Source organism: Chiloscyllium plagiosum, unplaced genomic scaffold, assembly GCF_037043375.1.
Source record: "Chiloscyllium plagiosum isolate Xiang-an unplaced genomic scaffold, Cpla_swu_hap1 HiC_scaffold_17, whole genome shotgun sequence".
Classification (NCBI taxonomy): domain Eukaryota; kingdom Metazoa; phylum Chordata; class Chondrichthyes; order Orectolobiformes; family Hemiscylliidae; genus Chiloscyllium; species Chiloscyllium plagiosum.
The window spans coordinates 81,762,984-81,835,072 of record NW_028270155.1 but is presented as its reverse complement, the minus strand read 5'-3'; the positions used below and the strand labels follow the sequence as shown (position 1 = coordinate 81,835,072).

Here is a 72,089-nt window from a genome sequence, read left to right as displayed (position 1 = left end):
GCCCACAGCCCTCTAAACACTTCCTACTCGTGTATCAATCCAGATGCCTTTTGCATGTTGCAATTATACCAGCTTTCATCACTTCCTCTGACAGTTAGTTACATACATGAACAACCCTCTGTGTGATAAAGTTGCCTTTGAGGAGCCTTTTAAATCTTTCCCTGCTCACCTTAAATCTATGCCCTTGTGGTTTTGACTCCCACATCCTGCGGAAAAAGACCTTCGATATTCACCCTATCCATGCCTCTCATTATTTTACAAACTTCTGTAAGATCCTCCAAGGAATATAGTCCTAACCCATTTAACCTCTCTGTATAGCTCACACACTGCAACCCTTGTAAGTATATTCTGAACCCTTTCAAGTTTCACAACATCTTTCCCATAGGTGTTGGACGAGATTTCTGTGAAATATTCCATAAGTGGCCTCACCAATGTCCTGTAAGTTGCAAAATGATCTCCCAAATCCAATATTCAATGCACTGACATAAAGGCGAGTGTACCAAACACCTTCCTCACTATTCTGCCTACCTGTGGTTCCTCTTACAAGGAACTATCCACCTGCACTCCAAGGTCTCCTTGTTTGGCAACATTCCTCAGGACATTACCATTAGGAGTATAAGTCCTGCCCTGTTTTGCCTTCCCAAAACGCAGCACCTCACATTTATCGAACTTAAACTCCATCTGGCACTCCTTGGTACATCTGTTCGAATCGCATTGGATTTCTTGGCTATCCACTATACCACCAATTTTGATGATAATCTGCAAACATGCTAGCTATACCTTTTATATTCCATCCAAGTCATTGATGTAAATGACAAAAAACAGTGGACCTGTACCAATCCTTCTGGTTCGCTGCTGGTCACAGGCCTCCAGTTCAAAACGCAACCCTCCATCACCACCCTCTTCAAGCCTGTTACATTTCCAAATGGCTAGCTCTCCCTTTAGTCTATGTGATCTAACCTTGCTAACCAGTCCACCATGTAGAATCTTGTCAAATGCCTTACTGAAGTTCTTACAGACCACATTTACCACTCTGCCTTCAACAAACTTCTTCATCACTTCCTCAAAAAAAACAATCAAGTTAGTGAGACATTGATTTCACATGTACAAAGCCATGTTAACTATTCCTAATTAATTCTTGCCTTTCCATATACATGGTAATCCTGTCTCTCAAAGTGCCCTCGAACAACCTGTCCAGACTGATGTCAGGCTCACAGTCTAAAGTTCCCTGGCTTTTACTTGCCACATTTCTTAAATACTGTCACCACGTCAGCCAGCTTCCAGTCTTTCAGCACCTATATTGTGGTTATCGATAATACAAATATCCCAGCAAGGGATCCAGCAATTACTTCCCCAGCATCTTACAGAGTTCGAGGGTAGACCTGATCAGCTATCCACTTTCATGCATTTTAAGATGTCCAGCACCTCCTTCTCTGCAATATGGACATAACATATCGCGACTAATTCCCTAGGTTCTGTAGCTTCTGTAGCTCCGCCGTAAACACTGACACAAAATAAACATTTAGTGTCCCACCCATCTCCCGCAGTTTCACATATAGATGGTCTTGATGATCCTAAAGGCCCCCTGTTCTCTCCCTAGTTACTCTATTGTCCTTAATGTATTCGTGGAATCCCTTTGCAGTCTTATCCCTATTTGCCAAAGCTATCTCATGTCCCATCTTCATTTCCTTGTGTATATTCCTACTGCCCTTATTATCTTCCAGGCATTCACATGATCCTTGCTGTCTATACCTGACATATGCTTCCTTTTTTTTTGACCAGCACGTTGATTTCTATAGTTTGTCAGCAAGCCCTACAGCTACCAGCCCAACCCTTCACCCTTACAGGAACATACAGCTCTCCCCACACCTACCCATAGTCCTGAAGACGGGTTACACCAGAAACATCCACTCCTCCACCTCATGATGTTTCCTGCCTTGCTGCGTTTTCCAGCCTCCTGCCTGTCTACTTTGGATTCCAGCATCTGCAGGGCTTTTGCCTCTAACCAATCCTGCCATCCCAGGAATCGATTTGGAAAGCCTCCGCTGCACCTTCTCAACATCAACCACATCTTTTCTCAAATAAAGAGACCAAATCTGTAAACAATATTCCAGGTGGAGCCTCACCATTGTCCATTATAATTGCAGCAATAAATCCTTAATCCTGTACTCAAACCCTCTCACTCTGAAGGTCAACATACAGTTGACTTTCTCTACTGTTTGCTGCACCTGCGGGCAGGTTTACTCAAGTGAATATTGCAAAAGGAGATCAGGGTCTCTTGCAGATTCCCCTCTCTCAATTTGCAGCCACTCAGATAATAATCCGCCCATTTACTTTTGCTGCCAAAACATTTAACCTCACATTAGCCATATTATACTGTATTTGTCAAGTAGTGGTACACTTACTCAGCTGTCCATATCACACTGCAACATCTCTGCATCTGACTCACAGCTCACCCTTCCACCCAAGTTTATATCATCTGCAAATTTTGAGATATTGTATTAAGCTCCCTCATCAAAATCATTACCATCTATTGTGCATAGCTGGGTCCTAATGCAAAGCCCTATTTACCCAACTTGTCACTGCTTGCCATTCAGAAAATGACGTTTTATTCTGACGTTTTGTATCGTGTCTTCAATTAATTTTCTATCCACCTCAGTACACTATCCTCAATATCATGTTCTTTACTTTTACACATTAATCTTTTTGATGGGACTTTATGGAAAGACTGTTGGAAGTCAAAATAAACCAGATCCACTTGGTCCTCCAATTAACTCTATTGGGTCCATTCCGGAAGGATTTCAGTCGATTTGTCCAGAATGATTTCCCTTTTGCAATTCTATGCTGACTGTATCAGATTCTATAGTGCTATCTATCTTAACTGGTATAATGATCTTCGCGTATTTTCCATTAGTGACATCTAACACGCTGGACTATGAATCCTGTTTACCCTCTAGCTCCATTTATAAACAGTTGGGTTACATTCAGGATCCTCCAATCTGTAGAAATAAAAACAGAATTTCCTGGAAAATCTCAGCTAGTCTGGCAGTATCAGTGGAGGCAAATCACTGTTAACATATTGTATTGAGCGACACAACATTTCCTAGGAAGGGTCAATCAACCCGAAACATTAATTCTAATTCCACTCCACAGATGCTGCCAGACCTGTTGTGCTTTTCTAGCAATTTCTGGTATTATTTTTGATTTATGGCACCTGCAGTTCTTTTCCTTTTTTCTCCAATCTGTAAAAACTGTTCTGGAGTCTAAATACTCATGGAAAATGGTTACCAATGTATTTATTATTTCTCGGGTCACTGCCTTAAGTTCAGAGGAACCTCGATTATCCAAAAATGGATTATCCAACTTTCCGATTATCCGAACAAGATTGCAAGGTACCGCTGCTTGGCTAAACTGTTTTATCCAATGTTCAATTATCCGAACATTTGAATATCCGAACAAAATACTCCCTGCCCAGATAATTGAGGTTCCTTTGTGCCTCAGATGTAAATTATCAGATCCTGGCCCTTTTTCAGCCTTCAAACCCACCAATTTCTCGAGCACAATTTCTCTACAAATGCGTCCCTCTTACTAAACTCTGGGCTCCGTCTCATTATCCGATTTCATATACTCCTTATTCCACATTACAAATGCACCCGTTTATGACTGTAAGTTTCTACCAACAATAGTTTTTAATCTCTTTCTCCTTACATGCCCATAGAAACTGATACAGCAAGTTTACGCTCATTCTCCATTTTCCCTTTCTTAATCAAACCCTTAAACCTCCTTTCCTAATTTTTAAACTGTTCCCGATCCTCAGGACTATTGCTTTCCTTTGCCAATTTGTATGCCTGCCTTTTGCACCTCATACCCTCTACCTTCCAACATAAGCCATGGTTTGGCCACTGTTCACTTTGTTGTCTTGCACCAGACCGGAAATAACAAAAATTGTGTTTCACCCATTTGTTCCTTGAATGTTTGCCATTGGCTATCAACTTCATTCCTTTCTGTAAAGATGGCAGATGGAGTACAATGTTAATGAATGTGAAGTCATCCATTTTGGTAGGAACAACAGTAAAATTGACTATTACTTGAATGGTCAAAAAATTACAGCATACTGAGTATCCTTGTGCAGGAATCACAGAAGATTGGTCTGCAGGTGCAATAGGTAATTAAGATGGAAATGGATGTTTTTCCTTCATTGCAAAAGGGATTGAGTGTAACAGCAGGGAGTTTATATTGCAGCTGTATATAGGGTGCTGGTGAGGTCGCACCTGGAGTACTGCAAGCAGTTTTGCTCTCCTTACTTGAGAAAGGATATACTGGCACTAGAGTGGGTGAGGAGGAGTTTCACTAGGTTGATTCTGGAGTTGAGGGGTTTGGTTTATGTGGAGAGACTGAGCAGACTGGGATCATATTCATTGGAATTTAGAGGAATGAGGAGGGATATTCTAGACACATATAAAATTCTGAAGGTAATGGATAAGATACAAGTAGATAGGATGTTTCTCACTGGCCAGGAAACTAGGACACAAAATTAAGGCCTCAAAATTAGGGGGTGCAGATTTAGGACTGAACTGAAAAGGAACTTTTTCACCCAGTGGGTTGTGAACCTATGGAATTCCCTGCCCAGTGAAGTAATTGTGGTTTTCTCAGTCAATGCTTTCAAAGCAAACAGAGATAATGCTTTGAACAGTAAAGGAATTAAGGGTTATGGTGAGAAGGTGGGGAAGTGGAGCTGAGGCCATGAAAAGATCAGCCCTGATTTTATTAGATTAGATTACATTACATTACAGATGTGGAAACAGGCCCTTCAGCCCAACAAGTCCACACCGACCCACCGAAGCGCAACCCACCCATACCCCTACATTTACCTCTTACCTAACACTAGGTAAGGTAACGGTGGGCGGCACGGTGGCACAGTGGTTAGCACTGCTGCCTCACAGCGCCTGAGACCCGGGTTCAATTCCCGCCTCAGGCGACTGACTGTGTGGAGTTTGCACGTTCTCCCCGTGTCTGCGTGGGTTTCCTCCGGGTGCTCCGGTTTCCTCCCACAGTCCAAAGATGTGCAGGTCAGGTGAATTGGCCATACTAAATTGCCCATAGTGTTAGGTAAGGGGTAAATGTAGAGGTATGGATGGGTTGCGCTTCGGCGGGGCAGTGTGGACTTGTTGGGCCGAAGGGCCTGTTTCCACACTGTAAGTAATCTAATCTAAACTACGGGCAATTTAGCATGGCCAATTCACCTGACCTGCACATCTTTGGACTGTGGGAGGAAACCGGAGCACCCGGAGGAAACCCACGCAGACACGGGGAGAACATGCAAACTCCACACAGTCAGTCGCCTGAGTCAGGAATTGAACCCGGGTCTCTGGCGCTGTGAGGCAGCAGTGATAACCACTGTGCCACCGTGCCACCCACCATTATTGAATGGCGGAGCAGGCTCGAAGGGCCGGACGGCCTCCTCCTGCTCCTCGTTCTTATGACCGTATATAAGCTTTCCCAATCCATCCTCGCTAAGCTCATGGCTCATTCCATCGAAGTTTCCCTGATTAAGATTCAGGTCTTGGCTTTACCATGGATGCCCTGATCTCGGAAAGAACGAAATGAATATACTGAGGCTATTGGGAAATCAGCCCTGCTTCCTTATGGAACATTCTACAGATATTCACACAGATGCTTTGCAGAATTTCCTTTTCTCTCTGCCTTATATTTCTGTCATCCGAGTCCACGTTAGGTATTACTGCACTATTCTTTTCCAATTTACTTTCAGGTCTGTTTGTTCAGAATAATGTAAGAAATGTCAATCTAATTATGTCCTTGGAGGATTTGGTTGTTATGTATATAGTCACTTTGAGCTCGTGACAGTTTCAAGTCAAGTTTGGAATAATTTGATACAGAAAATGAAGTACCACTTCAGTTTGGTACCAATACTCGCTGATGTTGATGTCATTTTTTGCCCTGTGCTTGTCGTTGTTGCAGTGTCTGGTAAGTAATATCTGCCCACATTTGTGTAACTGGTCAACCATTTCTGTTTTAAATGTAATCAATAATCTGGGCAAGAATGGTGCTCAAAACAATGCCACTAATGAGAATTGTTTCTCTTCCTAAACTATTCATTCAATCTTACTTCAACATTTTTCAAAATCAGCTGCGAACTAAATGTGAACCTTGTCAAATATAATGTTAGTAAATCGACTAAATGTTCAAACAGTGGAAACACTTGATGGTGATTGATTAAACATGGAAACATGAAACTTTTGTAGATAGAGCCAACATGTAGCATGTTTCTTTACTAACTGAAGGAAATGATTGGGGGACTTGAATGATAAAGAAACATGATTTGCGTTGATAATTCAGGGATCATTGGCAATTGCTTCATTGTTTGGGGGTGATGATGCTGAAAAGTGATTTCCACTGATTGGAGATTCCAGCCTTGTGTAATAGAGGTCAGTGAAGTTAATACCATAAACAACTTCATCCTAACCTTATCCAACATCTCCAGACTCGAGTCTGGACAACTCATGTCCCTATCTTCTTACATCTGATACAAAGTATTCACCATTATTTATATTCTCTCTTGGGTGATGGGTGTTGCTGGCTGGCCATTTGGTTCCCAAACATAGTTGCCATTGAGAAGTTACTGATAAGCTGTCTTCTTGAATCACAACAGTCCATGTGTTGTAGGGAGACGCTCAATTGAGCATTCCAGGATTTTGACAGAGGAAAAGTGCTATGTTCCTAAGTTAAGATGGCGAGTGGTTTAATCATGGACATGCAGGTGTTAGCATTCACGTTTATCTGCTGCCCTCCTGGCTCCAGAGCGAAGTAATCGTGGGTAGTGCTGTCTCTGGATGTAGAACATATCTTTCTGCATGATATAATGTTGATAATACACGCTGCAGCAACAATGTGTTGGTGATGGAAGGTGTTAATGCTTGTGGACATGATGCCAGGCCAGGAGTCTACTTTATCCTGGTTGGTGTCAATCTTCTTCAGTGTTTCAGAGCTGCAAGTACATTATATTTCATCATACTCCTGCATACTCCTACATCATAGACAGGCATTTGGGAGTGAGGGAGGAAGTTACTCAGTGCAGTATTCCAAGCTTTTTATTTGCTGTTGCAGCCATTGTATTTTCTGGTGTGTCTAACTGACTTTCTAGTCAACGGTAACAACAAGGATGTTGACAGTAAGGAATTCAGTGATGGCAATGCGACTAGAGTCATAGAGTTATAGAGATGTACAGCATGGAAACAGAGCCTTCGATCCAACTCATCCATGATGAGATATCCTTGAAGAACCTAGTCCCATTTGCCAGCTTTTGCTTATATCCCTCGAACCCCTTCACTTCATGGAGCCATTCAGATGCCTTTCAAAAGTTGCACCAGTCAACGCCATTTCATCTGGCAGTTCATTCCATACACGCACCACCCTCTCCGTGAAAATGTTGCCCCTTCAGTTCTTATTAAGTCTTTCCCCTCTCTCTCTAAGCCTATGCCCTCAAGTTTTGGACTCTCCACCCCGGGGATAACACCTTGTCTATTTACCCAGTCCATTCCCCTCATGATTTTATAAATCTCAGTAAAGTCACCCATCAGCCTGTGATGCTCCAGGGAATAAATCCCCAGTCCATACAGCCTCTTCCAATGCTTAATACTTCCAACCCTGGCAACATCCTTGTAACTCTTTTCTGAACCCTTTCAAGTTTCACAACATTCTTCCTGTAGCAGGGAGACCAGAACTGCCCACAATGTTCCAAATGGACTCGATGCATTGACCAATCAAAGCAAAATGATCTCGAATTGGTGATGGTCATTGTGTGGTGCACAGTTTAATTTACACTTGTCAGCCCAAGCCTGGGTAATGTCCAGGTCTTTCTGCATTTAATCATAGACTGCTTCAAATGTATGGTGAATTCCATACATTCACCATTCACTGGCTGAAGAAGTTTCTCCTGATCTAAAAGGTTTTCCCTTTACTCTAAGGCTATGTCCTCAGGTCCTAGTCTCTCCTCCCAATGGAAACATCTTTCCAATATCCACTCTGTCCAGCCTATTCAATAATCTGTGAGCTTCACTTAGATGCCCTCTCATCCTTCTAAACTCCTCTGAATTACAGACGCAGAGTCCTCAAACATTCCTCACATGGAGGGCTTTTTCTTTCCTGAGATCATTCTCATTAAGCTTCTCAAAACATGCTCCAGGGCCAGTACATCCTTCGTGAGATACGGGGCCCAAAACTGTCCATACTACTCCAAATGTGGCCTGACCAGAGCCTAATAGAGCCTCAGAAGAAAATCTCTGCCTTTATATTCAAGTTGTCTCACAATAACTGACATCATTGTTTTTGCCTTCCTAACTACTGTCTCATCCTGCAAGTTTATCTTGAGAGTTTCCTGGACTAGAGCTCCCAAGTCTCTTTGCATTTCAGACTTCTGAATTTTGTCCCCATTTAGAAAATAATCCAAGCCTCCATTCTTTCTACCAAAGTGCATAACCTCACACTTTCTCACATCGTACTCCATCTGCCACTTATTTACTCACTCCCCTAACCTGTCGAAAGCCTTCTACATCCTCACCAGCTCCTTAATGCCACCTGTCCCTCTACCTATCTTTGTATCATCTGCAAACCTAGCCAGAATGCCCTAAGTTCCTTTATCTAGATCGTTAATGCATATAGAGAAAAGTTGTTATCCCAACACAGAGCCTTGCAGAACACCACAAGTCAACACATTCCATCCTTAGAAGGACCCTTTTATCCCCACTCTCTGTTTTCTGCCAGACAGCCAATCTTCTATCCATGCTAGCCCCATGCCTCTAACACCATGGGCCCTTATCTTACTCTGTAGTCTCCTGTGCGGGACCTTGTCAGATCCCTTCTTGAAGTCCAAGTTGATAACATCCATTGGCTCTCCTTGTTTTAACCTGCTTATTACTTCCCTAAATAATTCTAACAGATTTGTCAAACATGACCTCTCCTTGATGAAACCATGCGGGCTGTGCCCTATTTTACCATACACTTCCAAATATTTAGAACTTTCACCCTTCACAATGGATTCCAAGTTCTTACCCACAAACGAGTTTAGGCTGATCGGTCTGCATTTTCCTGCCTTTTGCCTTACTCCCTTTTTAAACAGACATGTCAGCTTAGTGATCTTCCAGCCTTCTGGGACGCTCCCTGATTCCAGCAATTCCTGAACGATCATCAGTAATTGCTCCACTATCTCTTCAGCTATCTCCCTTAGAACTCTGGGGTGTAGTCCATCTGGTCTAGGTCATTTATCCACCTTCAGGCCGTTCAGTTTTTCTCGCGCCTTCCCCTTGGTGGTGCCCATCATATTCAGTTCTGCCTCCTCACTCTCTTGCATTTTTGGGAAATTACTCGTGTCTTCCATCATGAAGACTGACATGAAGTAATTATTCAGTTCCTCAGTCATTTCATTGTTCCCCACTATGATCTCTCCAGCGCCATTTTCCATCAGCCCAATGTTCATTTTGCCTCTGTTTTGCCATTTATATAGCTAAAGAAACTGTTACCATCTTCGTTTATATTACTGGCTGGCCCTCTTTTTTGCCTTTTTTGTTGCCCTCTGTAGGCCTTTGCAAGATTCCCAATCTTCTGGTTTCCCCCGAACGTTTGCAAATATGCTCTTTCTTTTGTTTTTATGCTATCCCTGATTTCCCTAGTCAGCCATGGTTCCCTCATCCTCCCTACACCATGCTTCTTTTTCCTCGGGATGAATCTCCCAAAACTCCTGCCTTTGCTGTTCCACTGCCTTTCTTGCTTGGCTCCTCTCCCAGTCAATTATACCCAGCATTCCCCTCATTGTTGCCTTTATTCAGCTGTAATACCATTACCTCTGATTCTAACTCCTCCCTCTCAAGTTGCAGAGTAAATTCAATCATATAATGATCACTGCCTCCAAAGGGTTGTTCACCTTAAGCTCCCTTATCAAATCTGGCTCATTGCACAACACTAAATCCACTATTGCTTGTTCCCAAATAGGCACCACCACAAGTTGCTCCAAAAAGCCATGTCGTGGATGTTTCATGAATTCCTTTTCTTACAATCTACTACCAACCTGATTTTCCCAGGCCACCTGCAGATTCAAATCCCACATGATCACGGTCACTTTGCCTTTCCTGCACATCTTTCTATCTCCTGGCATATCTTGTGCCCCAGCTCCTGGCTACTGTTTGGAATTCTGTACATAACTCCAACTATTGCTTTTTTAACGTTTGCCATTCCTCAATTCTAACCACACAGATTCTGCTGTATCAGACCCCACTTTGTTTCTTATTATTGATTTAATTTCAATTTTTACTCATAAGCAAATCCCACCCTCTCTGCCCACCTACCTACTATTTCAATAGGTAAAGTGACAGCTGGAAAATGGGAAGCCTTAGAAATGAGATAACGAGAATCCAAAGAAAATATATTCCTGTTAGGGTGAAAGGAAAGGCTGGTAGGCGTAGGGAATGCTGGATGACTAAAGAACTTGAGGATTTGGTTAAGAAAAAGAAGGAAGCATATGTAAAGTATAGACAGGATTGATCGAGTGAATCCGTAGAAGAGCATAAAGGCGGTAGGAATATACTTAAGATGGAAATCAGGAGGGCAAAAAGGGGACATGAAATAGTTTTAGCAAGTAGAATTAAGAAGAATCCAAAGAGTTTTTACAAATACATTAAGGACAAAAGGGTAACTAGGGAGAGAATAGGGCTCCTCAAAGATCAGCAAGATGGCCTTTGTGTGGAGCCACAGAAAATGGGGGAGATGCTAAATGAGTATTTTGCACCAGTATTTACTGTGGAAAAGAATATGGAAGATCTAGACTGTAGAAAAATCAATGGTGACACCTTGCAAAATGTCCATATTATAGAGAAGGATGTGCTGGATGTCTTAAAATGGGTAAAGGTGGATAAATCCCCTGGACCTGATTAGGTGTACTCTAGAACTCGGAGGGAAGTTGGAGAAGTGATTGCTGGGCCGCTAGCTGAGATATGTCACAGCTGAGGTGCCAGAAGACTGGAGGTTGCCCAACGTGGTGCCACTGTTTAAGAAGGGTGATAAGGACAAGCCAGTGAGCCTGACCTCAGTGGTGGACAAGTTGTGGGAGGGAATGCTGAGGGACACAATGGACATGTATTTAGAAAGGCAAGGACTGATTAGGGTTGAAACTTTATTGCTGGAACAGCACAGCAGGTCAGGCAGCATCCAGGGAACAGGAGATTCGACGTTTCGGGCACAGTGCCCGAAACGTCGAATCTCCTGTTCCCTGGATGCTGCCTGACCTGCTGTGCTGTTCCAGCAATAAAGTTTCAACTTTGATCTCCAGCATCTGCAGACCTCACTTTCTCCTCAAGGACTGATTAGGGATGGTCATCATGGCTTTGTGCATGGTAAATCATGTCTCACAAACTTGATTGTGTTTATTGATGAAGTAACAAGAGGATTGATGAGGGACATGTGATCTATATAGACTTCAGTAAGTCATTCGACAAGGTTCTCTATGGGACATTGATTAGCAAGGTTAGATCTCACGGAATACAGGGAGAACTAGCCATTTGGATACAGAACTGGCTAAAAGGTAGATGACAAAGGGTGGTGGTGGAGAGTTGTTTTTCAGACTGGAGGCCTGTGACCAGTGGAGTGCCACAAGGATCGGTGCTGGGCCCTCTACTTTTTATCATTTACATAAATGATTTGGAAGCGAGCATAAGAGGTACATTTAGTAAGTTTGCAGATGACACCAAAATTGGAGGTGTAGTCGACAGTGAAGAGGGTTACCTCAGATTACAACTGGATCTGGACCAGATGGGCCAGTGGGCGGAGAGGTGGCAGATGGAGTTTAATTCAGATAAATGCAAGGTGCTGCATTTTGGGAAAGCAAATCTTAGCAGAACTTATATACTTAATGATAAGGTCCTCGGGAGTGTGGCTGAACAAAGAGACCTTGGAGTGCTGGTTCATAGCTCCTTGAAAGTAGAGTCGCAAGTAGATAGAATAGTGAAGAAGGCATTTGGGATGCTTTCCTTTATTGGTCAGAGTATTGAGTACAGGATTTGGGAGGTCATGTTGCGGCTGTACAGGACATTGGTATATCCACTGCTGGAATATTGCGTGCAATTCTGGTCTCCTTACTATCGGGAAGACGTTGTGAAACTTGAAAGGGTTCTGAAAAGATTTACAAGGATGTTGCCAGGGTTGGAGGATTTGAGCTATAGGGAGAGGTTGAACAGGTTGGGGCTGTTTTCCCTAGAGCATCGATTGCTGAGGGGTGACCTTATAGCGGTTTACAAAATTATGAGGGGCATGGATATGATAAATAGACAAAGTCTTTTCCCTGGGGTCAGGGAGTCCAGAACTAGAGGGCATAGGTTTAGGGTGAGAGGGGAAAGATATAAAAGATACCTACGGGGCAACTGTTTCATGCAGAGGGTGGTACGTGCATGGAATGAGCTGCCAGAGGATGTGGTGGAGGCTGGTACTATTGCAACACTTAAAAGGCATTGTTGTGGTTCTGTTCGCCGAGCTGGAAGTTTTTGTTGCAAGCGTTTCGTCCCCTGGCTAGGTGACGTCATCAGTGCTTGGGAGCCTCCTGCGAAGCCGGAGACCCCCAAGCACTGATGATGTTGCCTAGCCAGGGGACGAAACGTTTGCAACAAAAACTTCCAGCTCGGTGAACAGAACCACAACAAAAGGCATTTGTATTGGTATATCAATAGGAAGGGTTTGGAGGGATATGGGCCAGGTGTTGGTAGGTGGGACTGGATTGAGTTGGGATATCTGGTCAGCATGGACGGGTTGAACCAAAGGGTCTGTTTCAATGCTTTGCATCTCTATGACTCTATGACTCTAGGATGTATATCCTTGAAAATTCAACTCACAATCCTAGTTCACACTATGTCTACGTGATGCCCACCACACCTTACCTGCTATTTTGATCTGTGCCACAAGCTCATTTACCTTATTCCTTATACTGCCTGCATTCAGATATAACACCTTCAGTCCTGTATTAACGTCTTGTACTCATTGTCATTCATTTGTCCAGTGTGCTTAAAGATTGATTATTAACCCTTTCCAAACATGCAGCCCTTTTTGTTGTAATAACCTCTTCTGTGTTCTGCATCTTACCTCCTCCTTTCATGTGGGTTTTCTAATTTCCCCAAGAATTGAACTCTCCCCCCTCCCCCAGTTAGTTTAAAACCCTGTCCACTGCCCTAGTTATATGATTCAGTCGGACTCTGGTCCCAGCACGGTTCAGATGAAAACAGTCCCATTGGAATAGGTGCCTTCTTCCCCAGTACTGATGCCAGTGTCCCATGAATAGGAACCCATTTCTCCCATGCCAGTCTTTAAGCCGCACATTTACCTGCTTAATCTTATTGACTCTGTGCCAATTAAATCACGGCTCAGATAGTAATCCAGAGATTATTACCTTTTTGGGTCTGCTTTTTAGTTTAGCTCCTGGCTGTTCATACTCCCTTAGCAGAACCTCTTGCCCTTGTTTTATCGATGTTGTTGTTTCCTACGTGGGCCACGAGCACTGGATCTTTACCCTCCTACTCCAAGTTCCTCTGAAGCCTAGATGAGATATCCTGGACCTGGACCCGAGCACCAGGCAGGCCACACAACCTTCAGGCCTCTCGATCCTGCTCACTGAGGACAGTGTCTGTGCCTCTTACTATACTAGCCCCAATTACAACATTTCTCTCCTCTCCCCCAACTCTTGAATGGCTCCCTGCACCACAGTGCTGCGATCAGTTGCCTCATTCTCTCTGCTGTCCCCATTCCCATCCACAGTGGGAGAAAAACTCCTGAACCTGTTGGACAAGGACAGGGGCTGAGGCTCCTGCATCTCTAGCTCCTGGATCCTTCTACCTGCCTCACCCACAGCCACACTCTCCTGTCCATGACAACTGGCCGAACCGACTTAGTTCGTCGAAAGAGTGTGATTGTATCCTGAACCACAGCATCTTGGTAACTCTCCCCCCCCCAATATGTTACATTGTTTGAAGCTCAGACTCTAACTCCTAGTCTCTGAGCCAGAGCTCCTCCAAGAACCAACATTTAACATAGACGTGGTCACTGGGAACCACAATGGGGTCCATTAGCTCCCACATCATGTAGAAACAACACATCACCGGACCCTCCATCCTTATTTTATTTAATTAGTTTTGAATTTGTTTTCATTTAATTTTTAACTGTTTTTATATCTCTGCTAACGCAAGTTGTAACCGATAAACAAGTTTCAGAGATGTCCTGGAGCTGAGATGAATGACTTCCAACAACCACAAATTTCCCTCTACTCCAGGTATAAATATATCCAGCGGAGAGTTTGTTTGCGGATATCCCCATTGATTCCAGTTTTGCGTTGGTCCTTGATGCCAAACTCAGTCAAATGCAGCCTTAATGTCAAAGGTTGTCACTGTCATGTAACCTTTGGAATTAAGCTATTTATCCATGCTTGAAGCAAGGCTGGAATGAGGTCAGGTGCCGAATGTCCTTGGTGGAACCCAAACTGAGCATCAATGAGCAGGTTATTGCAGAGCAAGTGTTGCTTTATCGCACTGTTGATGACATCTTCTATCACTTTTGAGAATGGACTGATGGGGCAGTGATTGGCTGGATTTGATTTGTTCTGCTTTTTGCATGCAGGACTCACCTGGGCAACTTTTCACTTGGTCAAGTCAATGTCAGTGTTGTAACTGAACTGGAACAGCTTAGCTATGATTAGGTTCTGATGCCTAAGGTGGCTGGATTGTTGTTCATGACCTATATTCATTGGAGGATCCAGCACCTCTTGATATTGGGTGGAGTGAGTTAAATTGACTAAAGACATGTATAATGTTGGGGTCCACTGGAGCAGGCGGGGATAGATTATTGAAAGGAATCTCTACTGCTACAGACTTCTGGAGCAGGACAAGATCATCAACTTAGCATTTCTGGATACACATTGTTGTGAATACTTCAGACTTATCTTTTACACTGAGGAGCTGGGGATATTTGTGTCGACTCTGACTTCTCCAGTGATTGTAAATTTTCCAAATACAGTGCATGGTGTTTCAGTGGTTAGCACTGCTGCCTCACAGCGCCAGAAACCTGTGTTTGATTCCACCCTCACAAGACTGTCTGTGGGGAGTTTGCACAATCTCCCCGGGTCTGTGTGGGTTTCCTCCGGGTGCTTCCCTTTCCTCCCATAATTGGAAGATATGTATGTTAGGTGAATTGGCCATCCAAAATTGCCCGTAGTGTTCAGGGATGTATGGGTTAGGGCATTAGTCAGGTAAATGTTGAATAATAGGGCAGTGAATTGAGTCTGGGTGGATTACTTTTTGGAGGGTCTGTGTGGAGTTGTTGGGCCGAAGGGCCTGTTTCCACACTATTGGGATTGTGTAGGGATGCAACGATTACTGCATATGGTATAACGCTGCAGAGCTTATGATCTGCGTGATTGGTTCTGGGATTGCTCAGCTCCTTCTCTCACCTGTTGCTTCAGCTGGTTAGCACACCATTAATCCTGTTTGGTCGCTTCACCAGGTTGACAACGCATTTTTATTGATGGTACCGCTCCTGGCATGACCTCCGGCAGTCTCCATTGAACCAGAGTCAATCCCCTGGCTGGATGGTAATGGCTCAGTGGGGTAAATGCTGAGTTATGATGAAGCAGTTTGTGTTAGAGTATGATTCAGCTCCTGTTGGCTCACATCACCCAGACTTGAATTGCCAGATTTATTTGAAGTCTGTCTCATTTAGCATGATGATGATGCCACATAACACGCTAGAGGCATTCTCAGTGAAAAGGTGGAACTTTGTTTCCACAAGGACCTCACGGTCATCAGATACTTTTAGATACTGTCACGGACCAATGCATCGGCAGCCAGCAAGGTTGTAAGGATGAGGTCAAATGCATTTTCCTCTCTTGTTGGTTCCTTCATTATGCATTGCAGATGCACTTGAGCAGCTATGTCCTTTGGGACCTAACAGCCAGTCTTTGGTGAGGTTTATTGAAGTGCATTTTGTGCACTTGCCACCTCCAGTGTTTCCTTCAAATGTTATTCATTGTGAGGGAATACTGATTCATGATATGAGTGAGAACAGTACATGACAAAAAGCAGAGGTTTCCTTGCTCATTACTAATCTGATTCCATGAAACGTTGAGGACTTCCAGGGAACCTCCTTCCTGACTGTATACCACTGTGTTGGTACCTCTGCTGGGTGTGTCTGCTGGTCAGACAGGACAGACCCTGGCATGATGATGGTGATGTCTGGGACGTTGCCTGCAATGCAATATCGGAGGAGTGTTTATGCATGACTTTTTGTGATTGATATTGCTTCAATTTCTTACAATTGGATTATGAAAGTATACTTACAATAAAATTGCCTGTGAAAAACACCTATAGAAACAAATTTAATTATCAAATGTTTGATGCAGACAATTCAACTTAAGATCTGGTCAAACTCATGTACTATATCTGTTCACTGGTTTTGTGTATTTTTTATAGTTAATGTGTTTGCAATTGTGATCCTTTTCCGGAGAACCTGTGATCTCTGTAAGTGTATCACGCGGTACCTGATTACAATGGCGGCAGCAGATCTCCTCTTTGTCATCATTGATGGTATGCTGATGTGGCTCATTATTTATTTTCCAATGTCTTTCCTGGATATTACACATGTCTGTAGTTTGATTATGGGGCTCATTACTGCAACCTTAATGAATTCTGTCTGGTTGACTGTTGCTTTCATCTTTGATCGATTTGTGGCTATTTGCTGCTAGAAGCTTAAAACCAATTACTGCACTGAGAAAACTGCAGCCATAATTATTGGAACAGTGAGTGTGTTGAGCTGTTTGGAAAACATTCCCTGGTTTTTCAAATTCAATTTTAAGTACACCTTCAATAACGTGCCATGATTTTGCATTTCAAAACCTGAGTATTAGACTTTGATCTACTGGACGTTATATGGTGTATTCCATCGTCTTCTATCTCTTTTACTGCCATTTGCTATTATTCTTCTTTTGAACACTCTGACCGTCAGACATATTGTCGTAGCAAGCAAAGTTCGCAGGAGACTCCAGAAGAACAGGGATAGGGAGCTGTGCCATGACCCAGAGATGGACAAAAGCAGAACCTCCATTATTTTACTGTTTGCTGTCTCAGGCAGCTTCATTATTTGATGGACCCTTTATGTGGTATATTTCCTATACCAACGAATTGCAGTAATGCATGATTATTCTCCCGACTTCAAGTACCATTGGATACCTTGTCTCTCTCCTCACTTGTACAAACACTTGTATGTTCACAGTGACCCAGAGGCAATTCCGAGAGCAACTTAAAACAGTTGTGAAGCTCCATTTCACTCTTATTCTCAGATCCATCAACTGAAATAGTTTGCAAGCATTAGAATTCAATTCCATCCCCTAATTGAGCTGTATCTGACCTGACCTTCTCTGGACTCAGAACACAAGCAGAGCAGGGTTGGAAGATGTGGCAGATGGAGGTTAACTTAGATTAATGTGATTTTGGGGAAGCAAATGTTAGCAGGAATTATACACGTAATGGTAAGGCACGAGGGAGCGTTGCTGAACAAAGAGACCTTGCAGTGCAGGTTCACAACTCCTTGAAAGTAGAGTCGTAGGTCAGTAGGATAGTGAAGAAGGCGTTTGGTATACTTTCATTTATTGGTCAGTGTATTGAGTACAGGAGTTGGGAGGTTATGTTGCGGCTGTACAGGACATTGGTTAGGCCACTGTTGGAATATTACATGCAATTCTGGTCTCCTTTCTTTCAGAAAGATGTTGTGAAACTTGCAACGGCTCAGAAAAGATTTACAAGGATGTTGCCAGGGTTGGAGAATTTGAGCTATTGGGAGAGGCCAAACAGGCTGGGGATGTTTTCCCTGGAATGTCGGAGGCTCAGGAGGTTTATAGGGGTTTATAAAAGCATGAGGGGCATGGATAGGATAAACAGACAAAGTCTCTTTCCTGGGGTGGGGGATTCCAGAACCAGAGTGCATAGGTTTAGGGTGAGAGGGCAAGATGTAAAAGAGATGTAAGTGGCACCTTTTTCACACAGAGGTTGGCATGTGTATGAAATGAGCTGCCAGGGGAAGTGATGGAGGCTAGTACAATTGCAACATTTAAATGGCATTTGAATGGGTATGTGAATAGGAAGGGATTAAAGGGATTGGCAAGTGAGGCGAAATTGGTTTATGATACCTGGTCGGCACGGACAATTTGGACCGAAGGGTCTGTTTCCGTGAGTTTATGACTTTGGGATGAACAGGCCCTATTTCTACAGCGTCACTCCTTAACTGAAATACCTCATCCCTAGTATAAGCAGAAAGTCCCCTCCACAACCTCACAGAGTCCTTAAACGAATGCCAAGAAATGATCTGAACACTGCATCCTGGGATACAATGAGAAGCATTGGTGTTAATCTTCCAAACATTCTCACATTCAGGAGGTGTCCCAGAGAATTGGAAAACTACCAGTGTAACACTTTCATTTTGAAACGGAAGGAGATTTAAAAAAAAACATGCAATCATAGGCTAGATGTGCTTTGATTTATATATCTGTCCCTCCAAATCATCTTGTATGAGTACACAGGCCTTTTCTGAAAATGTGTTGCTGGAAAAGCGCAGCAGGTCAGGCAGCATCCAGGGAACAGGAGAATCGACGTTTCGGGCATAAGCCCTTCTTCAGGAATGAGGAAAGTTTGTCCAGCAGGCTAAGATAAAAGGTAGGGAGGAGGGACTTGGGGGAGGGGCGTGAGGGCCTTTTGTCCATTTTGCTGCAGTCTGCATGTTTATGTTTGTACTGATAGAGTACACGTGAACATAAAATGATATTATATTTGATTCTATATTTTTGTTCTTATTCTTCTAATGACATCAAGGAATGTGTAGATATAATATGTTTTTGCCAATAGTGTCAATACCAGCCATGATCTAATCGGGTCAGTGTGGGAGCAGGTCTTTGAGCCCATTAAAACTACAAAGTGCGGAGACCAAAGAACTGGTCACTGAAACGCAGGCAGAATACTTCCCATCCACTACCACCCACTGCCTTCTTTCGACTCGCCAATTCTCTATCCAGACACCCAGATTTCCTTGTATCCCATATCTCCTAACTTTCTGAAAGAGCCCAGAGTGGGGAACCTTATCAAAGTCTTGCTGGAATCCATATCCACCGTATCCACTGCTCAACTTTTATCAATTTGACATGTCACATCCCTCAAGAACTCATGCCCTGCCCCTCACTAAGCCACGCTGACTATCGTTAACCAAACGATATTTTTCCACATAGCCATAAATCCTTTCTTTCAAAGTTCTTTCCAGTACCTTGCTTACCACAGACGTAAGACTGACGGGTCTGTAGTTCACAGAGATTTCCATATTCCCTTTCGTGAACTGAGGAACACCATTTTCCTCGCTTCAATCATCTGGGAATTCTCCCGTGGAGAGTGAGGATGCAAAGATCATCACCAGAGGTGCAGCAATCTCACTTATCTATTTTGATGCTTCCCAAAATTTCAAACACATCCACTTGCTTAACATCGAATTGTTCAAGCCGATTAACCTGGTCCACAGCATTCTCACTATCAACAGGGTCTCTCTCACTCTCTCGGGAAGACTGATGCAAAAAGCCTATTTAGGGTATTCACCAACCTCTTTAGACTCCAGGCACAAATTCCCTCCACAATCCCTGATTGGTCTCAGTTTTATGAAGTTAGAGTTATACCGTTCCTTGAAGAGAGAGTGAAAGCTGGCAAGGACTTAAAACGCACAGGGTGTGCTGAAAAATACTTTAATATGTAACGTTTTGCTGTGAAACAAATAGCGGAGCTGTTGCTATAATACACAAAAAATCAAATTTGGCCAATCGGTTTAAATTATGCCGCAATTTCCCTAAATCCAATCGAATTTGAATTTTGCTGTTTTGACACCATAAAACCAATGGGACAATACAATGTTTTGGGGTATAAAAATCAGGCATTATGAAGAGATAGGCAGAGCAGCAAAGAACACCATCCTGCCCGCAGACTCGCTCTCTGAAAGGTACCTGTTGATATGAAATCTGTGAAGCAGAAGACAGAAGAAAAGACCCAGAAAAATTTATAGAGGAAGATACAGAGGAAAATCAAAACAGTTGGCTGGTTTTGAAATTTGTATTTTCTGTAAAACTTCATTGGCATGTTTACTGGATCAGTACACTGTTGTAGAGAGGGAGGTAGATACATTGATCAGACAAAGAAGGTTTACAATGCAGATTGTTGGGGAAGTTGAAGTTGGGGAAGTTCACCCATAATATCAACTCAATTACATCTGCACCTTTCCAAGATCTGCTGTTTAGTCTATTCTTTCATCTCTTTGCTGCTGTTGGGGGGCTTATAGAAGACACCAAATAAAGTGACTGCTCTTTTTTTTGTTACTGACTCCCACCCATACTGACTCAGTAGATGAACCCTGCTCAACAACCACCTTTTCTGCAGCTGTCATGTACTCTCTAACAATGCTACTCCACCTCACCTTTCACACCTTTCTCTGTTCTTTTTTAAAGAATCTAAACCCTGGAACATCCTGTAACCATTCCTGCACCTGGGAAATCCATGTCTCTGTTATGGCCACAACATCGTAGTTCCAAGTAATGATCCCTGCTCTCCAAGTTCATCACTCTTATTCCTGACACTCCTTGCACTGAAACAGACACACGTGAGCACATCCCTTTGCACTATCCTTCCTGACAGAATCTCTGCATTCTATTACTGCCTATTAACAACTACCCCCTCCTCTGATCTGTATCTCTGGTTCCCATCCCCCTGCCGAACGAGTTCAAACTCTCCCACAGTGCTCCAGCGGATCTCCCACCCAGGATATTGGCACCCCTCCAGTTTAAGACCAACTCATCCTTCATGTACAGTACTAACCTCCCCGGAAGGTACCCCAGTGGTCTACATATGTGAAGTCATCCCTCCCGCACCAGCCCTCTAGCCATGCATTTAGCTGTGCTCGCTCTCTGTTCTTTGTCCCACTAGCACATGGCACCGGTAGTAATCCTGAGATTTATACTCTGTCTGGCTTTTTAGCTTCCAACCTAATCCCTGAAATCACTTCTTAGATCCTCATCCCTTTTCATAGCTATGTTGTTTGTGCCATATGTGCACCTCGACATCCGGCTGCTCACCTTCCCCCTTCAGAAGATGTGTAGAATCGATCAGAGACATCCCGGACCCTCGCCTCTTGGGGGCAACATACCTTCCAGGAGTCCCATTCCTGACCACAAAATCTCCTGTCCGTATCTCTAACTATTGTGTGTCCTATCTCTAGCATTTTTCTATTCTTCCCCTTCCCTTCTGAGCCACAGACTCAGGCTCAGTGCAAGAGATCTGGCCACTATGGCTTCCCCCTGGTTGGTCATCCCCACTAACAGTATCTAGAACAATACACTTATGATTGAGGGAATGGCCACAGGGGATCTCTGCATTGTTTGCCTACTCCTTTCAGTCCCCTGACTGTAATACACATACCATTTTCCTGTACAGGTGGTGAGATTACCTCTCTGGAACTCCTCTCTATTATTCTCTCTGCCTCCTGAATGATCTGAAGTTCATCCAGCTCCAGCTCCAGCTCCAATTTGCTAACGTGGTTTCCGAGAAGCTGGAATTCCCGCAGATAAGGGCAGTGGGGACGCTAGTGGTGTTCCTTACCTCCTACAACCTACAGGAAGAGCATGCAACTGCCCTAACATCCATTCCCACTGTTCTGAACTCTCAAAAGTGGCCTCATCAATTTCCTGTCAGCTGTAACATGATTTCCCAACTCCTATATTCAATGCTCTGTCATATAAAGGCACGTGGACCAAACAACGTCCTCACTATTATGCACCTCCACTTTCAAGGAACCTTGAAACTACACTCCAAGATCTCTTTGTTTGGTAACACGCCCGAGAACCTTGTCACTAAATGTATAAGTCCTGCGCTGATTTGCCTTACCAAAAGGCAGCACCTCACATTTATCTGAATAAAATTCCATCTGCCACTCCTCGGCCCATCTGATCAAGGTCCCATTGGACTCTGGGATAACCTTCTTGGCTATCAATGACACCACCAATTTTAATGTATCTTGTAACCTTTTTATATTCGCATCCAAAACATTGATGTGAAAAAAAAAATCAGTGGACCAGCACTGATTTTTATGGCACACTGCTGGTCACAGGCCTCCAGTCCAAAAAGCAACCCCCCATCACCACTCTCTGTCTCCTACCTTCAAGCCAGTTACATTTCCAAATGTCTAGCTCTCCCTTTTGTCTATGTGAATTAAACTTGCTAACCAGTCGACCATGCAGAATTTTGTCAAATGCTTTACTGAAGTCCTTTTAGACCACATTCATCACTCTGCCCTCAACAATATTCTTCATCACTTCCTCAAAAACTATGATCAAATTACAGAGACATGATTTCACATGTACAAAGTGATGTTAAGTATCCATATTTAATTCTTGCCCTCCCGAATATTTGGTAATCCTGTCTCTCAGAATGCCTCCAACAACTTGCCCAGCACTGATGTCAAGCTAATCGGTCGATTGTTCCCTGGATTTTCCTTATCACATTTCTTATGTATTGCCACCATGTCAGTTAGCCTCCAGTCTTTCGGTACCTCATTTGTGACTATTGATTATACAATAATCCCAGAAGGGGTTCAGCAATTACTTCCCTAACATTTGACAGAATTTGAAGTTACATCAGTTCATTGGATCAGGTTCCAGGGATTTATCCACCTTCATGCATTTTAAGATGTTCAGCACCTCTGGAGGTGTAGCGAAGAGATTTACCTCAGATTACAATGGGATCTTGACCGGATGGGCCAATGGGCTGAGAAGTGGTAGATAGAGTTTAATTCAGATAAATGCGAGGTGCTGCATTTTGGAAATGCAAACCTTAGCAGGACTTCCACACTTAATGATAAACTCCTGGGGAGTGTTGCTGAATAGAGACCTTGCAGTGCAGGTTCATAGCTCCTTAAAGTGGAGTCGCAGGTAGATAGGATAGAGAAGAAGGCGTTTGGTATGCTTTCCTTTATTGGTCAGAGTATTGAGTACAGGAGTTGTGAGGACATGTTACGGCTGTACAGGACATTGGTTAGGCCACTGTTGGAATATTGCAAGCAATTCTGGTCTCCTTCCTATCAGAATGAGGTTGTGAAACTTGAAAGAGTTCAGAAAATATTTACAAGGATATTGCCAGGGTTTGCGGATTTGAGCTATAGGGCGAGGCTGAATAGGCTGGGGCTTTTTTCCCGGAGCGTCGGAGTCTGAAGGGTGACCTTACAGAGGTTTACAAAATTATGAGGGGCATGGATAGGGTAAATAGACAAAGTATTTTCCCTGGGGTTGGGAAGTCTAGAACTAAAGGGCATAGGTTTAGGGTGAGAGGGGCAAGTTATAATAGAGATCTAAGGGGCAGTCTTTTCATGCAGAGAATGGTACATGTATGGAATGAGCTGCCAGAGGATGTATTGGAGGCTGGTACAATTGCAACATTTAAAAGGCATTTGGATGCGTATATGAATAGAAAGGGTTTGGAGGGATATGAGCCAGATACTGGCAGGTGGGACGAGATTGGGTTAGGATATCTGTTTGGCATTGGCGGGTTGGACCAAAGGGTCTGTTTCCGTGTTGTACATTTAGATTATATTACAGTGTGGAAACAGGCCCTTTGGCCCAACAAGTCCACACCGACCCGCCGAAGCGAAACCTACCCATACCCCTACATTTACCCCTTACCTAACACTACAGGCAATTTAGCATGGCCAATTCACCTGACCCTGCACATCTTTGGATGGTGGGAGGAAACCGGAGCACCCGGAGGAAACCCACGCAGACACGGGGAGAACGTGCAAACTCCACACAGTCAGTCGCCTGAGGCGGGAATTAAACCCGGGTCTCTGGCGCTGTGAGGCAGCAGTGCTAACCACTGTGCCACCATGCCGCCCCCAAGTGCCACCATGCCGCCCCCTGTGCCACCATGCCGCCCCCTAAACTCGGTAATTCGGGCACTTCTTAAGATATTACTATTTAAGTCTCCAGGTTCTGTCTCTTCTATATCCTTTCCCGCAGTAAATACTGATGCAAAAAATACATTTATCATCTCACCCATCTCCTCCAGTTTCACGTATAGATGGTCTTGCTGACCTTTAAGGGGCCCTATTCTCTCCCTAGTTACTCATTTGTACTTAACATGTTTGTGGAATCCCTTTGGATTCTTAATCCTATTTGATTTTCCTTGAGTTTATTCCTATTGCGCTTTTTGAGATTCACTTGATCCTTGCTGTCTATACCTGACATATGCTTCCTTCTTTTTCTTGACTGGAACTTCAATTTCTCCAGTCATTCAGCATTCCCCACAACTACCAGCCCAACCCTTCCCCCTTACAGGAACATACTGTCTCTGCACTCTCCTTATCTCGTTTGTGATGGAATAGTCAACATTTGGCTGGGTGAGTGCAGCTCCAACCACACTCAAGAAGCTTGAGATCACCCAGGGCAAAGCAGCCCAGTTAATCGATACTAGATCCAGAAACACGAACTCCTTCACTACGATGCTCAGAATCATCTACTCGAAGCATTGGATAAATTCACCAAAGATCCTTCGACAGCACCTTCCAAACCCACAACCGCTTCCATCTAGAAGAACGAGGGAAGCAGTTACATGGAAACATCATCACCTGGAGGTTCCCTCCAAGTCACTAATTATCCTGAATTAACAAAGCACTGTCCAGCAGTAGAATGGGCCTTCAGCCAATGATACTGGGCTGAACAAGATGCCAAATTAAATTAGTACTTTCTGCCCACCCTTTGTCATTCGTTGCATATTCATGTGCTTATCAAAACGTCCTTCAGGACCCACACCACAAATTTGAGGAACAACATCTCATCTTCTGCCTGAGCAGCCTACAACCCGGAGGACTCAACACTGAACTCTCCAATTTCAAATAACCTCCCTTCATACTCCCTGACTCCATTCCCAGCACCCCCCCTCCCTTGCACCTCTCCCTGCCACCAAATATATCCATTCCTCCCATTGACCAACTAGTTGATACCCTCTACCTGCCTTCACCAATCTCCACTTCACCACTGTACTCACACCACTCCGTTAATCTGCAGTTCCCCCTACACACACACCCAGTCCTGACGAAGGGTTACACCAGAAACATCCACGCCTCTAACTCCTGATGTTGTCTGCCTTGCTGCATTCTTCCAGCATCCTGCCTGTCTACTTTGGATTCCAGCATCTGCAGGCTTTTTGTCTCTAACCAATCCTGCCATCCCAGGAATCGACTTGGAAAGCCTTTGCTGCTACTCCTCAACAGCAAGCACATCTTTTCTCAAATGAAGAGACCAAATCTGTAAACAATATTCCAGGTGGAGGCTCACCATTGCCCTATATAATTGCACCAAGAATTCCTTAGTCCTCTATTGATTCCTCTCACTCTGAAGGCAAACATACAATTCACTTTCTTTATTGCCTGCTGCAACTGTGTGCTTAATTTCAGCGTATGGTGCATACGGACACCAGGGTTTCATTACAAATTCTCCTTTCTCAATTTGCAGCCACACAAATCATAATCTGCTCACATATTTTTACTGCCAAAACATTTAACCTCACATTACCTACATGACACTTTATCTGCCAGGTAGTGGCCCACTGTCCAAACTATTGTTTTCCTTTACCAATTTGTACATCTGCCTTTTGCATCTCATACCCTCTACCTTCCCCCATAAGCCATGGTTTGGCCACTGTTCTCTTTTTTTTCTTGCACCTGACCGGAAAACACAACTTTTGTGGTTCACTCATTTGTTCTCTGAATGCTTGCCTTTGCCTCTCAACTGTCATTCCTTTCTGTAAAGATGGCAGATGGAGTACAATATTAATAAATGTGAAGTCATCCTTTTTAGTAGGAATAACAATAAAAAGGACTATTACTTGAATGGTCAAAAAACTACAGCATACTGCTGTGCCAAGGGATCTGGGTGTCCTTGTGCATGAATCACAGAAGGTTGGCCTGCAGGTGCAAGACATAATAAAGACAGCAAATGGAGTGTTTTTCCTTCATTGCTCAAGGCATTAAGTTTAAAAGCAGGGAGTTTATGTTGCAGCTGGATAGGGTGCTGGTGAGGCCGCACCTGGAGTACTGTGTACAGTTTTGGTCTCTGGACTTAAGAAAGGATGTACTGGCACGAGAGGGGGGTGCAGAGGAGGTTCACTGGGTGGATTCCGGAATTGGGGGGATTGGTTTATGAGGAGAGACTGAGCAGACTCGGATTATATTCACTGGAATTTAGAGCAATGAGGAGGGATATTTTCGGAACATATAAAATTATGAAGGGAACGGATAAGTTAGAAATAGAGAGGATGTTTTGCGCTGGCCAGGATACTAGAACATAAGGGTATAATCCTCAAAATTAGGGGGAGCAGGTTTAGGACTGAACTGAAAAGGAACTTTTTCACCTCGAGGGTTGTGAACCTAAGGAATTCCCAGCCAAGCTACGTAGTTGTCGATTCCGCAGTAAATGCTTTTGAAGCTTAGAGAGATAATTTTTTGAACAGCAAAGTAATTAAGGGTCATGGTGAGAAGGTGGGTAAGTGGAGCTGAGGCCATGAAAAGATCAGCCCTGATCTTATTGAATGGCGGAGCAGGCTCGAAGGGCCGGACGTCCTCCTCCTGCTCCTAGTTCTTATGTTCATATATAAGCTTTCCCAATTCATCCTCGCTAAGCTCGTGGCTTATTCCATCATAGTTTCCCTGATTCAGATTCAGGACCCTCGTCTCAAAATTAACTCTCTCACGTTCCAACTTGATGAAGTGTGCACCTGTATGTTTGTGTGCATCTGGACCAGATCGATGGTGGTTGTTCAAGAAGATCACTCACCACCACCTTCTGAAGGATACTGAGGGGTGGACAGCAAGTCCTGGCTATACCATGGGTGCCCTGATCTTAGGAAAGAATGAAATAAATATACTGAGGCTACTTGTGAAATCAGCCCTGCATCCTTACGGAACATTCTACCGATATTCACACATACACTCTGCAGAATTTCCTTTTCTCTCTGCCTTATATTTTTGCACTCTATTCTTTTACCAGTTAATTTCAGGTCTGTTTGTTCAGAAGACTGTAAGTAATATCAATCTAATTACATCCTTGGAGGATTTAGTTGATATGTATATAGATATTTTGAGCTGGTGACAGTTTCAAGTCAAGTTTGGAATATTTGATACAGAAAATGAAGTATCCCTTTAGTGTGGTATCAATACTCGCTGATGTTGATGTCATTTTTTGCCCTGTGCTTGTCGTTGTTGCAGTATCTGGTAAGTAATATCTGCCCACATTTGTGTAACTGGTCAACCATTTCTGTTTTGAATGTAATCAATAATCTGGGCAAGAATGGTGCTCAAAACAATGTCACTAATGAGAATTGTTTCTCTTCCTAAACTATTCATTCAATCTTACTTCAACATTTTTCAAAACCAGTTGTGAATTATTTGTGAAACTAGTCAAATGTAATGGGAGTAAATCTAAATGTTCAAAGAGTGGAAACATTAGATGATGATTGATTAGATATGGAAACGTGAAACATTGTGAATAGAGCCAACATGTAGCATGTTTCTTTACTAACTGAAGGCAAAAGATTGGGAGACGTGAATGATAAAGAGACATGATAATTCAGGATCATTGGCAATTGTTTCATTGTTTGGAGGTGATTATGCTGAAAAGTGATTTCCACTGGTTGGAGATTCCAGCCTTGCATGACAGAGATCAGTGAAGTTAATACCATAAACTACTTTATCCTAACCTTATCCAGGGTCTCCAGACCCGAGTCTGGACAACTCATGTTCCTATCTTCTTACATCTTAGACAAAGTATTGACCATTACCTTTATTCTCTCTTGGGTGATGGGTGTTGCTGGCTAGCCATTTATTGCGCATCCATAGTTTCCATTGAGAAGGTACTGATGAGCTGTCGTCTTGAACGACAACAGTCCATGTGCTGTAGGTAGACCCACAATTGATAATTCCAGGAGTTTGATCCACCAACATAGAAGGAAATGTGATTTATTTCTAAGTTAGGATGGTGAGTGGTTTGATCATGGACTTGCCGGTGCTTGCATTCACATGTATCTGTGGCCCTCATGGCTCTCAATTGAAGTGATTGTGAGTGGTGCTGTCTCAGGATATCGGACATAAATTTCTGCATGGTATCTTGTAGGTAATACATACTGCAGCTACAAAGTGTTGATGATGGAAGGTGTGAATGCTTGTGGAGGTGGTGCTAGATAAGGAGACTGTTTTATCCTGGCGAGTGTCAATCTTCTTCAGAGTTTCAGAGCTGCAACCATCCCGGCAAGTGGATAGTGTTTTATTGTACTCCTGTGTTGTAGATGTTAGACAGGCATTGGGAGTGAGGAAGTGAGTTACTCAGTGCAGTATTCCAAGCTTTTTATTTAATGTTGCAGCTGTTATATTTTCTGGTGTGTTCAGTTGAGTTTCTAGTCAATGGTAACTCCAAGGATGTTGACAGTAGGGAATTCAGTGATGGTAATGTGTTTAGAGTCATAGAGTTATAGAGATGTACGGTATGGAATCAGAGCCTTCGCTCCAACTCGTCCATACTAACGAGATATCCTGGAAGAAGTCTCATTTGCCAGCTTTTGCCATTAACCATCTAAACCCTTCCTCTTCATATACCCATTCAGATGCCTTTTAAATATTGTAATTGCACCAGTCAACAGCACTTCCTCTGTCAGTTCATCCATACACGCACCATGCGCTGCGTGAAAAGGTTGCCCCTTCAGTCCCTTTTAAATCTTTCTCCTCTTACCCCAACCTACGTCCTTGAGTTTTGGACTCTCTCACCCGGGGAAAGCACCTTGTCTGTTTACCCTATCCATTCCCTTCATGACTTTATAAATCTCAGTAAAGTCACCCATCAGCCTGTAATGCTTCAAGGAATTTACCCCCCCCCCCCCTCCATTCAGGCTCTCCCTTTCGTTTAAACCCTCCAACCCTGGCAATATCCTTGTAATTCTTTTCTGAACCCTTTCAAGTTTCACAACATCTTTCCTATAGCAGGGAAACCCCAAAACTGTCCATAGTACTCCAAATGTAGTTTATCCAATATCCTGTACACCTGTAACATGACCTCACAATTTCTGTACACGATGCATTGACCAACAAAGTGAAAATTGTCTCTAATTGGAGATGGTCATTGTGTGGTGCACAGTTTACTTTACACTTGTCAGCCCAAGCCTGGGTAATGTCCAGGTCTTGCTGCATTTAAACAAAGACAGATTCAGTTTCTGAGGAGTCATCAATTGTGCTGAACATTGTGCAATCATCAGTGAACATCCTTACTTCTGACCTTATATTGATCATTGATCAAGCAGCTGAAGATGCTTGGGCCAAGGACACTACCCTGAAAAACGCCATCAGACCAAAAGACACAAGAGCAGAAATTAGGCCATTCAGCCCATCGAGTTTACTCCACCATTCAGTCATGGCTAATAAGTTTATCATCCCCATTCTCCTGCCTTCTCCCATTAATCCTTGATCGCTTTGGCAATCAAGAACTTACCCATTTCAATCTGAAGTGCTCTCAATGACCTGGCCTCCACAGCCTTCTGTGGCAGTGAATTCCATACATTCACCTTTCTCTGGCTGAAGACGTTTCTCCTTATCCAAAAGGTCTTCCCCTTACTCTAAGGCTATGGCCTCAAGTTCTAGTCTCTCCTCACAAATGAAGCATCTTCCCAACATCCACTCTGTCCCAGTCATTCAGTATTCTGTAAGCTTCAATTAGATGCCCCCTCATCCTTCTAAATGCCACTGAGTATAGACCCAGAGCCCCCAAATAAAGAACCTCCTCTGAAAACGCTCTAGGGTCAGTACATCCTTCATGAGTTACAGGGCCCAAGGCTGTGCACACTACTCCAAATGTGGCCTTACCAGAGCCTTATAGAGCCTCAGAGGTACATCTCTGCTTTTATATTGAAGTCCTCTCACAATAACTGACATCATTGCATTTGTCTTCCTAATTACTGTCTCAACCTGCAAGTCTACCTTGAGAAATTCCTGGACTAGGGCTCCCAAATCTCTTTGCACTTCAGACTTCTGAATTTTCTTCCCAGTTGGAAAATAGTCCATGCCTCTATTCTTTCTACCAAAGTACATGACCTCACACTTTCTTACACGGAACTCCATCTGCCACTTATTTGCTCATTCTCTTAACCAGTCCAAGTCCTTTTGCATCCTCCCCAGCTCCTCCATGCCAACTGTCCCTCTACCTATCTTTTTACCATCTTCAAACTTAGCCAGAATGCACTCAGTTGTTTCATCTCGATCGTTAATGTATAAAGTGAAAAGTTGTGATCCCAACACTGAGCCTTGCGGAACACCACGGGTCACTGGATTCCATCCTGAGAAGGACCTTTTTATCCCCACTATCTGCTTTCTAACAGACAACCAACTAATCCTCTATCCATGCTAGCACCTCACCATGGGCCCTTATCTTACTCAGTAGTCTCCTGTGCAGCACCTTGCCAAAGGCCTTCTTGCAGTCAAGGTTGATAATATCCATTGGCTCTCCTTGGTCTAACCTGCTCATTACTTCCCTAAATAATTCTAACAGATTTGTCAGGCATGACCTCCCCTTGATGAAACAATGCCAACTGTGCCTTATTTTACCATACACTTCCAAATATTCAGAAATTTCATCCTTCACAGGATCTTACTCATAACCGAGTTTAGGCTGATCAGTCTGTAATTTCCTGTCTTTTGCCTCACTCCCTTTTTAAACAGGAGTGTCAAGTTGGTGATTTTCCAGTCTTCTGGGACCCTCCCTGATTCCAGCAATTCCTGAAAGATCATCACTAACGGCTCGACCATCTCTTCAGCTATCTCCCTTCGAACTCTGGGGTGTAGTCCATCTGGTCCAGGTCATTTATCCACCTTTATGCCATTCAGTTTTTCTAGCACCTTCTCTTTGGTGGCGGCAACCATACTCAGCTCGACCCCCTCATTCTCTTGACGTTTCGGGAAATTACTAATGTCTTCCATCATGAAGACTGACATAAAGTAATTATTCCGTTCCTCAGTCATTTCGTTGTTCCCCAGTATGATCTCTGCAGCGCCATTTTCCAGCAGCCAAATGTCCATTTTTGCCTCTCTTTTGCCCTTTATATAGCTAAAGGATCTCTTCACATCTTCCTTGACATTACTGGCTGGCTTATCCTAATATTTAAACTTCTCCCTCTTTTTTTTCTCTTTTTCTTGCCCTGTATTGTTCTTTGCAAGATTCTCAATCCTCTGGTTTCCCCCACCCTTTGCAACTATGCCATTGTTACCTCATCCTCCCTGTATCATGCTTCTTTTTCCGTGGGATGAATCTCTGTTTTTTCTCCTGAATCACTCCCAGAAACACCTGCCTTTGCTGTTCCACTGCCTTTCCTGCTCGGCTCCTTTCCCAGTCAATTCTACCCAGCTCCACTCTCATTGTTGCTTTTATTCAGCTGGAATACCGTTACCTTTGATTCTAACATCCCCCTCTCAATTTGTAGAGTAAATTCATACATATCTGGATCACTGCCTCCAAAGGGTTCCTTCACCTTAAGCTCCCTGATCAAATCTGTCTCATTGTACAAAAGGAAATCCACCATCGCCTGTCCCCGAGTGCGCTCCACCACAAGCTGCTCCAAAAAAGCCGTGTCATGGACATTTTACAAATTCCTTTTCTTGCAATCTACTACCAACCTGATTTTCCCGGTCCACCTGCAGAATGGAATCCCCCTTAATCACTGTCACTTTGCCGTTCCTGCACATCTTTCTATCTCCTGGTGAATCTTGTGCCCCAGCTCCTGGTTACTGTTTGGAGGTCTGTACATAACTCCAACTATGGTTTTCTTTTACCTTTGCCATTCCTCAATTCTATCCACACAGTTTCTGCTGTATCAGACCCCACTTTGTTTCTTATTATTGATTTAATTTCAGTTCTTACTCATCAGTAAACCCCACCTTCTCTGCTCATCTACCTTTTCAATAGGATATATATCCTTGAATATTCAACACCCAATCGTGATTCTCACATGGCCATGTCTCCGTGATGCCCACCACATCTTACCTGCCAATTCGATCTGTGCCACAAGCTCATTTCCCTTATTCCTTATACTGCCTGCATTCAGATATAACACCTTCAGTCCTGTATTAACTGTCCCTCCTCTCATTGTCATTCGTTTGTCCAGTGTGATTGAAGATTGATTGTTAACCCTTTCCAAACACGCTACCCTCATTGTTTTAATAACTTCTCCTGAGTTCTACATTCTTACCTCCTCCTTTAATTTGGATTTTCTAACTTCCCCAATAATTGAAATTTCCTCCCCTCCTCCATTTAGTTTAAAGCCTTGTCCACTGCCTTAGTTATACAATTCACTCGGACTCTGATCCCAGCACGGTTCAGATGAAGACCATCCCATTGGAATAGGTGCCTTCTTCCCCAGTACTGGTGACAATGTCACATGAATTCAGAGCCATTACCCCCACACCATTCTTTAAGCTGTGCATTTACCTGCTTAACCTTATTAACCCTGTGCCAACTAACTCGTGGCTCAGGTAGTCATCCAGAGATTATTACCTTTCTGGGTCTGCATTTTAGTTTAGCTCCTAGCTGTTCATACTCCCTTAGCAGAACCTCTTGCCCTTGTTTTATCGAAGTTGTTGGTACCTACGTGGACTACAACAACTGGGGTTTTACCCTTCTACCCCAAGTTCCTCTGAAGCCCAGATGAGATATCCTGAACCAGAACCCGATCACCATGCTGGCGACTCAACCTTCGGGCCTCTCGAAACTGGTCACAGAGAACAGTGTCTATACTATTCACAACTACAACAATATTTCTCTCCTCTCCCCAACTTGAATGGCTCCCTGCACCATGGTGCTGTAATCCGTTGCCTCATCCTCTCTGCTGTCCCCATTCCCATCCACCCAGGGAGAAAAAGCCTTGAACCTGTTGACAAGGACAGGGTCTGAGGCTTCTGCATCTCTACCTCCAGAATCTCTCTACTGCCTCACCCACAGCCACAGCCTTCTGTCCATGACAACTGGCCAAATCGACTTAGTCAAAAGAGTGAGACTGTATCCTGAACCATAGCATCTTGGTCACTCTCCCCTTCCCTGATGTGTCACAATGTTTGAATCTGAGACACTAACTCCTCGAATCTGAGCTGGAGGTCCTCCAGGAACCAACATTTACTCCAGGCATGGTCACTGGGAACCAAAATGGGGTCCACTAGCTCCCACATCATGCAGAAACAACACATCACCTCACCGTCCATCCTTATTTTATTTAATTAGTTTTGAATTTGTCTTCTTTTAATTTTTAACTGCTTTTATATCTCTGCTAATGCAAGTTGTAACCAATAAGTAAGTTTTAGAGAAGTCCTGGAGCTGAGATGAATGACTTCCAACAATCGCAACCATTTTCCCACATTCCAGTTATGAATACAACCAGCGTAGAGTTTGTTTACAGATAACCACATTGATTCCAGTTTTACGTTGGTCCTTGATGCCATACTCTGTCAAATGGAGCCTTGATGTCAAAGGTCGTCATTGTCTGGTATTGATTAGATTAGATTACTTACAGTGTGGAAATAGGCCGTTCGGACCAACAAGTCCACACCGACCCGCCGAAGTGCAACCCACCGAGACCCATTCTCCTACATTTACCCCTTCATCTAACACTACGGGCAATTTAACACAGCCAATTCACTTAACTTGCACTTTTTGTTTGGACTGTGGTAGAAAACTGGAGCACCTAGAAGAAACACATGCAGACACGGGGAGAATGCAAAAACTCCAGAGTTAGTTGCCTGAGGCGGGTATTGAACACAGGTCTGTGGCAGCAGTGCTAACCACTGTGCCATCTAACGGCCTGTGTCATCTCACCGTTGGAATTAAGCTCTTTTATCCATGCTTGAAGCAAGGCTAGAATGAGGTAAGGAACTGAATGTTCCTGGCGCAACCCAAACTGAGCACCAGTGAGCAGGTTATTGCTGAACAGATGTTGCTCGATCGCACTGTTGATGACATCTTCTATCAATTTCGAGAATGGGCTGATGGGGCAGTGATTGGCTGTGTTTGATTTGTTCTGCTTTTTGTGTGCAGGACTCACCTGGTCAATTTTCCACATGGTCAAGTAGATATCAGTGTTGCAACTGAACTGGAATAGCCTGGCGATAATGAGGTTCTGATGCCTAAGTCTGCTGGAATGTTGCCTGTGACCTATATTCATTGCAGAATCTAGTACCTCCAACTAGCTTTTTTTTGATATTGGGTGGAGTGAATTAAATTAACGAATGACATGTATAATATTGGGGTCGTCTGGAGCACGTCCAGATAGATTTCGACTTAGCATTTCTGGATGCATAGTGTTGTGAATACTTCAGACTTATCTTTTACACTAATGAGCTTGACTCTTCCATTATCGACGATGGGGATATTCATGTACACTCTGAATTCTCCAGTGAGTTGTTATTTTTCCATTATAATGCCCGGTTGCTCAGTGGTGAGCGCTGCTGCCTCACGGCACGAGGAACCTGGGTGACTGTCTGTGTGGAGATTATACATTCTCCCTGGGTCTGCATGGATTTCCTCCATGTGCTCCGGTTTCCTGCCATAATCCAAAGATGTGTATGTTAGATGAATTGTCCATGCAAACTTTCCCATAGTGTTCAGGGATGTTTGTGTTTAGGGGCATTAGTTGGAGTTGCTATAGAGTAATAAGGTAAAGGAATCAGTCTGGGCTGGTTACTCTTTGAAGGGTCGGTGTGCAGTTGTTGGGTGGAAGGGCCTGTTTCCATTCTGTAGGGATTCTATGATTACCGCATATGTTATAATATTGCAGAGGATCAATCTGCACTATCAGCTATGTGATTGCTTTGCTCTTTCTCTGACTTGTTGCTTATACTGTTTGGCACACCGTTAGTCCTGCTTGGTAGTTTTCCCATTTGACAACTGATGGTATTGACGGTAATGCTCCTGGCATGCCCTCTGGCAGTCTACATTGAACCAGGGTCAATCCCCTGGCTGATGGTAATGGTTGAGTGGGGTAAATGCTGGGTCGTGATGTTGCGTTTTGTGTAAGAGTATGATTCAGCTCATGTTGGCTCACAGTGCCCAGACTTGAGTTGCCAGATTTGTTTGAAGTCTGTCTCATTTAGCATAGGGAATGGGGCCTCATTACACTCTGGAGGGTATTCTCAATATGAAGATGGAACTTTGTTTCCACAAGGATCTCACGTTCATCATTCTTACAGATACTGCCATGGACCAATGCATCTGCAGCAAACAGATTTGAAAGGGTGAGGTCAAATGCATTTTTTTCTCTTGTTGGTTCCTTCACCATGCATCCCAGGTGCACTTGAACAGCTATGTCCTTTCAGACCCAAACATCCACTCTTTGGTGATGTTCATTGAAGTTCCACAGCCAGAGTTCATTTTGTGCACTTGCTTCCTTCGAATGTAATTCATTGTGAGGGAATACCGATTCATCATCTGAGTGACAATAGAACATGGTAACCAGCAAGAGATTTCCTTGTCTGTTTTAAATCTGATTGCATGAGACTTCCGGTATCAATGTTGAGGACTTCCAGGGAAACTCCTTCCTGACTGTACACCACTGTGTTGCCACCTCTGCTGGGTGTGTCTGCTGGTCAGACAGGACAAACCCTGGCATGATGATGGTGATACCCTGGAAATTGCCTGCAATGCAATATCTGAGGAGAATTTATGAAAGTTTTTTTAGATTGATATTACTTCAATTTCTTACAGTTGAATTATTTTTGTAAAACAATTGTCTATGAAAAGCACTGCCTGTGAAAAATACTTTTAATTATCAATTTATTGATTAAGAAAATTCAAATATGATCTGGTCAGACTCATGTGCTATATCTATTCACCTGGTTTATGTATTTATTACAGTGAATGTGTTGGCGATTGTGATCCTTTCCAAGAGAAGCTGCGGTCTCTCTAAGTGTATCACCCGGTACCTAATATCAATGGCGATAGCAGATCTCCTCGTTGTCATCATTGATGGGATGCTGAGGTGGCTTATTATGTATTTCCCAGTGTCTTTCCTGGACATCACACATGTCTGCAGTTTGGTTATGATGCTCATTCCTGCAACATTAATGAATTCTGTCTGGTTGACTGTTGCTTTCACCTTTGATCGATTTGTGGCTATTTGCTGCCAGAAAGTTAAAACCAAATACTGCACTGAGAAAACTGCAACCGTGATTATTGGAACAGTGAGTGTGCTGAGCTGTTTGGAAAGCATACCCTGGTTTTTCAAATTCAATTCCAAGTACATCTTCAATAACCTGCCATGGTTTTGCATCACTAAACCAGAGTATTACACTTCGATCTTCTGGACGGTGTATGAAATATTCCATCGCCTTCTATCTCCTTTACTGCCATTTGTTATTATTCCTCTTTTGAACACTCTGACCATCAGGCATATTGTCATAGCAAGCAAAGCTCGCAGGAGACTCCAGAAGGACAGTGACCGGGAGAGGCCCCATGACCCAGAGATGGACAAACGCAGAAAATCCATAATTTTACTGTTTGCTGTCTCAGGCAGCTTCATTATTTTATGGACGCCTTATGTGGTATGTTTCCTATACCAACGAATTGCAGTAATACATGATTATTCTCCACTTTCCCCAACTGCAAGTACTATCGGATACCTTGTATCTCTCCTCACTACTTGTACAAACACTTGTATATATACAGTAACCCAGAGGCAATTCCGAGAGCAATTGACAACAATTGGAAAGCTCCCTTTCACTCTGATTCTCAGATCCATTAACTGAAATAGTTTGAAGCATCAGAACTCAATTCCATCCCCGAAATCATCTTGTGTCTGAGCTGATCACCTTTGAGCTCACAACACAGCAGAGCAGATTTTTTTTTCCATAGAAAAGATCAGAGAAAATCTTCATTCTTTTTCATTGTACATATTCCCTCTGGATTATTCTTGTATCTTCTCTACCCGCCTGTCAGGCAGGCCAGTCCGTATTGTATCAACTCAGTGATTCAATATTTTGATTTCTAGCCTCCTTCTACTTCACCTTTCAATTGCTTCCCACTTGGGTTTCGGACTTCTACAATACGTCAGTATGAACACTTGTTTCGCATTTATGATAGCATGGTCATGACTACTTCTTTTCAATTTTTCTTGACCGACTCTATGAAGAGCAGGCTCTATTTCTGCAGCCTCACTCCTCAACTGAAATTCTTCATCCCTAGTATAACCAGTAAATCCTCCCCCACCCCCACAATCTCACAGCGTCCTTAAACTTATGGCTCGTGATGAACTGAGTACTCCTGGGAAACAAACAGAAGTAACTACAGTGACAGTGGATGTGTTGGTGGTAATCTTCCAAAAACCCTTAGATTCATGAGAAGTCCCAGAGGTTTGGAAATCTACCAGTGTAACACTTACATTTAGAAAGGATGGAGATAAAAAACAACATGCAACCATTGGCTAGAAGTGCTTTGCTTTCTATATCTGTCCCTCCAAATCACCTTGTATGAATACACAGGTCTCTTGTTCATCGCTCTCTGTCTCTGCAGTCTGCAGGCCTTTAAATGCAGTGCTATTTTATGTTTATGTTTTTACTAATGGAGTACACATGACAATAAAAGGATATTATATTTGATCCTATATATTTGTTCTTATTCTTCTAATGACATGAAGGGATGTGTAGATATAACAGTTTTTGGCCAATAGTGTTAATACCAGCCATGATCTAATCGGATCAGTGTGGGAGCAGGCCACTGAGCCCATTGAGGACACGGCAACCCTCCAAAGAGTATTCCACTCAGACCCAAACCACCCGCCATGTACCTGTGGAAACCTTGTATTTTCGGTGGCTTATAAATCTAACGGACAGATCGTTGGAAACAATAGGCAATTTGACATGACCAGAGTTTGGAAAAGCACAGCAGGTCAGGCAGCATCCGAGGAGCAGGAAAATCGAGCTGGCCTCCATTCCTGATGAAGGAATTTTGCCTGTTCGGTTTTCCTGCTCCTGAGATGCTGCCTAACCCGCTGTGCTTGTTCAGCACCAATCTTCGTAGGGTATGTGGAACCCTCTTCGTAGGGTATGTGGAACAATCCATCTTCCGCAACTACACTGGCCCCACCCCCCATCTTTTCCTTCGCTACATTGATGACTGTATCGGCGCTACCTCGTGCTCCCACGAGGAGGTTGAACAGTTCATCCACTACACTAACACCTTCCACCCCGACCTCAAATTCACCTGGACAGTCTCGGACTCCTCCCTCCCCTTCCTAGACCTTTCTGTTTCTATCTCAGGCGACCGAATCAACACGGACATCTACTACAAACCAACCGACTCCCACAGCTACCTGGACTACACCTCCTCCCATCCTGCCCCCTGTAAAAACGCCATCCCATTCTCCCAATTCCTTCGTCTCCGCCGCATCTGCTCCCAGGAGGACCAGTTCAAAATACGTACAATACAGATGGCCTCCTTCTTCAAGGACCGCAATTTCCCCCCCGACGTGGTCGATGGTGCCCTCCACCGCATCTCCTCCACTTCCCGCTCCTCCGCCCTTGAGCCCCGCCCCTCCAACCGCCACCAGGACAGAACCCCACTGGTCCTCACCTACCACCCCACCAATCTCCATGTACAGCGCATCATCCGCCGTCACTTCCACCACCTCCAAACAGACCCCAGCACCAAGGATATATTTCCCTCCCCTCCCCTATCAGCTTTCCGTAGAGACCACTCCCTCCGCGACTCCCTTGTCAGATCCACACCCCCCACCGACCCAACCTCCACTCCCGGCACCTTCCCTTGCAACCGCAGGAGGTGCAACACTTGCGCCCACACCTCCCCCCTCACTTCTCTCCAAGGCCCCAAAGGAAACTTCCATATCCGCCACAGATTCACCTGCACCTCCACCCACATCATCTACTGCATCTGCTGCAGCCGGTGTGGCCTCCTCTATATTGGGGAGACAGGCCGCCTACTTGCGGAGCGATTCAGAGAGCACCTCTGGGCCACCCGGACGCACCAACCCAACCACCCTGTAGCACAGCATTTCAACTCCCCCTCCCACTCCACCAAGGATATGCAGGTCATTGGACTCATCCACCGCCAAACCACAACAACGCGACGGTCGGAGGAGGAGCGTCTTATCTTCCGACTGGGAACCCTCCAACCACAGGGGATGAACTTGGACTTCACCAGTTTCTTCATCCCCCCTCCCCCCACCTTGTCTCAGCCGAATCCCTCCAGCCCGGCACCGCCTTCCTGACCTGCAGTCTTCTTCTTGACCTCTCCGCCTCCATCCTACTCCGACCTATCACTCTCACCTTGACCTCTTTCCACCTATCACATTTCCAACGCCCCTCCTCCAAGTCCCTCCTCCCTACCTTTTATCTTCTCCTGCTGAACACTCTCTGCTCATTCCTGAAGAAGGGCCTGTGTCCGAAATGTCGAATCTCCTGTTCCCTGGATGCTGCCTGACCTGCTGTGCTGTTCCAGCAATAAAGTTTTAACTCAGCACCAATCTAATCTGAACTCTGGTTTCAAGCATCTGCAGTCCTCACTTTCGCCCAATTTGACATGACCAATCCACCTTACCTGCACATCTGTGAACTGTGGGATGGAACCTGAGCACCTGGAGGAAAGAGCGGAAAATGTGTTGCTAGAAAAGCGCAGCAGGTCAGGCAGCATCCAAGGAACAGGAGAATCGATGTTTCGGGCATAAGCCCTTCTTCAGGAATGAGGAAAGTGTGTCCAGCAGGCTAAGATAAAAGGTAGGGAGGAGGGACTTGGGGGAGGGGCATTGGAATTGCGATAGGTGGAAGGAGGTCAAGGTGAGGGTGATAGGCCGGAGTGGGGTGGGGGCGGAGAGGTCAGGAAGAAGATTGCAGGTTAGGAAGGCGGTGCTGAGTTCGAGGGATTTGACTGAGACAAGGTGGGGGGAGGGGGGATGAGGAAACTGGAGAAATCTGAGTTCATCCGTTGTGGTTGGACGGTTCCTCGGCGGAAGATGAGGCGCTCTTCCTCCAACCGTCATGTTGCTATGGTCTGGCGATGGAGGAGTCCAAGGACCTGCATGTCCTTGGTGGAGTGTTGAGGAAACCCACCTGGAGGAAACCCATGCAGACATGGAGAGAATATCCAAACTCTGCACAGATTGTCGCCCAAAGACGTAATCGAGACTGGGTCCCTGGCACAGTGATGCAGGAGTGCTAACCACTGAGCAATCCCTATAAACTCTCACTCCCTGACTGATTTGACCTCATTCATTATTGTCATATGTACCAAGATACAGTGAAAATTTTTGTATTGCATGCTCACCATATAAACCATACTTTGTGTATTTACCTCAAACTAAGACAACTGACAACATAGAACAGTACAGCACAGTACAGGCCCTTTGGCCCATGATGTTGTGCCAAACATTTATCTTTATCTAAGATCAACCTAACCTCCACACCCCTCAATTTACTGCCATCCTTGTGCTTGTCCATCAGTCGCTTAAATGTCCCTAATGTCTCTGAATCTACGACTACCACTGGCAGTACATTCCATGCACCCACCACTCTCTGAGTTCAGAACCTATGTCTGACATCGCCCCTATACTGTCCTCCAATCACCTTAAAATTATGATCCATCATGACATCCCTCTGACTTGGGGAAATGTCTCTGGCTATATAATCTGTCTATGCCTCAAATTTCCTTGTACACCTCTATCAAGATATCTCTCTTCCTTATTTTCACCAGTGTGAAAAGCCCAAGCTCACCCAACCTCTCACCATAAGACAAGCCCTTCAACCCAGGCAGCATCATGTAAAATGTCCACTGCAACCATCTATATTCTTCCTATTTTGTGGAAAACAGGACTGGACACAATATTCCGAATGTGGTCGAACGAGAGTTTTATAGAGCTGCAGCAAAACTTCACAGCTCAAAAACTCAAACCCCCTGGTAATGAAAGCCAAAACACCATGTGCCTTCTTAACATCCCTACCAAATTGGGTGATAACTTTGTTGGATCTATGTATGTGGACCCAAGATCCTGAGGTTAATCCACAGTGTCAAGAATCCTATCTTTAACCCTGTGTTCAGCATTCAAATTTGACTTTCCAAAATGAATCACTTTGCATTTATCCAGGTCGAACTCTGTCTGCCAATTCTCAGCCCTGCTCTGCATCCTGGCAATGTCTTTATGTAACCTGAAACATCCCTCAACACCGTCTACAACAGTATTGACCTTTGTGTTATTGGCAAAAATACTAACCCACACTTCCACTCGTTCATTCGAGTCATTTATAAAAACTACAAACAGCAGAGGCTCAAGAACAGATCGCTGCTGGACACTCTGATCCAAGTGGAGTACTTTCCATCCACTACCACTCGCTGATTTCCTTTGGCCATCCAATTCTGTATCCTGACAGCCAAATTTACATGTGTCTCATATCTCCTAACTTTCTGTATGAGTTGAGTACAGGCTTTGCTGAAATCCACGTACACCACATCCGCTGTTTAACATTGATGAATTTGTCTCGTCACATCGTCAAAGAACTCCATGAGGCTTGTGAAACATGACCAGCCTCTTACTAAGCCATGCTGACTATGTTAAATCAAACGAGGTTTGTTGACATAGTCATACATCCTATCTTTCAGAGTCCATTTCAATACCTTGCTTACCACAGACATAAGGCTGACTGGTCTGTAGTTCCTAGAGATTTCCCGAGTCCCTTTCTTGAACAGAGGAACACCACCCACCTCTCTTCAATCATCTGACAGTACTTCTGTGGAGAGTGAGGATGCAAAGATCATCGCCAGAGGCGCAGCAATCTCATTCCCATAATACCCTTGGACATACCTGCTCCGGCCCTCTGGACTTATCTATTTTGATGCTTCCCAGAATTTCCAGCAAATCCACTTTCTTAATATCAATCTGTTCAAGCCTATTAACGTGGTCCACAGTATTCTCACTATCAACAGGATCCCTCTCTCTCATGAATACTGAAGCAAAAAACTCCCATACTGCTTCAGATTCCAGCACAAGTTCCCTACACTATCCGTGATTGACCCTATATTTATGAAGTTGAACGTGTACTGTACCTTTAAGAGAGAATGAAAGCTGGCAAGGTATTAACAAGTGCAGAGTGTGCTGTAAAAAAGTTTAAAAACATAACATTTGGCTGTGAAACAAATAGCGGAGCTGTTGGTATGGTACACAACAAATTCGAATTTGTCCAATCAGTTTAAATTATGCCCTAAGATTCCAAAATCCAATCGAATTTGAATTTTACTGTTTTGACATCATGAAACCAATGAGGCGATCTCAGGTTTTGGGGTATAAAAATCAGTCATTTTGATCAGTTAGGCAGAGCGGCAAAGAACACCATCCTGCCCACAGACTCGATCTCTAAAAGGTAACTGTTCATTTGAAATCTGTGCAGCAGAAGAGCAAAGAATAGACCCAGAAAAATCCACAGAGGAAGATACAGAGGAGAATTAAAACAGCTGAGTGGTTTTGACATTTGAATGTTTTTGTAAAGCTGAATCAGTTCAGTATACTGTTGTAGAGAGAGAGGTAGATACATTGATCTACAAAGGAGGTTTTCTGCTTGGACTAAAGAATAAAGTATTAATTTTCAATAGTGGGATTTGGTAGTTCTTTATCTCTCAAACCTTTACATATTATGAGGTGAGGTGAGCTTTTCTGTGTGTCGGGTTTAAATTAGCAGAAGGATTGACCCCATGCTGTAACGTATGGGGTCTCAGGTACGTGATTTGGACAGGTTTATTCAGATCCAATCTGAGATTTGTACAGATCTGAATCGATTTGGGGTACAAAAAAAGCCCTTGAGTTTTAAACACATGTCAGTTAGGGTCCTAGATCTTTAAATGAAACATAGGTGAGACAATTAGTTTAATTTTGGTTACTTGTGGTTAGTTAACTTAAAAGTGAGAGACGAGACTCTTAAAATTGGTAAAGAGGTTCTGGGGCTTGAAGGTGGTTCCAAAATTTCCAAGAAAGTTTAGAAAGAAAAGAAAAGGCCATACTCTTAGAATTAGCAACGTGGTTAGAATTGGGTTTAACCAAGGACAAAAATAAAGCAGCAATTGTAAGGGAATTACACAAACACCTAGGTGGGTCAGAGAAACAGACAAGTGCAGTAGAATTGGGAAAACTCAAATTACAATTGAGGAAAATAGAAGCTAAACAAAACAGAGAGGAAGGAAAGATAGAGGGAGAGAGAGAAGAGAGAGGAGAAAATTAAAGATATAGAAGGCTCTTAGCTGAGCAAAGAGAGAGGGAAGAAAGAGAGAGAGAAAAAGAGAGAGAATTTGAAATTGAAACCTAGCGACTTAGTCAGCAAAGCCAAGTTAACAGGATGGATACTAAAAGAGAAGGCAGTGAGCTATACAAATATGTCAAAACTCTAATACACTTTGATGGCAAAGATGTTGAGGCCAGCTTTCGTTCATTTGACAAATTGTTTCGGCAGATGGAGTGGTCCGAGGACTTGTGGGTAATCCGAGTTCAGAATAAACTGGTCGGCAGAACGAGTGAGATAATTGCCGCGCTGTCAGATAAGGGGTCAAGAGATGATGAAGAGGTCAAACAGGTTATTGTAAGTGCTTCTGGATTGGTACCAGAAACGTATAGACAGCAGTTCAAACCATAAAAAAGGAACCAGGTCAGACTGATGTTGAGGTTGAAAGTATTAAAGATAGTCATTTTGATCGATGGGTGAGCGCTTTAGAGATAGAAAAGACCAGAGGCTGTAAGAGAGACTATTCTGCTGAAGGAGTTAAAAAACTGACTTCCAGAGTTGGTAAGAGTTGACGTGGAGGAACAGTTCATGGAGTGAGAAGAGCAGCAGAATTACCAGATGAATATATGTTGGGACATAAGACAAGCTTCCGGCCAGAATTTCATCCTGTGAGCGATAGAAGTAGGGAGAAGGGATGATCCTATACTATGAAACAAAGAGTAGAGATCACTGATAAGACTTTACCACAGGATTAAAAAAAAGCCCAAGGAGGAGGGAAAGGAGATGAAAGGCCTCAGGTGTTTCCACTGTGGTAATGTGGGACAGGTAAAGTCCCAGTGCTGGTCATTAAAGAAAGGCACTGTGGGAAAAGATTTGATGAAAGAAGCTAAGTCGATGGCATTAGTGCAAGTAGTAAAGGAAACCCCAAGAAAAGTTGAGGAGCTGCAGAAGTGTGTACAGCCTATGCAGGGGCGGGGTATGGAGTTAGTGCCTGATCGCAATAAAGAATTTGCCTCTGTGGGTAAAGTGTGCGCAGAAAGAACAATTAGAAAAGGGCAGCAAGTTAAACTTTTGAGAGATAAAGGAAAAAAACAGTTTCAAATAGTCGGGATGAACATATTTGTACTCTTTCTGACCCGTTACTCTGAGAGAGTGGTAATCTGTGGAATTGATGGACAGGAATTTAGCGTTCCCCTATGTAAGATCAGGTTGGACGTGCCAACTCAAGACAGTGGGAGTGATTGACAGAGTGGTAAAAACAATGACTGCAGATGCTGGAAACCAGATTCTGGATCAGTGGTGCTGGAAGAGCACAGCAATTCAGGCAGCATCCGAAGACAGGCAAAATCGACGTTTCGGGCAAAAGCCCTTCATCAGGAATATGATGAAGGGCTTTTGCCCGAAACGTCGATTTTGCCTGTGATTGACAGAGTGTCAGTCCCAGGAATCCAATTTGTTCTTGGGGATGATTTAGCAGGGTCCAATGTGGGAGTGACTTCTCTTGTTGTGGAAAACCGCAAGAAGGATCAGGAAACTGAGGAGTTACAACAGAAATACCCTGGTATTTTTCCAGACTGTGTAGTTACAAGATCCCATTATCATAGGTCACAGAACGAACCAACAACTATAGAGAAAACCAAAGTAGCTGAGGTTCAGTTAGCAGACACCCTGTTTGACATAATGCTGCAGGAAAAACCTGAACAGGCAGAGGGTCAGGCAGAGGTGTTTAGACCTGAAAGGCTAATGGATTTGCAACAGAAAGATGAGGCAATAAAAGATGTATATGTTGATGCATGCTCCAAAAAGGAGGCAGAGAATATTTTTTCTGGGGTATTATCTTAAAGACTAGATTCTAAGATGAAGATGGAGTCCACAGCAGGCTAGTGCAGACGAGAAATTTTCCAACGTATACCAGATTATGTTGCCAGTAGCATACAGACAGGAGGTGGTACGGTACCACATGAACTAACTGTCAGAGGTCATCGAGAGATACAGAAGACTCAAGCTAAAGTACAAAACCATTTCTATTGGCCTAGAATGCAGAAGAATGTGGTTAACTTTTGCCATACATGTCATACATGCCAAATGGTAGGTACGCCACAGGTGGTAATAAAGCCAGCGGCTTTGTTGCCAATTCCTGCATTTGAAAAAACTTTCACGTGGGTTATAATTGATTGTGTAGGTCCCCTCTTGAGAACTACAAGTGGGAAACAGCACCTGCTAACCATAATGGATGTGTCCGCAAGATTTCTGGAGGCAATTCCATTGCAGAGCATTAAAGCAAAATGGGTGGTAGATGAGTTAGTAGCTTTCTTCATACAGTATGGGCTACCCAGAGAGATTCAGTCAGACTAAGGCTCTCAGTTTACTGCTCGGCTATTTAATGAAGTCATTGATAGCTTTAAATCCAGTGTGTATCATTCTAAATCTCAGAGACCTTTAGGAAGGTTGCATCAGACTTTGAAGATCATGTTGAGAGCATACTGTCAGGATTACCCAAATGATTGGGATAAAGGCACCCCATTTGTATTGTGTGCCATTGGAGGTGCCCCAAATGAATCCACTCAGTTTACTCTCTTTGAGTTCATATTCAGACATGTAGGGAGAGGCCCTTTGAAATTAATTAAAGAGACATGGACAGGGCTGAAGCTGGAAGTCTCACGCTTAGATTATGTATCAGAGGTGAGGGAGAGATTAAATAGAGTTGGTGGCTTAGCTAAACAGCACGTGAATGGGACACAGCAGAGAATGAAGCAGGTGGCAGATAAAAGCTTGGACGTTTTCCCACGGGGATGATGTATTAGTATTGTAACCAGTGATAGGAGCTTCCTTCAAAGCCAGGTTTACTGGTCCCTGTCAAATTGAGAAAAAGTTGAATCAGGTGAACTATCTGGTAAAGCTGAAGGATAGAAAAAAACTGCATCGGATATGTCATGTAAATATGCTGAAACCTTCTTATTATAGAGAGAATAAACTGAAGAAACAGGTGTTAGTTACTGCCCAGCAGAATGAGGAATCAAATCCAGAGGTTGTGGAGTTTGGTGTGCCTCAAAATATGTTAAACAATAGGTTATTAAACTAACTGTCTCAGGATAAATGAAAGCAGTTGAACGGGTTTTTACAGCAATATGAGGACATATGCAGGAATAAGATGGGGAGGACTAGTATTATTGTGCATGAGGTGGATGTAGGAAATGCTTTCTAATAAAACAACACCCCTATCAGCTTAATCCTTTCAAAGCCAGACAGGTCCAGAAACAAGTGGAGGGCATACTCAATGAAGATATCATCGAACTGAGGTGAGTTCGCCAATCATCTTTGTTTCCAACAATTTTGTCTGGATTATCAGAAGGTCAACACCATTAAAAAAAATTGGACTCATGCACAAAACCTAGATTGGAGGACTGTTTAGAGAAAGTTGTCAAGCGCGTTACATCACAAAGTTGCACATACTGTGTGGTTATCGGGAATTCATGCATCAGAGAAACAGCGATGAATATTTCCTTCATCTGATTGGGTTAAACAATCAGAAAGTCATAAAGTAATTTTCAATTTAATATTTACGAAAAGCTTGTCAGTTGACCAACCAGAGTCCGCTTACTCAAACATTAGAAATCTGAGTCATGGAGTATTAATTTTTTTTCATTTTGTTTTATTATTTCTGGTGAAATGTCCGGATGAACGCAAGATGAAAAGTTTCTGCTAAATGTGTCCTTTTCAGGAATACATGAAATCTGTGCCTTCAAATGACTATTTCTGTATAAGTGTTTAAGTCACCAATACCTGGATAACAGCAGCTTTACCAGCAATCAAAATTATCAACACCATCTAGAAGACAAAGCATACTGTTTGATTCTCACAAGTCCACGTCAGATATCGTTTCTTCCAGCACTGCAACAAATGACCAAGGCTTCTTTGACAACACCTTAGAACATAGAACATAGAACATTACAGCACAATACAGGCCCTTCAGCCCTTGATATTGCACTGAAAATAATCTGATGCCCATCTAACCTATACTGTTCCACTATTATTCATATGTATGTCCAATGCCCATCTAAATACCCTTAAAGTCAGCAAGTCTATGACTACTGAAGTCAGGTTGTTCCACGCCCCTAGTACTCTCTGAGTGAAGAACCTACCCCTAATATCTGTCCTGTATCGATTATCCTTCAATTTAAAGTTATGTCCTTTCTTGCTCGCCATCACCATCCGAGGAAAAAGGTTCTCACTATCCAACCTCTGATTATCTCATATGCCTAAAGTAAATCACCTCTTAACCTTCTTCTCTTCAATACAAACAGTTTCAGTCCCCTCAGCCTTTCCTCATTAGACGTTTCGTCCATACCAGGCAACATCCTAGTAAATCTCCTATGAACCTTTTTCAAAGCGTCCACATCCTTCCTATAATGCAGTGACCAGAACTATATGCATTACTCCAGGTGCAGCCTTACCAGTGTCTTGCACTGCTGAAGCATGACCTCGAGGCTCTAAAACTCAATTCCTCTACCAATAAACACCAACACATCATATGCCTTCTTAACAATCCTATCAACCTGAGTCGGAACTTTCAGGGATTTATGAACCGAGATCTCTCTGTTCATCTGCACAGCCAAGACTTTTACCATTAGCCCAGTATTCTGCATTCCTATTATTTCTTCCGAAGAGAAGTACCTCACATTAAACTCCATTTTCCACATTAAGATCCATTTGCCACTTCTCAGCCCAACTCTGCATCTTAACTATGTCCCTCTGGAACCCGCAACATCCTTCGGCACTACCACAACTCTGCCAACCTTAGAGTCAATCGCAAATTTACTAATCCATTTTTCTACGCCCACATCCGAATCATTTATGAAAATGACAAATAGCAGTGGCCCCAAAGCAGAACCTTGCTGTACACCACTGGTAACTGAGCTGCAGAATGAACATTTCCCAACAACCACACCCTCTGTCTTCTTTAAGCAAGTCAATTTCTTATCCAAACCGCTAAATCACCTTCACTCCAAAACTCTGCATTTTGTGCAATAGCCAAACGTGCAGAACCCTATCAAACACCTTATTGAAATCCATGTAGGCCACATCAACCGCTTCATCTTGAGCCACCTGTTTTGTCACCTTCTTGAATAACTCAATAAGGTTAGTGAGGCACGACATAACCTTCAAAAAACCGTGTTGACTATTCCTGATCAAATTATTCCTTCCCAGGTGATTATAAATCCTATCCCTTGTAACCTCTTCCAACAGCTTATCCCCAACAAAAGTAAGGCTCACTGGCCTATAATTACCAGTGTTGTCCCGACTTCCATTCGTAAACAAGAAAACAACATTTGCTATCCTCCAGTCTTCTGGCACTGCTTCTGTTAACAATAAAGACATAAATATCGAAGCCAAACACTCTGCATCTCCTCCCTGGCTCCCCAGAGAATCCGAGGATAAATCCCATCCGGACCAGGGATCTTATCTATTTTCAGATCATCCAACATTGATAAAACTTGCTCTTTGTCAACCTCAATCCTATCTAATCACGTAGTCTGTATCTCCTCTGATATTTCACTGACATTGCACTTTCCAATGTGAATACCGATGAAAAGTATTCATTATGCGCTTCCCCTATTTGCTCAGATTCCACACAGAAATTTCCACTGCTATCTTTGTTGGCCCTAACCTTGCTCTAGTCATTCTTTTGTCCCTGATATACCTACAGAAGGCTGTAGGTTTTCCTTAATCCTATCCACCAACAACTTCGCGCATCCCTTCCTGGCTCTTCTTAGCTCTGTCTTTAGATCTTTTCTGGCTAAATAATAACTCTCAAGCCCCCTAACTGAGCCTTCATGCCTCATCCTCACATAAACCTTCTTCTTCCTTTTGATGAGAGCTTCAACTTCTTTAGTAAACCATGGCTCCTTCTCGCGACAAATACCTCCATGCCTGTTAGGAAAATACTTCTCAAGGACCCACAGTATCTGTTCCTTGAATGAGCACCACATTTCAAGTGTGCCCATCACCTGCAGTTTCCTTCCCCATCCGATGCAGCGTAAATCTTGCCTAATCACATCATAATTGTCTTCCCCCAGTTATACCTCTTTTCCTGCTGTATATTCCTGTCTCTGACCATTGCTGTTGTAAACATAATCGAATTGTGTTCACTCTCGCCAAAATGTTTACCTACCTCCAAATCTAACACCTGGCTGGGTTCATTCCGTAGTGCCAAATCCAATGATGCATTGCCCATTATTGGCCTGCCCACATACTGTGACAGAAAATCCTCCTGAACATATTGAACAAAAACTGACCCAACACGGTGGCTCAGTGGTTAGCACTGCTACCTCACAGCGCCAGGGTCCTGGGTTTGATCCTCGCCTGTCTGTGTGGAGTTTGCACATTCTCCCCGTGTCTGCATGGGATTTCTCCAGTTTCCTCCCACAATCCAAAGATGTGCAGGTTATGTGAATTGGCCATGCTATATTGCCCACAATGGTAGGTCCGTTAACCAGGGGTAAATATAGGGTAGGGGAGAGGGTTTTTCTTTGGAGGGGCGGTATGGACTTGTTGGGCCGAAAGGCCTGTTTCCACAATGTAATGTACATTCTAATATAATGTACTCAATGTTGGGAAAGTTAAAGTCTCCCATAACAACTCCCTGTTACTCTCGCTCGTATCGAGAATCATTTTGGCTCTCCTTTGTTTCCTGGAACAAATTGGAGGTCGACAGAAAACTCCCAACTGGGTGACCTCTCCTTTCCTGTTTCTAACCTGAGCCCAACCTACCTCAGTGGATGAGCCCTCAAATGTTATTTTAGCTGCAATAATACTACACTTGATTAACAATCCCACACCTCTGCCTCTTTCAACTTCATCTCTGTTCTTACTGAAACATATACATCCCAGAATCTGCAACAACCATTCCCATCCCTCCTCTCGCCATATCTCTCAAATGGCCACAACATTGAAATCCCAGTTACCAACCCAATCCGCAAGTTCACCCACCTTATTCAGGGTGCTCCTGGCATTGAAGTGTGCACTTTTCAAACCAACATCCTGGTTGCTGGTGACCTCTCATGACCTTGTAAACATATCCCTGACCTCACTACCCTCAATGTCCTGTACACTAGAACTACAATTCAAGTTCCCATCAATCTGCTGCATTTGTTTAAACTCCCCGAAGAGCATTAACAAATTTCCCTCCCGGGATATTGGAGATATTGGTATCCCTCTGGTTCAGGTGAAGACTGTTCAGTTTGTAGAGGTCCCACCTAACCCAGAAAGAACCCTAATTATCCAGGAATCCAAAAGCCTCCCTCCTGCACCATCCCTGCAGCCATGTGTACAGTTCCGCTCTTTCCCTTTCCTCACTTCACGAGCATGTCAACAGATAAGAGATACCAACTCTGCTTGTTCTAGCTCTAAGCTTCCAATCTAACTCCCTGAATTTCTGCCTTAAATTCCCATCTGTCTTCCTACCGATGTAATTTGTGCCTATGTGGACCACGACTTGGGGCTGCTCTCCCTCCCACTGAAGGACCCTGAAAACACGATCAGAAACATCACAAACCTTGGCACCTGGTGCCAGTCGTGAGTCTCTCTCACTCCCACAGAACCTCCTAACTGTCCCCCTAATTATGGAGACACCTTTAGTCAATTGTGATATGTGGTTCAAGCTTCTCCCTCTTAAACTGCAGGGTGAATGATCTCATATTATGGACATTACCCCAAAGGGTTGCTTGACCTTAAGCTTCCCAATGAAGTCTGCTTCAGTACATGTCACCAAATCCAGAATTGCCCATTCTCCAGAATGTGTAGCATTAAGTGGCAAGAACACAGATTAAGTAAACAGAAGTCCCTCTTATGCCAAAAATATTATTGCACTCCAAAAGCACCATTCGGTTATCAGCATGTGCTAATCCTTCTTCAATCTGAATAATGTGCAGCCACTTTCTGTAAAACCATGACCATTTCACAAATTATTTCGCCATTGAAAAAAAGAATGAAGGTTGCCACAAATTCTGACAGTGTGCTTGAGATTGTTGATCAGGAGCATAAAGTGTGGGAGCGTTAAACAGGAGTTTCTTGGAAAGGCGAAGAAAAAAGTTTAAAAGCTCAACTGGACCATTGGGGCCCGCCATTGTTGTTCCAGCAGCAGGAGGTGCAGGAATGCCAAACAGCAAGCTGTCAGAGAGGTCACAAGGTCACATATTTGGGCAGTTGCTTTACCCGAAACACTACTCGGCGAGTGTCTCCCACCCATCCTCCCCCTCTAACCAAAAAGAAAAGTTCTGTGCATCAGTTGGTAAAGTGCTAAGTGTTTTCTTTCGTGTTTCATTTTTCCAGTGGTCTATTTGGGAATTTAGAACATGGGAATGGAGGTTAGGGTAGTTGAATGTTCCTCCTGCGGTATATGGGCGGTAAGGGTGACCTCAGTGTTCCTGTTAACTGCATCTGTGGGAAGTGCACCCAACTCCAGCTCCTCGAGAACCGTGTTAGGGAACTGGAGCTTAATGAACATCAGATCATTCAGGAGGTGGAGGGGGTTATTGAGAGGAGTTACAGGGAGGCACTTACTCCACAGCCACGTGAAGAAGTTTAGAAGGGTTACTGTCAAAGGGAGGAAAGGGAACCAGCAGGCAATGCAGAGATCTCCTGTGTGGTTCCCTTCAAAAACAAATATCCCGTTGTAGATACTGTTGGGGGACAACCTACCTGGGTTAAGCAATGGGAACAGGTCTCTAGCACAGAAGGGAAGGGGAAGAGACATGAAGTAGGAGCTGGCAAGAATCACAGTCATTGAGTTGTACAGCATGGAAACAAATCCATCAGTCCAACCCGTCGATGCGAACCAGACATCCGAAATTTATCTCGTTCCCATTTTCCTGCATTTGGCCCATATCCTTCCACACAATCCCGATTCACGGACCCACCCATATACACAACCATATCATTTTCCATCTTCTGCTTCACTCATTTCTTAACTGGGGTGTTAAATTCACCATTTTCTGGTCCTCTGGCATACACCCTGACTACAGTGAGTCCTGAAAGCTCGTCATCAATGCTGTAATTTTACAAGCCTCCACCACTTCCTCTGGAAGCTCATTCCATATACGCACCACCCTCTTTGTGGAGAAGGTGCCCGTTAGATCCCTTTTAAATCTTTCCTCTCACATCTTAAAGTACGCCCTCTCGCTTTGGACTCTGTTATCCTGAGGAAAAGACTTTGGTTATTCACCAGCTGTATGCCTCTCATGATTGTATAAACCCCTATAAGGTCAATCCTCAGCCTCTGTAACTCCAGGGAAAATTCAGCCTCTCCCTCCAACCCTGGCAACAGCCTTGTAAATCTTTTGTGAACCTTTTCAAATTTCAAAACGTTCTTCCTACAGTAACGAAACCAAAATCAAATGCAGTGTTTCAAAGGTGATCTAACCAACCGACTGGAAATGGAGTCCAGCAGGGAAGGTGGTGGAGCACCATGGGCAGGCGTTATTGGGCGGAATTAGAAGACTACAACAGTTTTACTTCAGGGTCGAGAACGGAGAACAGTATGGCACAGAGTCAACCCGTTGTCTATGCCAACCACAAGGTAGTGTGTTCCAGGCACCCATTACTCTGTGTATGAAAAGCTTTCTGAGCACATATCCTTTATACTTTTCCCCTCTCACCTCAAACCTATGCTCCGAATATTTGACATTCCAACCTGGGAAAACGACTCCGACTATCCGCACATCTTGCAATTTTACATTCCTCAAGAGAGAAGTGAGAGTGAACATTGGAACGGTGGAAAATCAAGCTGCAGGAGTAACAATTGAAACAAAGAAGTATCAGAGGAATTGAATCGATACTTTGCATCAACTTTTATTGTGGAATATACCAGTAACGTGCCCGATCTTCAAGAGAGTCCGAGGGTGAGTGCAATGTCCATCACTAACGAGAAGGTGCTAGGAAGTGGACCATCACTCAGGAAAACCTGCTTTAGGAAGATGGATAAATCACTCAGGATGGATTAACTTGACTCCAGCATGCTGAGTTCACTCTCCTCCGTGCTGATCTCCTCCATGCTGCACAAACTCACTCTCACCGGAAGGTTAGTAGATTAAAGTAAAAAAAAATGATTGAAGAGAAAAAAAACGAGAAAGCCGACAGAACAGATGAGCTTCAGGGAGGACACCGCATGCTGTATTGCTACAATGAGATTGTAGAGTACAGTCATGGGATCATGGAGTTTTACAGCAAGGAAAAAGACCTTTCAGTCCAACTCATCCATGCCAACCAGGTATCCGAAATTAACCAAGTTCTATTTGCGAACGTATCCCTCTAAACACTTCCTACTTATACCCAAATACCTTTTAAATGTTGGAATTGTACCAGTCTCCACCACTTCCTTTGGTAGCTTGTTCCATGCACACACGACCTTCTGTGCTCCTTACATCACTTTCCCCCCTCTCACTTTATATCTATACTGTCCAGTTTTGTACTCCCGTACCCTGAGAAAAAGAACTTCGCTATTCACCCTTTCCGAGCCCCTCATAATTTTGTAAACTTCTATAAGGTCACCCGTCAGCTTCTGACACTGCAGGGAAAATAACCCCAGCTTAGTCAGCCTTAGTCCCAAAGCTCAAACCCTCTAACTCCAGCCATCAAGGTACATGAACATTAACTAGCCACAAAGCGACATGAAAATCTGTCACTAGTATCTTTACATACAGAGGAGAAAGGACATCACTTTGACTGGGACAACACATCCATCCTAGGGCAAGCCAAACAGACACACAGAGAAGAATGGCACTCCAACCGGAACTCTATCAACAAACATGTTGACTTGGATCCCATTTACGAACCAATGAGAAAAAAGAACCGGAAATGAAGCCACCACAGGAAATTACATCACCAACCCAAGGTAACCTAAGCACTTAAATAAAAACCAGGCCATACCACCAGTGCTTCACAGGAGGCTCACTGTTGATGTTACCGAGAATGGTGATGAAACGTCTGAAAACAAACCTTCCGACTCAGCAAGCAAACTTACTTCCAGACAGATAGCCTTTCGATTTCCTTTCACTATTTTGGAGCCACTAGCCTTATTTGTTGATGGGCTGATATTACAGATGCATATAAAGTATGTGGCACAGTGGTTAGCACTGCTGCCCCACAGCACAGGAGACCCGAGTTCATTTCCCGTCTCAGGCAACTCTCTGTGTGTAGTTTGCACATTCTCCCCGTGTCTGCGTGGGTTTGCACGTTCTCCCCGTGTCTGCGTGGGTTTCCGCCGGGTGCTCCGCTTTCCTCCCACAGTCCAAAAATGTTCAGGTTAGGTGAATTTGCCATTCTAAATTGCCTGTAGGGTTAGGTGAAGGGGTAAATGTAGAGGAATTGGTCTGGGTGGGTGGCTTTCAGAGGGTCGGTGTGGACTTGTTGGGCTGAAGGGCCTGTTTCCACACTGTAATTAATCTAATCTAATCTAATTACATATGATCATGATGTGGAGGAACCAGTATTGGCCTGCGGTGGACAATGTTAAAAATCACACAACAGCAGGTAATAGTATAACAGTTTATTTGGAAACACTAGCTTTCAGAGCGCTATGCCTTCATCAGGCAGTTACATGATGAAGGAGCAGCGCTCGGAAAATGGTGCTTCCAAACAAACCTGGCTTTGTGTGATTTTTTACCATATGATTACTACATTGTCTGTGACTTCAACTACATTAATATTTGCTACACAACATGAATGCTTGAATGATTTCCTGTATAAAGTTTTAATGAAGATCTACAGCTTGAATTGTGGTTGAAGCCGTTGTTCGGTTTTCTGAGCTGGTTTATTTTCTCGTAACCATATCATCTCCCTCCTGGATGGCATCTTCAGTGCTGTGTATCCTCCGGATGAAACGTTGTCATTGTGATCTTCCCTGAATTTATATGTACTGTCTAGTGTAGCGGGTGGTTCTAATTCTGTTATTGACTTTCTTGATCACGTTGCAACGGTCAAAGAACTAATCCACACTGTCATCCAAACAATCTGAAACTAACTGTAAGCTGCAGCATTGTTACAAAGTGTGAGTCTTTTACAGTCCTGTCCCACTTACCATCAACTGCCTCACTCACAGTCACACTGTCATTTCCTGGATAAGCCAAAGAACACGACACGATCTTCAGGAGTGTATCCGTCTCACAGCAAAGGTGCTCAGGTAACGTTCCACCTCCCTGGTCCCAGTAATTATAAATTGCCCAACTTGCCATAAACTCTGGTTCAAAATGTTTTCAGTTTTAAACACTTATTGCAACCATAATTGTCCTGGATCACACTGGTGCCCAAGAGATACCATATTCCACAATCACAGTATGCCTTATGCATTACAAACTTCATTGCATCCTAATTAAGTAATTTATTAACCAATAACTCTTACCAGTACTATTAAGATTACAACTTAAACCTTGTACACCAATAGATTTTCCAGTTTTTGAATAAGATAATTTATCATGTGCATACAATTTATCATGTGACATGAGCAATTACTGCTATAAACAATCGTGGTCATTATGCATAGAATTTAGTTTAGACAACATTTATCCATATTTTATTAGAGATTTGAAGATAAATGAACAAAATATCCACCAAAAAACATTGTTTTTCTTTCCAAAGATGTCAGACTTTGGTTTCTCTCAGAACATGTCTCCTCTGCTCCTGGTGACACTGGACGAGACAAGACTATACTGGATAAGAGTGGACAGCTCTTTGAAATGATTCTGACCATTTTTGGTTTTCCATTCACTTAAGTTTCGAGCTAACATTGACTTACTATATGGAAGGGTGATGAGGCAGAAACCTTCCTAACATTAAGAAGTATTTAAATGTGCACTTGCAATGTTAAGGCATGCAGGCTGATGGAGAAAGTGGGTACTCCAGATGCTGGAGATTAGAGTCAATATTAGATTGGTGCTGGTAAAGCACAGTGGGTCAGGCAGCATCCGAGGAGCAGCAAAATCGAGATTTCGGGCAAAAGCCCTTCATCAGGAATGGGCTAATCACGATTTTCCAGCACCACTTTACACAAGGCTATGAGACAAGTTCTGGAAAATGGGATTAGAATAGAAGGTTATTTTTGTCAGGCACAGATGCAATGGACTGATTGGTCTTTCTCTGTGGTGTAAGTGTCTATGACTCTATGGGTTCTCTTTTTGCTCACCCTTCTATCTGACGGTGATTACTTGTGGGTCCCCCATCCATTTGCTACTCTACCAAATGCAGCTTGCTTTTAGAATTTGCTTATGCACACTCTTCAGAGAATGGTTGTTTTTCAGGTCCTAATCTCACTGGATCCTCTAAGTGATGCTGACTGCCTCTTGATCTTCCTCTCACTTGCTGCCTAACTCCATTGTCCTTTCCCTGCTTACAATAACTTTTAATATTTTTCCCTTAAGAGCAAAATAAATTCTGATAAAGGCAAACATAATATTCAGAGATTGATAGCTCTGAGAATCAAACGGAAGGGATATGCCACCATTGTTTTTAACTGCTCTCGGAATTGACTCTGGGTCACTGTGTAGATGCAAGTATTTGTGCAGGTACTGAGGAGCTGGAGCAGGTATCAAATGGTAGCCATAATACATGAAGGTGGAGATAAATTGTACATGAATGCAATTCGCTGAAGGACAAAACATGAAATATAGAACATAGAACATAGAAGAATACAGCGCAGTACAGGCCCTTTGGCCCTCGATGTTGCGCCGATCCAAGCCCACCTAACCTATACTAACCCACTATCCTCCATATGCCTATCCAATGCCCGCTTAAATGCCCATAAAGAGGGAGAGTCCACCACTGCTACTGGCAGGGCATTCCATGAACTTACGACTCGCTGAGTGAAGAACCTACCCCTAACTTCAGTCCTATATCTACCCCCCCTTAATTTAAAGCTATGCCCCCTTGTAATACCCGACTCCATACGCGGGAAAAGGTTCACACTGTCAACCCTATCTAACCCCCTAATCATCTTGTACACCTCAATCAAGTCACCCCTAAACCTTCTTTTCTCTAATGAAAACAGCCCCAAGTGTCTCAATCTTTCCTCATACGATCTTCCTTCCATACCAGGCAACATCCTGGTAAACCTCCTCTGCACCCGTTCCAGTGCCTCCACATCCTTCCTATAGTATGGCGACCAAAACTGCACACAATATTCCAGATGCGGCCGCACCAGAGTCTTATACAACTGCATCATGACCTCAGGACTCCGGAACTCAATTCCTCTACCAATAAAAGCCAGTACGCCATATGCCTTCCTCACTGCACTATTTACCTGGGTGGCAACTTTCAGAGATCTGTGTACATGGACACCAAGATCCCTCTGCTCATCCACACTACCAAGTATCCGACCATTAGCCCAGTACCCCATCTTTTTGTTTTTCTTCCCAAAGTGAATCACCTCACACTTAGCTACATTGAATTCCATTTGCCACCTTTCTGCCCAGCTCTGCAGCTTCTCTATATCCTGCTGTAACCTGTCACATCCTTCCTCACTGTCAACAACTCCTCCGACTTTCGTATCATCCGCAAACTTGCTCACCCAACCTTCTAACCCCTCTTCCAGGTCATTTATAAAAATGACAAACAGCAATGGTCCCAAAACAGATCCTTGCGGAACACCGCTAGTGACGGCACTCCATGAAGAAACTTTGCCATCAACTACTACCCTCTGTCTTCTTCCATCCAGCCAATTCCTAATCCAAACCTCCAACTCACCCTCAATGCCATATCTCCGTATTTTCTGCAGTAGCCTACCATGGGGAACCTTATCAAACGCCTTACTAAAATCCATATATACCATATCTACCGCTTTCCCCTCATCAACCTCCTTCGTCACCTTTTCAAAGAATTCAATAAGGTTTGTGAGGCACGACCTGCCCTTCACAAAACCATGCTGACTATCCTTGATCACATTATTCCTATCACCTTCATCAAATATATGTCATCGATAACAGGATGAAACTACCTGAGATAGCGAAGAGTAAAATGACAAACTTTCTGCGCCTTCCCATTTCTGGATTACTCGGACCTTCCCTCTAAGTATCCACCCAGAGTCTCCTGCGGGCTTTACTTGCCATGAAGATATTTCTGACTGTCAGAATGATAAAGAGAACGATCCAAAGGAGTGGTACTAAAGGAGTTAGAAAACAATGGAGAAGTTCTTATGTTGCCCTGGAAATTGAAGTATAATATTCTGGTTTTGTGATGCAAAACCACTCCAGGTTATTGAAGGTGTTTTTAGCTCTATATTTCACAAACCAGGGAATACTTTCCAAAGAGCCCAACACACTTAGTGTTTCAATAACCACGAGTGCTATTTTCTCAGTGCAGTATTTTGTTCTTGGCTTCTTACAACAAATAGCCACAAATCGATCAAAGGTGAAAGCAACTGTGAGCCAAACTGAACCGATTGTGGTGCCAATAATAAGCATTGTAACCAAACTACATAGAGGAGTAATATCCAGGAAAGAAACTGGAAAGTACATGATAAGCCATTTCAACATTACCTCAGAGATGACAACCAGAAGATCTCTCATTGCCATAGCCACCAGGTAATGTTTGACACCTTTGGAGAGTCCGCAGCTTCTGCGAAGTAGGATTGCGAGCACCAACAAGTTAACTGTTAAATAACGATTAATATTCATGTCCAGATAGAAAGTGGCAATTTCATAGCAATTTTTCTACAATTGTGACAACATGGCACCTGGATTTTCTGCTTGTCAGGTAATCGTTGCTGAAGTGTCGATGGGACTTTCAGATTGTGACTTTGTAGAGTCCCCAGGATTGCTGATTTTGAGATTGAAGATTCCACTGAAATTTACCACATGCTTAAAAATATTACTTTAGCTTGGAGAATTGATGGGGTTCTATGGCAGTTAAGTAAATGGTAACTCTGGAAATATTAGACCATTAAATATCTAATCCCACTCCTGAACAAAATAATCATTTGAATGCACAAATTACTACACACATCCACAACTGTTCCATACTCACCCCTCCCCCCACTACATATACACACAATCACACACGCACCCCTCAAGATACTGAGAACCTGAGCCAACATCTACCCTCTTATCTCTGGGATCCAGGATGCCTACCATTTCGAGACAGCTTTAACAATCCAGGATCTGACTCCCACACCCCCTTCCACTTTGCATCTGTCTTATCTGCCATCCTACTGATCATTTACCTACCTGAAAATGTACTTCTTACTCACCTGATACCCACAGTAGCTGATCGCCAAATCTAACCATTAGGTTCTTTACCAATCTGACACCCTACTGAACGGGATTTCAACCATCCCGACAACCTAACCTCATACTTATGTCACATTTCTGACCTTTCATAGGAACTTTCACAAGATGATCGATCTTAAAATTACAGAATACAGTAACTGACTGATGTGAGAAATTTGTCATGGTTTGCCCTCTCCCGAACTGTTCTGCTGGAACTGTCAGATCTGATAGCGTCCTGATCAGGATCTCCTGTCAGAAATGGAGATGTTTCATTCAGTAAAATTTTTGGAATAGAGCGGCAATCAGCATCTGATTGCATTTGGAATAAAGTGGCAATCATCCCAGAAGGCTGCTCGGTCAGACAGAGAGGTGACTAGTGATGGTTCATCCTGAGGGTCACCAGGCCGCCAGCAAGGGTGAGATTGAGAAATTCCCAGCTAGGTCTGGGAAATGAACCAATGCTATTGGTATTACGCTGTATGGCAAACCAGCCAACTGAGCTAAATTACTCTCAGTCTGGAAGGTAACTACATTCCTAAAAAGGAACACAACTGTTGTTGTGGTTCTGTTCGCCGAGCTGGAAGTTTTTGTTGCAAACGTTTCGTCCCCTGGCTAGGCGACATCATCAGTGCTTGGGGGCCTCCTGCGAAGCGCTTCTTTGATGTTTCCTCCGGTGTTTATAGTAGTCTGTCCCTGCCGCTTCCGGTTGTCAGTTTCAGCTGTCCGCTGTAGTGGTTGGTATATTGGGTCCAGGTCGATGTGTTTGTTGATGGAGTTTGTGGATGAATGCCATGCCTCTAGGAATTCCCTGGCTGTTCTCTGTCTGGCTTGCCCTATGATAGTAGTGTTGTCCCAGTCGAATTCATGTTGCTTGTTGTCAGCGTGTGTGGCTACTAAGGATAGCTGGTCGTGTCGTTTCGTGGCTAGTTGATGTTCATGTATGCGGATTGTTAGCTGTCTTCCTGTATATTTGTCCTATATAGTGTTTAGTGCAGTCCTTGCATGGTATTTTGTACACTACATTCGTCTTGCTCATGTTGGGTATCGGGTCCTTCGTTCTGGTGAGTTGTTGTCTGAGCGTGGCTGTTGGTTTGGGTGCCGTTTTGAGTCCTAGGGGTCGCAGTAGTCTGGCAGTCAGTTCCGAGATGCTCCTGATGGATGGTAGTGTGGCTAGTCCTTTTGGTTGTGGTATGTCCTCGTTCCGTGGTCTTTCTCTTAGGCATCTGCTGATGAAGTTGGCAAGGGCAAGCCAGATAGAGAACAGCCAGGGAATTCCTAGAGGCATGGCATTCATCCACAAACTCCATCAACAAACACATCGACCTGGACCCAATATACCAACCACTACAGCGGACAGCTGAAACTGACAACTGGAAGCGGCAGGGACAGACCACTATAAACACCGGAGGAAACATCAAAGAAGCGCTTCGCAGGAGGCTCCCAAGCACTGATGATGTCGCCTAGCCAGGGGACGAAACGTTTGCAACAAAAACTTCCAGCTCGGCGAACAGAACCACAACAACGAGCACCCGAGCTACAAATCTTCGTACAAACTAGGAACACAAGTGTCTTGTTCTTCAATTTGAATCTGTGCCAGCTTTGTAGTCCATCTTGGTTTGGGTGGAAGCTGTGTGCAGTATATACACAGTCATTTTATGTTATAACTTCATATAAATTGTAATACATTTCTTGTAACAATGATTTTTAATTTACTCCCATTCAAAGCTGTCAATCACCAGTTGTTTTTTCTAGTTTTCCTTCAGCATATCAGACTATGCTCCGACAGAATAACGGCGAGAACTATGTACTCAGTTTGATGGCTCTTGCCCCTTTGAGGTAGACCCCCAGGTAGAACTTAATGAACTTTAAGTGAACCAGCAGTTCTTTATCAGTGTTCTTCACTCATAGCCGTTAACTAGTCAGAGAGTCATAGAGTCATACAGCACGGAAACAGACCATTCAGTCCGACAAGTTCATGCCACCATGTTCCCAAACTAAACTAGTTCCATCTGCCCTTAGCCCATATACATCCAAACATTTATTCATGTACCTATGCAAATGTCTTTTAAAAAATGCCACTGTATTCCCATCCACGACTTTTTCTGAAAGTTCATTCCATCGACAAACCACTCTGTATAAAAAAAGTCCCTCATATCTTTTTAAAAGTTTTTTGTCTTCTCACGTTAAAAAATTCCCCCAGTCTTGAAATCCCAAGGGAAAAGATGCCTGCCATTTATCTGATATATAGTAGGCAGGCAGGATACTGGAAGAACACAGCAATCCAGGCAGCGTCAGGAGATGCAGAAGTCGATGTTTTAGGTGTGATCCTTCCTTAGGACTTGCGGTGTGTGTGGAGAGAGCTGCTGTTCCTCCAATAGGAGCTGTGATATGTTTTGTCAATGGATGAGGCCAAGGATGGTCATATCAGAAATGGAGTGGTTGGCGGAATTGAAATGGGCAGTGACAGGGAGGTCTGGTTGGCCCCTGCAGACCCAGCTGCAATGCTCGGTGAACCGTTCCCTAAGTTTACATTTGGTCTCCCTGATGGAATAAAGATCACATTGGGAGCACCTGATCCAATAAACTAGATTGGAAGAGAGGCAGGTGAACTCCGTCTCACCTGAACGGTCTGTTTGGAGCCCTGGATGGAGGTCAGGGAGTGGTGTTGTTCTGACAGTTTTTGCAACTTTTTGGGTACAGAGAAGGTACCTGGAGGTTCAGTGGCGGGGGTCACATAGACCGTGAACAGTCGGAGGGAACGGTACTTGCAGAACACAAAGAGTGGTGGGGAGGTGAAGATGTCCTTGGTGGTGCTGTCTATTTGTAGTTTGCCGAAGTGTTTGAGGATGATGCGTTGGATGCAGAGACTGGTGGGGTAGTAGGTGAGGACAAGGGGGACTCTGTCTTTATTGCACTGGGGTGAGGAGTGGTTTACAGCGATGGAATGGAGAATGGAAGTGGTGCATTGGAAGACTGTCTGGATGACAGAAGGTGGAAAAGCATGTACAAAATAGGTTGACATCTGAGATGCTCCTAGGTGGAGTGTCTCATCATCCGTGCAGATGCAACAAAGGCAGAGGCAGAGGCAGAGGCAGTTGGGGACCATCCAGGTGCTCATGGCCACCCCCTTGATTTGGAGGAAATGGGAGGAGTTAAAGAGAATGTTATTGAGGTTGATGACCAGTTCAGCAAGGCAGAGAGGTGTATTGTTGGAGGGGATTAGATGGGTTTATTGAAGAGGAAGAGGTGGAGGGCCTGAAGGCTGCCATTGTGAGGTATGGAACTGTATAAGGACTGCATGTCCATAGTAAGAGAAAGCGCAGTGGGCCAGGAAAACTGGAAGCTGCTGCTGAGATAGAGGGGTGTGGTTGGTGTCCTGGATGTAGGTGGGTAGTCCCTGAACTAAGGGGGGGCGAAGATGGATTTGAGGTAGGACGAAATGGGTTTGGTGGGCCAGGAGCATGCCGAGACAATAGGTCGGCCAGGGGAGTTGGGATTGTGGATCTAGTGGAACAGGTACAACCGTGCATTAAAGCCCTGAGGTATATGAGATTGGAGGCAGTGGAGGGGAGATCATCATAGGCAATGAGGGCATTGATGGTGTATCGTATTTGGGGCTGATGAGACTTTAGGCAAGGAAGAAGTAGGATGTGGTTTGGAGAGTTGGCATTTGGCCTTTGCAAATATAGAAGACTGCAACAGATGACCAGCTGGGCTCCAGCTACACCTGCCTCTTTGTCGGCTATATCGAACATTCCCTCTTCAGTACCTACACAGACACTGTATCCCTACTCTTCCGCCATTACATCGATGACTGCATCGGTGCAGTGTCTTGAACCCAGGCTGAACTGGAGCAGTTCGACTTCACCCACAACTTCCACACCGTCCACAAATTCATTTGACCCATCTCGAGCAAATCCCTCCCCTTTCTTGACCTCATCATTTCCATCTCCAGCGACAGTCTCCAGACGACGTCCACTACAAACCAACAGACTCCCATAACTGCCTGAACTATACCTCCTCCCACGCAGCATCCTGCAAAAACACCATCCCATTCTCCAAATTCCTCAGTCTCAGCCGCATCTGCTCTGATGAGGAGACATTCCAAACGTGACCATGCTGGATGTTCACCTATTTTGAACTTTTCCTCTGCCTGTCATCCAGACAGCCCTACACCGCACCACCTCCATTCCCAATTCCACTTCCTGATGAAGGGCTTCTGCCCGAAATCTCAATTTTCCTGCTCCTTGGATGCTACCTGACCTGCTGTGATTTTCTAGCACCACTCTAATCTTGCTGCAAACTCCCTCCAATGCAATAAAGACAGAGTCTCCCTTGTCCTCATCTATCAACCCACCAGTCTCCACGTCTAACACATTATCCTCAAACATTTCTGCAAACTCCAATTAGACACCATCACCAAGAATATCTTTCCCCCAACTCACCCCTCTCTGCCTTCAACAAGGACCATTCCCACCGACAGTCCTCGGTCCATGTGACCCCTGCCACCAAAATCCCAGGAACTTCCCTGCACCCTGAAAAAATCTGAAACCTGCTGGAATACCATCACCCCCTTGAATCCATCCAGGGCCCCAAACAGACATTTCAGGTGTGACAGAGGTTCACCTGCCTCTCTTCCAACCCAGCTTATTGCATGAGATGCTCCCAATGTGGTCTTTACTCCATCGGAGAGACCAAAAGTAAACTTAGGGAACGGTTCACTGAACATCACAGTCAGGCCCACAGTGGCCAACCAGAACTCCCAGTCACTGCCCACTTCAATTCCCCCAACTACACCCTGCCCAAAATGACCATACTTGGCCTCCTCCATTGACAAAACATACCACAACTCTTATTGGAGGAACAACACCTTATCTGCCATCTGGGCACCCTACAGCCTGGAGGACTCAACACTGAGTTTTCCAATTTAAAATATCCACCCTCCCTATCCCCCAACTTCCTTCCCAGCCCCTTTCCCTCCCTTCCACTGCTCCCTACCTCCAACCAGATTCATTCCTACCATTGAACAACCTCTACCTATGACACTTCACCACCCTGAACCCCGCCACCCCTTTCTCTGCAGCACCCCCCACTCTCAACCCCACTACTGAAGTCTAGCATCTGCAGTTTTTTCGTCTCTGTCTATCTTATCTGTACCCCTCCTCATTTATAAACTTCTCTCAGGTCAGTCCTCAAGCTCCTCAAGCTGCAAAATATCCAAACATATCCAGCCCCTCTTTATAACTCAAACGCTCCATTCCTAGCAACATCCAAGTAAATCTTTTCTGAACCCTGTCCAGCTTCATCGTCTCCTTCCTATAACAGGATGACCAGAGTCGGACACAGTACTCCCAAAGAGATCTTCCCAATGTTCTACCCAACTTTAAAACATATCGAAACTCCTTTATTCAAGGGACTGAGCAATGAAGGCAAGTATGTTAAATGCCTTTGTAAATAAACTGCTTTCGTGTTCTGCAAACTTCAAAGGATTTTGTACCTGAACCCCGGATCCCTCAATTCTACAACTAAACAAGGGCATACATTTAATTGTATCAGTATTGTCCTTGTTTGTTTGAATAAAATGCAATACTTTACGTTTATCCAAATTAAACTGTCAGTGTAGATTTTGCACATTCCCCCGTGTCAACGTGGGCTTCCTCTGGGTGCTGCGGTTTCCGCCCACAGTCCAAACATGTGCAGGTCAGGTGAATTGGGCGGCACGGTGGTTCAATGGTCAGCACTGCTGCCTCACAGCACCAGAAACCCGCGTTCAAATTCCGCCTCAGGCAACTGTCGGTGTTGGAGTTTGCACATTCGCCCCGTGTCTGCGTGGGTTTCCTCTGGGTGCTCCGGTTTCCTCCCAGAGTCCAAAAATGTGCAGTTTAGGTGAATTGGCCACGGGCAGGGATAAATATAGGGGAATGGGTCTGGGTTGGTATCGGGTCGTTGTGGACTTGTTGGGCCGATGGGTCTGTTTCCACACGTGAGCAATCTAATCTACATTGCTCATTGTGTTAGGTGCATTAGCCTGAGGGAAATGGGTCTGGGTGGGTTACTCTTTGGAGGGTCGGTGTGGACTGGTTGGGCTGGAGGGTCTGTTTCCACACTGTGGGGAATCTGACCTAACTCCATATGCCACTCCTCAGCCCATTGACACAACTGATCTTAGATGACATTCTTCACTCTCCACTATCCTATGAATTTTGGTGTTATTCACAAACTTACTAACCATGCCTTCTAAATTCTCATCTAAATCATTTACTTAAATGACAAGCAAAAAAAGAAAAAAAATGGAGCCAACACTAAGCCCTGTGGAAAACCGCCTCCAGGCCTCCAATCTGAACATCAACACTCCACCACATGGCTCTGTCTCTTGGCTTTAAGCCAATTTTGTAGCAAATTTGCAAAATCATCCTGAATCCCATATGATCAAATTAGTCCCCCATGGCGAATCTTGTCAAAGGCTTCACAAAAGTAAACCTTCTTCACTTATTCACTCTATTCTGCTATAATCAAGCTTTGAAAACCAAGTGCCTAAGTAATAGCCTTCCCAATTTGTTTCCCATCTTCAAAATATTTTAGATTTTTGATAATTTCTCATTTTCAGGGGTAATTCTAACATTCTTCAATTTGATTCCAATTAGCTGATGTCATATCTTCTACCAAAGGCAATTTGAATTCAGTTTATCCAGAAAGAGCAGTGGTCCCAACTCCAATCACAAAGTAGTTGTCTATATCAGTGTATTCAACTCTGTGCTAACACAGCCACTGACACATTGCTCCCAAAGGTGTCAGCTCAACCGGTAAATAGTTTTGCAATATTCTTTTAAATTATTTGTAATTATTTAAAATAAGCTTGCACACAGGTAGTAAATGGATCAATTAGCAATCCTATAATTATATTTTGTGATCAGCACAATGTTAACTGTAGTTAAATCAAAACATTATAATTTTATAATCTAAAAATCTCAAGAACAATTTAACATAATAATGGTTCAAGACAAATTTTGAGCTTAAGAAAAAAATATTTTGTGTGACAAAGCAGTTTTGTATTGTAACTCAGTTTTGAGCACAACTTGTTGCTTCTTTGAACACTATACTCAACGTGGAAACATTTGTCTAATTCCACAATGTTGAACAGCTATTAGTAATTTACTGGGCACTCCAATAACCCCAGGTACAGGGCAATAAACAAATTCAACATCAGCGAGTCTTGGAGGTAGATTGAACGGATAGTTCATACTCAGAAGAAAGCGATTAGTCAAAGCTTATCTGGAACTGTGATCATCATTTATATATGGAAAATACGTTCTCCAGGCGTACAATTTGGCTGGATGATCATTAATATTAGTTACAGCTCTTTTAACAAACATATCTGATTAGAGTTAAAAATCAGACAAAACCAGATTATAGTACATCAGGTTTATTTGGAAGCACTTTCTTCAGAGCACTCCTCCTTCATCAGGTAGCTGTGGCGGAAGTTCATAAGACAAAAAACTTAGAGCAAAAGTTTACAGTGCCCTGCAACTGAAACAATATATTGAACAAACCTAGATTGCTGTTTAGTCTTCCATCTTTTAGAATGGGTTGCATATTTCACTTCATTAATATTGAAATCCCAGAACTTCTTTTAAGTCACATAGCAACAAACATCACTGATACAGACCCATCGGTCCAACCCATCCATGCCGATCAGATATCCAAAACTCATCTCGTCCCATTTTCAAGCACTTAGCCCATATCCCTGTAAATCCTTCCTATTCGTATATCCATCCAGAAGCCTTTTAAATGCTATAATTGTGCCAGCCTCAACCACTTCCTCTGGCAGCTCATTCCATACACACACCATGTCTACGTGAAAATTAGGTCCCTTTTATATCTTTCCCCTCTCACCCGAAAAATATGACCTCTGTTTCACCCACGTCAGGAAAAAGACGTTGTCTGTTTATCCTATGCATGCCCCTCATTATTTTATAAACCTCTATAAACTCAGCACTCATCATCTGACGCTCCAGGGAAAACAGCCCTAGCCTATCAACATCTCCCTATAGCTCATTTACAAGATAACTTAAGGTGGCTTCAACCTGGGCCTTGGGTTTGTGTCACACTACAGGTGACTCCACACACACACACACACACGCGCGCACGCACGCACACTCACACACACAGTTACATATTCACACATGCATATGGACCCTCTCTCAAACTCACGTTCTCTCTCATGCACACATACACACACACACCACACTCACACCCAGGCACACACCCTCTCACAGTTTTATGTTCTGACACAAGGACTGCCAATGCTCAAAAAGCACCACTCTAATCTAGAATCTGGTTTCTAGCAGCTGCAGTCCTTGTTTTTACCTGGTTGATTTTAACCCGACTGCGAATCGTCTTGCAACGATGCCTGCCTTGAAAAGGTTTTCCTCCTCACTCTACAAGAATCTCAGGGAGTCCCTTTCCCACTGCAACTCCCAGGTCATTTCCTCTGCCCTGAAGCTTTGCCCTGAAGCTTGGGGCGGCACGGTGGCACAATGGTTAGCACTGCTGTCTCACAGCGCCTGAGACCCGGGTTCAATTCCTGCCTCAGGCGACTGACTGTGTGGAGTTTGTACGTTCTCCCCGTGTCTGCGTGGGTTTCCTCCGGATGCTCCGGTTTCCTCCCATAGTCCAAAGATGTGCAGGTCAGGTGAATTGGCCATGCTAAATTGCCCGTACCTAAGTAAGGGGTAAATGTAGGGGCATGGGTGGGTTGCGCTTCGGCGGGTCGGTGTGGACTTGTTGGGCCGAAGGGCCTGTTTCCACGCTGTAATGTAATCTAATCTAATCTAAAAAACATGTCCTGAAACAGACTCGCAACCACAGCCACATTTGCTTCTGCAGTGCCTGCCTCAGTAAACACTTCCACCCCAGGGCATCAATGTGGACTTCACCAGTTTCCTCATTTCCCCTTCCCCCACCTCACCCCAGTTCCAAACTTCCAGCTGTATATCGTTATGACTCTATCACTCTATGACTAATCCTTCTGGTAATTTGGTGATCAGGACTGTATGCAATATTTCAAATGAGACCTCACTATAATTCTATACAGCTGCAAAATGACTTGACAATTTTTAAACGCTGTGCCCCAACCAATGAAGGCAAACTTGCTATTTGCTGTCTTGATGACCTTATCCACTTCTGTTGCCATTTTCAGGGAAGTGTTTGGCCTGTATACTTTAATCCCTCTGTATATTAATGCTTCTAAGTGTTCTGCCGTTTACTGTAGATTTCCGCCCTGAATTAAACCTTCCAAAATGCATTTTCTCACATTTGTCCAGATGAAATGCCATCTGCTATTTTTCTACTTCAGTCCCCCGCCTATCTACATCCTACCATCACCTCTGGCAATCCTCCTCACTGCCTGCAACTCTCAAACTCTTTGTGTCATCCACAAAATTAACTAGCAAAATCTTTACATTCTCCTCTGAATCACCAGTAATCACTATCTTATCAGTTTACAGATCTCATGTGACTTTACCTTATGTTTCCGCTTGCCAAATGTTGACAAAGGTCTTTCTGAAGTCCAAATAAACTGCATCTACCAACCCTGCTCTCAATAATCGTCTTTGTTACTTCCTCAAAAATCTCAATCAAATTCGTAAGACACAATACTCCCCAGTCATGTCCATGGCAAGTCCTTTTTTTACCTCAACAGGTGTGTAAATCCTATCCCTAAGAATCTTCTCCCATAATTTCCCTACCATTGACATAAATCTCACCAGCCTTTAATTTCCAAGATTATCCCTACTGCTCTTCTTAAAGAATGGGACAATATTGGCTACTCTCCAATTATCTCTGACCTCGTCTGTGACTGAAGAGAATATAACGATTTCATACAAGGCCCCTACAATTTCCTTCCTCATCTCCCTCAGCATTCTGGGATAGATTCCAGATGATTTCCAAACAAGTGAATCCACGTTTTTGTCTTTGACTCTTAACAACATAAATATAAATGATTATCCCAGCATCGTGACCCGAAGGTTTACAAGTGACAAGTAGCATGAGTGGCCCAACTGTATAAAAGACAAATTCTAGAAATGCAGTGATGCACAACAAACCTCCTGACTACAAAACCTACAATCAAGAAGCAAGACGTGTGGTGAAAATAATAGACTTCTCTGAAAAAACAGAAAACTCTGAAAGCATTCAGTAGGCCAGGCAGCATCTGTGCAGTGAAACAGTGAAAATTTCATGATAACACTCATTTAGCCTTAAGTATCAGAAAAAAGTCAATTTCGCATTTTAACAAAAGTTGACATTAATCTATCAGCTGTCATGAATGCTTGAACTTTCCATGCAATGCCCTTACCAATCGGAATCTTGTTGTTGTCCATGGAGCAGTCTCCTCTCTCTTCAGTGAGAATATTCTTTTCTCCTTCCGTTGCAATTACTTGGAAATTGTCCTGATATGTGCAAAATGAAGAGCTACCACAAAATGAACCTTTTCCCACCCATGTTTAAGGCTTGTATTTCATTTGATTTGATTTGATTCATTGCAGTTACTTGTACCTAAGTATAGTGCAAAGCTTTCGTTTGTGAGCAATACAAGCCCCTCAAAGCAAACACGGACATATAGATCTTAGGGTGCTTAGTGAGGCACACAAGATTACTGCTGCACAGTAGGATCAAAAGCAAGATCAAGTTTATTTGAAGATAGCGAGGTCCTTTAAGCAGTTTAACAACAGCAGGAAAGAAGCTGTTCTTGAACATATTGGAGTGTATGTTCAAACTTCTGTATCTTGTGCCAGACAGAAGTGGTTGGAAGAGAGCATCAGCAGTGTAGGAGGGGCCTTTGTTGATGTTGGAAGTTTTTGCATGGCAATGAGGTGTGCAAATGAAGTGTTTGGAGGGGAGGTCGGCTTCCGTGGTAGTCTCGTGCACACCATTTTCTGTATTTTCATTTGGTCTTGGTCAGAGCAGTTGCCAGACCAGGCAATTATGCACCCGGATCGAATGTTTTTTATGGTGCACCTGTAAAGGTCGGTGAGTTTATGGACATGCTGAATTTCCTAAGCCACTAAAGGCAGAAGAGGTGTTGTTATGCCATGACCCTATTTTTGAATAAGTGTTAATTTCCCATGATGAGTGCAGCTTCAACAGCCCTCCAAATTCTTCGTGTCATCCCGGACAAAGGAACTGTATTGATCCACACCTGCTCCCATCAGGTGCCTGCTTCCTTTAATACTGAAGCAACTCTGAAAGGACTCTTTGACAACCTCCTCCCAAACCCATTAGTGAAATTTCATTAAGGAATTCCATTAAACCTTATTCTATTTTCCCAATCATGAAACGCTTCAATGTTTCCAAATAACACACAATATAAATAAGAATTTGCACATTCTAATATCTAAATTGCACAATTAAATGCAACAATGTTATCTTTTGTTCTTTGACCAAAAGCGCAATTTCCATATAGTTCATTCGTATTCCTTCCAATTAATGCTGTACCTCCAAATGTGTGCCCTAACTCAGTTGTATTTCTTTGTTAAAATGAGCCTGCTGGAGTCTTTCCAGAAGATTCCTTTCTCCATTTCCTTTCACAGGAAATTTCATGGAGTTTAATTTCACTCGGCAGCTTTTTCACTGGTGAAAAATCTGATCTAGAAACAGAAGGTACTGAAATAACTCAGCAGGTTTAGCATTAACAGAGTTAACATTTTGAATTTCTTCAGTACGAAAGAGAGAGATGGAAGAGTGATAAGATTTCTCGAGGGAAAAGATGGGGAGAGTGTGAGATCGCGAGCAGAATGCTGCTTTGAAATAGCAAATTAATTGTCATGCTTGAAGGTTCAGTGGACATGTTCCATAAACCAGTCTTCAAATCTGTTTTGTTTCCCCTATCACATTGTGAGCAACTAATACAGCAGGTAAGACTGAAACACGTACAAGAAACTTATTGCTTCCACTGGGAGGAGATTGGACTTATACCTTGCAGACAAAGTCGCAGACACCATATGTACTGCCCCACCAGCAAAACAGACCCAGCAGAGGTGGTTGCACAGTGGTATACAGTCTGGAGAGAGTTGCCCTAGGAGTCCTCAACTTTGACCTCGGACCCAATTAAACCTCATGGCTTCAATTTAAAAGTAGGCACAGGAACCTCCTACTGATAACCATGTACTGTACTCCTCCATGTTGAACTACACTTCGAGGAAGCATTGAGGATGGTAAGGTAGCACATTTTACTCTGGGTGGGGGATTGCTACACCACCCACCAAGAGTGGCTCGGCAGCAGTACTACAGGTCGAATTGGTCAGAACCTTCAGGACATTGGTACGAGGTTGGGTTTGCGGCAGGTGCTAAGGGAACCAGCGAGAAGGAAAAACATACTTGACCTCATCCTTAACAATCTTCCACGACAGTATTGGTAAAAGCAAACATCACGCATTCCTTGTGGAGACGAAGACC

General features: G+C 43.7%; 1 protein-coding gene and 1 pseudogene across 1 annotated transcript; one reads left to right on the top strand and one right to left on the bottom strand.

Moving 5' to 3' along the window:
• Window positions 1–27,284: 27,284 nt before the first annotated feature.
• On the top strand, window positions 27,285–36,918 carry LOC148147442 (putative G protein-coupled receptor 139). The gene is made up of 2 exons (XM_087996131.1): window positions 27,285–27,369; window positions 36,029–36,918. Exons 1-2 carry the CDS (start codon window positions 27,285–27,287, stop codon window positions 36,916–36,918), a joined length of 975 nt encoding a protein of 324 aa, XP_087852257.1.
• A 19,912-nt stretch (window positions 36,919–56,830) lies between these two features.
• Window positions 56,831–66,877, bottom strand: LOC148147441 (uncharacterized; annotated as a pseudogene).
• Between the last annotated feature and the right edge of the window lie 5,212 nt (window positions 66,878–72,089).

What these genes read in the sequence shown, in the direction of transcription:
- LOC148147442 (XM_087996131.1), top strand. Translation starts at nt 27,285, where the DNA reads ATGAAGTATCCCTTTAGTGTGGTATCAATACTCGCTGATGTTGATGTC. An exon ending in TGTCGTTGTTGCAGTATCTG is followed by an intron (nt 27,370 to 36,028) that starts GTAAGTAATATC and finishes TATTTATTACAG; the next exon opens with TGAATGTGTTGGCGATTGTG.